Below are 72,089 nucleotides of genomic sequence, written 5' to 3' on the forward strand. Positions count from 1 at the left end.
GTTTGAAAGTAAATTTAATTTCCTTTTGTTTTTCGGCGGAGGCCAGGGGGCTGCTGGGTAAGTAAAACACTATATATTTGGGTGGTTTAAAATAACTTTCCTTTCAGTGCAGCAGCTTTTTCGGGAGCAGCGTGTGAGCGAGTGAGCAGCTGGAAAATTCAGTTTGAAAGTAAATTTAATTTACTTTTGTTTTTCGGCGGAGGCCAGGGGGCTGCTGGGTAAGTAAAACACTATATATTTGGGCGGTTTAAAATAACTTTCCTTTCAGTGCAGCAGCTTTTTGGGGAGCAGCGTGTGAGCGAGTGAGCAGCTGGAAAAGTCAGTTTGAAAGTAAATTTAATTTCCTTTTGTTTTTCGGCGGAGGCCAGGGGGCTGCTGGGTAAGTAAAACACTATATATTTGGGCGGTTTAAAATAACTTTCCTTTCAGTGCAGCAGCTTTTTCGGGAGCAGCGTGTGAGCGAGTGAGCAGCTGGAAAAGTCAGTTTGAAAGTAAATTTAATTTCCTTTTGTTTTTCGGCGGAGGCCAGGGGGCTGCTGGGTAAGTAATACACTATATATTTGGGCGGTTTCTGAACCCGAGACACCACACTTGTAGTGTCTCCCACCTGCCCTCCTCCTCTAACCAAAAAAAAGGACTCGGTGGGGTGTTTATAAGGTAAGGCTTTTTCGATTTCTCTGGTTTTATTGTGATTGGTAAAAACTTTTCGTTCCTTTTTCATTTAACTAAGTTTAAACTTAAGATTAAAAATGGCAGGAGATCTCAGACCCGTATCATGCTCCTCTTGCTCAATGTGGGAGCTCAGGGACATGACTGATGACCCTGGCTCCTTCACGTGCAGGAAGTGTGTCCAGCTGCAGCTCTTGTTAGACCGCATGACGGCTCTCGAGCTGCGGATGGACTCACTTTGGAGCATGCGCGATGCTGAGGAGGTAGTGGATAGCACGTTTAGTGAATTGGTCACACCGCAGATTAGGATTGCTGAGGGAGAAAGGGAATGGGTGACCAAAAGGCAGAGAAAGAGCAGGAAGGCAGCGCAGGACTCCCCTGCGGTCATCTCCCTCCAAAACAAGTATACCGTTTTGGATACTGTTGAGGGAGATAGCTCACCAGGGGAAGGCAGCAGTAGCCAGGTCCATGGCACCGTGGCTGGCTCTGCTGTTCAGAAGGGCCGGAAAAAGTGTGGAAGGGCTATAGTCGTAGGGGATTCGATTGTAAGGGGAGTAGATAGGCGGTTCTGTGGTCGAAAACGAGGCTCCCGAATGGTATGTTGCCTCCCAGGTGCACGGGTCAGGGACGTCTCAGATCGGCTGCAGAACATTCTAAAGGGGGAGGGTGAACAGCCAGTTGTCATTGTGCACATAGGCACTAATGATATAGGTAAAAAACGGGATGAGGTCCTACAAGCAGAGTTTAGGGAGTTAGGAGCCAAGTTAAAAAGTAGGACCTCAAAGGTAGTAATCTCAAGATTACTACCAGTGCCACGTGATAGTCAGAGTAAAAATGAAAGAATAGTCAGGATGAATGCGTGGCTTGAGAGATGGTGCAGGAAGGAGGGGTTCAGATTTTTGGGACATTGGGACCGGTTCTGGGGGAGGTTGGACTATTACAAATTGGACGGTCTACACCTGGGCCGGACTGGAACCAATGTCCTTGGAGGTGCTTTTGCTAACGCTGTTGGGGAGGGTTTAAACTAATGTGGCAGGGGGATGGGAACCAATTGAGGTCAGTTGACAGTAAGGAGGTAGTAACAAAAGCCTGTAAGGAACTAGATAATGAAGTCAGTGTGACTAAGGGGAAGAGCAGGCAGGGAGCAGATGATGAATATAAAGGGACTGGTGGTCTGAGGTGCATTTGTTTTAATGCAAGAAGTGTAGTTGGTAAGGCAGACGAACTTAGGGCTTGGATTGGTACCTGGGAGTATGATGTTATTGCTATTACTGAGACTTGGTTGAGGGAAGGGCATGATTGGCAACTAAATATCCCAGGATATCGATGCTTCAGGCGGGATAGAGAGGGAGGTAAAAGGGGTGGAGGAGTTGCATTACTGGTCAAAGAGGATATCACAGCTGTGCTGAAGGAGGGCACTATGGAGGACTCGAGCAGTGAGGCAATATGGACAGAACTCAGAAATAGGAAGGGTGCGGTAACAATGTTGGGGCTGTACTACAGGCCTCCCAACAGCGAGCGTGAGATAGAGGTACAAATATGTAAACAGATTATGGAAAGATGTAGGAGCAACAGGGTGGTGGTGATAGGAGATTTTAATTTTCCCAACATTGACTGGGATTCGCTTAGTGTTAGAGGTCCAGATGGAGCAGAATTTGTAAGGAGCATCCAGGAGGGTTTTCTAGAGCAGTATGTAAATAGTCCAACTCGGGAAGGGGCCATACTGGACCTGGTGTTGGGGAATGAGCCCGGCCAGGTTGTTGAAGTTTCAGTAGGGGACTACTTTGGGAATAGTGATCACAATTCCGTAAGCTTTAAAATACTCATGGACAAAGAAGAGAGTGGTCCTAAAGGAAGAGTGCTAAATTGGGGGAAGGCCAACTATACCAAAATTCGGCAGGAGCTGGGAAATGTAGATTGGGAGCAGCTGTTTGAAGGTAAATCCACATGTGATATGTGGGAGGCTTTTAAAGAGAGGTTGATTAGCGTGCAGGAGAGACATGTTCCTGTGAAAATGAGGGATAGAAATGGCAAGATTAGGGAACCATGGATGACAGGTGAAATTGTGAGACTAGCTAAGAGGAAAAAGGAAGCATACATAAGGTCCAGGCGGCTGATGAAAGACGAAGCTTTGAAAGAATATCGGGAATGTAGGACCAATCTGAAACGAGGAATTAAGAGGGCTAAAAGGGGTCATGAAATATCTTTAGCAAACAGGGTTAAGGAAAATCCCAAAGCCTTTTATTCATATATAAGGAGAAAGAGGGTAACTAGAGAAAGGATTGGCCCACTAAAGGACAAAGGAGGAATGTTATGCTTGGACTCAGAGAAAATGGGTGAGATTCTAAACGAGTACTTTGCATCGGTATTCACCGAGGAGAGGGACATGACGGATGTTGAGGTTAGGAACAGATGTTTGATTACTCTAGGTCAAGTCGGCATAAGGAGGGAGGAAGTGTTGGGTATTCTAAAGGGAATTAAGGTGGACAAGTCCCCAGGTCCGGATGGGATCTATCCCAGGTTACTGAGGGAAGCGAGAGAGGAAATAGCTGGGGCCTTAACAGATATCTTTGCAGCATCCTTAAACACGGGTGAGGTCCCGGAGGACTGGAGAATTGCTAATGTTGTCCCCTTGTTTAAGAAGGGTAGCAGGGATAATCCAGGTAATTATAGACCGGTGAGCCTGACGTCAGTGGTAGGGAAGCTGCTGGAGAAGATACTGAGGGATAGGATCTATTCCCATTTGGAAGAAAATGGGCTCATCAGTGAAAGGCAACATGGTTTTGTGCAGGGAAGGTCATGTCTTACCAACTTAATAGAATTCTTTGAGGAAGTGACAAAGTTGATTGATGAGGGAAGGGCTGTCGATGTCATATACATGGACTTCAGTAAGGCGTTTGATAAGGTTCCCCATGGCAGGCTGTTGGAGAAAGTGAAGGCGCTTGGGGTCCAAGGTGTACTAGCTCGATGGATAAAGAACTGGCTGGGCAACAGGAGACAGAGAGTAGCAGTAGAAGGGAGTTTCTCAAAATGGAGACGTGTGACCAGTGGTGTTCCACAGGGATCCGTGCTGGGACCACTGTTGTTTGTGAAATACATTAATGATTTGGAGGAAAGTATAGGTGGACTGATTAGCAAATTTGCAGACGACACTAAGATTGGTGGAGTAGCAGATAGTGAAGGGGACTGTCAGAGAATACAGCAGAATATAGATAGATTGGAGAGTTGGGCAGAGAAATGGCAGATGGAGTTCAATCAGGGCAAATGCGAGGTGATGCATTTTGGAAGATCCAATTCAAGAGTGAACTATACAGTAAATGGAAAAGTCCTGGGGAAAATTGATGTCCAGAGAGATTTGGGTGTTCAGGTCCACTGTTCCCTGAAGGTGGCAACGCAGGTAAATAGAGTGGTCAAGAAGGCATACGGCATGCTTTCCTTCATCGGACGGGGCATTGAGTACAAGAGTTGGCAGGTCATGTTACAGTTGTATAGGACTTTGGTTCGGCCACATTTGGAATACTGCGTACAGTTCTGGTCGCCACATTATCAAAAGGATGTGGATGCTTTGGAGAGGGTGCAGAGGAGGTTCACAAGGATGTTGCCTGGTATGGAGGGCGCTAGCTATGAAGAGAGGTTGAGCAGATTAGGATTATTTTCATTAGAAAGACGGAGGTTGAGGGGGGGACCTGATTGAGGTGTACAAAATCATGAGAGGTATAGACAGGGTGGATAGCAAGAGGCTTTTTCCCAGAGTGGGGGTTTCAATTACTAGAGGACACGAGTTCAAAGTGAAAGGGGAAAAGTTTAGGGGGGATATGCGTGGAAAGTTCTTTACGCAGAGGGTGGTGGGCACCTGGAACGCATTGCCAGCGGAGGTGGTAGATGCGGGCACGATGGATTCTTTTAAGATGTATCTAGACAGATACATGAATGGGCAGGAAGAAAAGAGATACAGAACCTTAGAAAATAGGCGACATGTTTAGAGAGAGGATCTGGATCGGCGCAGGCTTGGAGGGCCGAAGGGCCTGTTCCTGTGCTGTAATTATCTTTGTTCTTTGTTCTTTGTTCTTTGTTCTTTGTTCTTACAGGGTGTCACAGGGTAGATATGGAGAGGATGTTTCCTCTGTCTAGTGCGTCTAGAACAAGGGGACACAGTCTCAGAATAAGGGCAGGCCATTTGAGACTGAGATGAGCAGGAATTTCTTTGCTCAGAGGATGGGAAGTCTGTGGAAATCTTTATCCCAGAGGGCTGTGGAGGCTCAATCATTGAACATATTCAAGACATAAATCGATAGATTATGGCATAGAGGTAGATGATCAGCCACAATCTGTTTGAATGGTGGAGAGGCTCGATGGGCTGAATGGCCGAATGCCCCTATTTCCAATGAATCCCATAATGTACATCAGACGTTAGACCATGTTATGCATTACATACCAGTTCAAAAATCCCACAGAGATTAAGACTGAAAGATACAGTATCAAGCCATTACTACAAAATGAAGGACTTGGAGCTTGCAGACCAGCCCATGTATAAGATTGAAAGTTATATTTTCATTCACAATCGTTTTCACAGAGCTAAATATTAAATACCAATCCACAACTTGTACAGGACTACCAAATAAAACCTACAACTGTAAAATACAGTTAATCCATATTTTAAATTAAACACAAGGCAAACAAATATTGATACATTAAGAGAGCAGGAAACAGTGAGAGCAGAGTGGAGCATAAAGAGCCCAGGAGAGAGAGGGAGCAAGAGTTCACTCGGAGAGCAGGGAACAGCGAGAGCAGACGTCAAAAAAGGCAAAGGAATACACAATTAACGGGAGAACACTGTATGGTGTAGAGGAAGTGAGAGACGTTGGAGTGAATGTCCACTGATCCCTGAAGTAGCAGGACAGGTCAATAAGGTGGTTCAGCTGGTATATGGAATCCTTTCCTTTATTAACTGAGGTACAGAATATAAGGGTGATCTGGGTGTCCATGTCAATAAGTCACTGAAAGCTAACATGCAGGTGCAGCAAGCAATTAGGAAGGCTATTGGTATGTTAGCCTTTATCACAAGAGGATTTGAGTACAGGAATAGTGAATTCTTGCTTCAATAGGAAAGAACCTTGCTTAGACCGCACTTGGAGTACTGTGTGCAGTTTTGGTCTCCTTACCTTAGGAAGGATATTATTGCCACAGAAGGAGTGCAACAAAGGTTCATCAGACTTGTTCCTGGGATGGTGCGAATGTCCTATGAAGAGAGATTGGGGAAACGGGCTGTATTCTCTAGAGTTTCAAAGAATGAGAGGTGATCCCATTGAAACCCACAAAATACTTAAAGGACAGTCAGGGTAGATGCAGCTAAGATGTTTCTCCTGGTTGGGGAGTCAAGAACCAGAGGGTGCAATTTCAAAATAAGGATGAAACCACCTAGGACAGAGATGAGGAGAAATGTTGTTACTCAGAGGGTTGTGAATCTTTGGAATTCTTTACCCCAGAGGGCTGTGGAAGCTCAGTCATTGAGTATGTTTAAAGCAGAGATTGACAGATTTCTAAATACAAATGACATAAGGGAATATGAGGAAAGTGTGGGGAAATAGGCATTGAAGTGGATGATCAGCCATGATCATATTGAATGGTGGGGCAGGCTCGATGGGCTGAATGGCCGAATCCTGCTCCTATGTTCCTATGTTCCTAACTCCACATGATCGGTGAGGCACAGCTTCAGGCCGACTTGGTGGGTGGTGCAAACAGATATCACTGCTTCTGGTCTTCACCAGAACAGAGAGTGAGATGTAACATTGATCATCAAACAGACTGTGAGAGAATACAACAGAATAAAACACATGGAGAGACACTGTGGAATAACAAATAGATTTGATTGGAATGTTGAATTTTGATTGGAATGGATAAAACAGCAGATTAAATTGGGATTCTCATCATTATATTGATCTGGGACAGAAAAGAGAAAGTGGTGGGAAGAAGGAAGAAAAGAAAGGATGGAAAGGATGGCGCAGTGGTTAGCACCGCAGCCTCACAGCTCCAGGGACCCGGGTTCGATTCCGGGTACTGCCTGTGTGGAGTTTGCAAGTTCTCCCTGTGTCTGCGTGGGTTTTCTCCGGGTGCTCCGGTTTCCTCCCACAAGCCAAAAGACTTGCAGATTGATAGGTAAATTGGCCATTATAAATTGTCACTAGTATAGGTAGGTGGTAGGGAAATATAGGGACAGGTGGGGATGTTTGGTGGGAATATGGGATTAGTGCAGGATTAGTATAAATGGGTGGTTGATGTTCGGCACAGACTCGGTGGGCCGAAGGGCCTGTTTCAGTGCTGTATCTCTAATCTAATCTAATCTAATCTTTTTCTGAGTTTTCTCACCCACCCATCAAAGCTGGATTTTAAAAAAAGATGCAAATAACAAAGAATTTCACCAAAAAGGGAGATTAAATGCTGCCGAAACCTTGGATCGAATGATGCCCCAACAGATCACCTGTTTAACTGTCTCCTCACTGGGAGATTTCAATCAGTGAGTAATATTATTCTCTACCTTTTGTTTTGTTAAATGAACCCAGAACTGTCACTTGGAGTTAATATCTGTGTTTCCACTCCTGAATAACAAAAGTGTGAATTTCTCAATATTTTTTGGACACATTTCCTGCTGGAAGAACTAAGAACTCTTTTCTAATTTACACAATACTATATACACACTCATCAAGCCTCCGAAGCTAGCATCCTTGGTGCTGCTCTCTCTTCCAAACCTCATCTCATGTGACTGTTACATCATCACTCTGACAGTGGGAGGGGTTGATCCCACTGTCTTCAGCATTAACCCTTTACATCCTTGTACTACACTGTCTGTTCAAAAAAATTGGGTGGAGGGCACTTCTTTCATTTATTGAAACACCAACAGCTGCCAGTTGAAAATCAACTCAACCCATCAGAGAGAGAGAGAGAGAGAGAGAGAGACTGTCAGAGAACTTCCTGCATCCAGTCCTGACCCTGTCACACTCAGCAGATGCTCACCCAGACCCCACTCTCATCAACACTGAATACTGTTACCGAGACCCTTCAAATACTGTTTATAAAAAGGTAGAACAGGTCAAAGTTCACACAGCTGTATTGAATAGAACAAAGTTTAATATTTTCTCACCGTCTGTCGGTAACCACATGAGACATAGGTTTTCTTATTTGCTTCCTTTGATTTTTCTTGTTCCTGACTGACAAATATTCCAAACCTCGGATCAACCCTCCCACTTGCGTCATGTCCCAGTCACGGTTGAAAGCAACACATAACGACACAAACACTCTGAAACATACAACGCAGTCACACTTTCCTTCAGTGAGATTAATGTCGAGCTGTTTTCCAGGTTGAATGTCACTGTGAACAAACTTCTATCAAAGAAGTTGCCTTTGGCGTATCAGCACTGAATTTCTGTACAAGGAGGAACAGCCATTCCAAACTCACATCCTTCACAAAGGCTGTTTTCTCCTGTGACTGAAATTCATTATGTAATTTGAATTCGAAGTCAAATTTCACAAGACAGAAATGTAAATGAAAGATCAGGAAGCTTCTAAAGCACGCTGCAAATGTGCAACAAGGCTCTGCTGGGAGTTGAACCCAGGATCTCCTGTTTACTAGACAGGTGCTGTAACCAACTAAGCTACAGAGCCAGATTGGAAAGGTTTGTGCAGTTGAAAGCAGAGAAGGGCACTATTTATTCTCATCCCACTTCTCCACTGGTCACAACATATTTTAACTTTTCCCACTTCCTGATACAGTCGATCATATACTGTATTTTTCCCAGAACTGAGAATGAATGTTTTGGAAGTAAATACATAATTCAATTTTTTCCAAAAGTTTACAGAATACAACATCTGAGTAATATTCCCCATTGCTTTCTCAGCACTGATGGATTGTGAAGCGGGAGACAGCCAGAAGTCCCACTGAGCCGCACTGACCCTGAGCTGAGAAGGAAATGAGATAAAGTTCAATTCTTCGCAGCAAGATGCTGCAGAGAGATAAGAGTCCTGAATCAAAGTGAGACTTTCTCATACTGTTGTTGAATTTCACGTCAAACAATCCTTGTACTCTCTGCTAATGAAGCCGAAAAAAAGGGAAAATCAGAATGGCACTCAAACTCACAACCCTGAGATTAAAAGTCTCATGTTCGACTGACTGAACTGTCACTTCTACTCGGTCTCTTATTGGATGGATGCAACTGTATGCTCCAACGCTGGGGCAGCTTTCAAATCCTCCCATGGATCCACATGTCAGACTGAGTTCCATGTTGTAGACTCAAGCAAAGGAAATTTGCTCACTTCCAAAACTATCAGTGAGTTGAAGCTTATTACGATCAACATCATCAGAGGTCAGAACGACCTGGTGAAAGAAAACACCCTGAAGAAGGATCCACAATTATTCAAACAAATCGACAAAGTGAAAAACAAAAAATCGATGAGTTAATCCAAGACAAACAACAGAAACACAGAAGAATTCAATTCCATACCAGAACCCAGTCCTGTTGTTTTTAGATCCAGCTCTCAGTTACTGCTTCACCTTCATACACACACTTGGCAATCTGTACATTTAGTTCATTTCAATTTTGTCAACAGGCTCTTTGAATCCAGTTCTCTGGTCCTCAAACAGGCTCCGTGTGAAAGTCAACTCCGCTTTTTGTAAGGCTGCAACCAATCGATGACCTTCAAATAAAAATGCAAATGAAGTAGGAGTCATGCAGGATTTGAAACCAGGATCTCTCACATGCTATCCAATTACACATCGAAAATGAAAACCATACCCCTGGACCAACAAGACATTTATAAAGAGCCTTATTTTTAGCACTCTTTAGAACTGTGTCATTAAGTATATATTGCCTCTCCCTATCCCTTCTGCGAAAGTCTATCACCTCACACTAGTCACTATTAAATTCTATCTGCCACCTGTCTGCCCATTCTGCTAGCCTATCACTGTCCTGTTGCAGGCAGTTCATTTCATCCTCACTATTTACCACTCCTCCAGGTTTGGTGTTATCAGCATATTTTGAGATTCTACTCTATTTTCCAAGATCCTAGTCATTTACATATAGCAGAAAAAGCAGTGTTTCTCGCAGTGACCATTGGAGAACATCCACTGTCGACTATCCTCCAGTCTGACAAAGAACCGTTTACTATGATTCGCTATTTTCTGTCCTTAAGGCAATTTTCTATCCAATTGGACAGGGAGTCTCCTATTGCATGAACCTCACTTTTGTTAACCACCCTTTTATGTGGTACCTTAGAACAGTACAGCACAGTACAGGCCCGTCGGCCCACGATGTTGTGCCGACTCTTTAACCTACTCTAAGATCAAACTACCTACATGCCCTTCATTCTACCATAATCCATGTACCTATCCAAGAGTCTCTTAAATGCCCCTAATGTATCTGCTTCTTCTACCACCGCTGGCAGTGCATTCCACGCACCCACCACTCTCTGTGTAAAGAACCTACCTCTGACATCTCCCCTAAACCTTCCGCCAATCACCTTAAAATTATGGCCCCTGGTGATAGCCCTTTCCGCCCTGCGAAAAAGTCTCTGGCGATCCACTCTATCTATGCCTCTCATCAAGTGGTACACCTCTATCAAGTCACCTCTCATCCTTCTTCGCTTCAATGAGAAAAGCCCGAGCTCCCTCAACCTTTCTTCATAAGACATGCCCTCCAGTCCAGGTAGCATCCTGGTAAATCTCCTCTGCACCCTCTCTAAAGCTTCCACATCCTTCCTATAATGAGGCGACCAGAACTGAACACAATATTCCAAGTGTAGTCTAACCAGGGCTTTATAGAGCTGCAGCATAGCCTCGCGGCTCTTAAACTCAATCCCCTTCTCATCCATTCTTAATCCATCCATCCATCCTTTCTTAAAATCCATATCAACAACATTCGCTGCATCATCTTCCTGTTAGTTCATCAAAAAATGCAGTTAGTCAAGCATGAACTCCCATTTATAAATCCATGCTCACTCTCCTCAATTAACTCAAATCTCTCCAAGTGACTGTTGATTTTTTTCCCTAATTATTGTTCCGAAAACCTTACTCACCACTGCTGTTAATCTAACTGGCCTGCAGTTACCTGGATTGTCCTTACACCCTTTGTTGAAATAGCAAGTCACATTTGCCACTGTTCAATCTTCTGGCACCTCCACAGTGCTTTTTGGGAGGGTGTTCCTGGTTTTTGACCCTGCAACAGTGAAGGAATGGCGGTCTAGTGCCAAGTCAGGATGGTGTGTGACTTGGAGGGGAACTTGAAGGTGGTAATGTTCCCATGCGTCTGCTGCCTTTATCCTTCTAGGTGGTAGTGTTTGTGGGTTGGAAGGTGCTGTTGAAGGAGGCTTGGCAAGTTGCTGCAGTTCATCTTGTAAATGTTACACACTGCTGCCACTCTGCACTGGTGCTAGAGGGAATGCATGTTTAATGTGGTGGATGGGGTGCCAATCAAGTGGGCTGCTTTGACCTGATGGTGTCAATCTCTTGAGTGTTGTTGGAGCTGCACTCATCCAGGCATGAGTATTCCATCACATTTCTGACTTGTGCCTTGTAGGTAGTGGGCAGGCTTTGGCGAGTCAAGAGATGGGTTAGTCGCCACAGAGTTCCCAGCCTCATGACCCGCTCTTGTAGTTGTAGCTGTAGTTGTAGTAGTAATAGGCAATCGTCCGTCTCAGAAGACGATGGGCGACGCCCGGGGTGCACGTCACTTCTGTATTAAGCATCGTTTGTTGTGGCTGTAGAGGACGACTCGTGAGTGACAATCCCTTCCACAGCTGGTACAGATGAATATCATTGGCCCGAGGTCGACTGATAATTTTTCCTTCCTCTGAGCTCTCTTTGCCCCCAACTGGTCGTTTCTTTTGTCCTCTGCTTTTCCCATGGTCTTCCTGAATGCCTTTCTCCAGGAATTCCAGTCAGCAGGAAGGACTTCCCATGCATCGACTCCAATCCCAGTCTGCTTGAGATCTCGCTTGCAGATGTCCTTGTATCATGGACGTGGGTGACCTGTTGCTCTCGTGCTGATAGCAAGCTCACCAAAGAGTGTGTCTTTGGCAAAGCGACCGTCATCCATTCAGCACACATGACCCAGTCAACAGAGTCACCGCTGACTCAAGAGGGCAAACATGCTGCAGATCCCTGCACGCTGGTGTACTTCTGCATTCGGCACTCTGTCCTGCCAGGAGATGCCCAATATCCATCTGAGACAGCGGAGGTGGAAGCTGTTCAGCTGCTTTTCTTGAATTGCATAAGTTGTTGATGCTTCTCTCCTATAAAGGAGGGTGCTGAGAACACAAGCCTGGTACACGCAGAGCTTTATATTTTCGATCAGTTTGCTGTCGGTTCACACTCGTCTTCTCAACTTTGACATGACAGCTGCAGCATTGACAATCCTGGTGCTGATTTCAGCATCAAGGGACAGATTGCTGGTGATTGTTGATCCAAGGTATGTGAAGCTGTTGACAACCTCCAAAGTGAGCCTGTCGATGTTGATGGAAGGTGGAGTCTCCACGTCCTGGCCCATAACTTTGATCTTCCTGATGCTGATCATCAGTCCAAACTCCTTGCAGGCCAGGGATAAGCGATCTACAAGCTGCTGCAAGTGAACTTCATTATGGGATTTCAGCACAGCGTCATCAGCAAACAGCAACTCACGGACTAGGAACTTACCCACTTTGGTCATGGCGCACAGTCTTGCCAAGTTGAACAGCTTGTCGTCAGCTCTGGTATGCAGGTGGACACCCCCATCTGAGTCACTGAAAGTGTAAAATAGCAGAATGGAGAAGAGTATGCTAATTGTAAAGATGTGAGCTGTGAGGAGCTTACAACCTGCTTTACTCCACTGCTGATCTTGAAAGTGTCTGATGTTGCTCCTTTGTAACTGACGGAACTGTGCATGTTCTCGTGGAAAGAAATGACGCCCAAGAGTTCAGGAGGGCAGCCTAGTTTCCACAGCAGTTTGAAGAGTCCGTCTCTGCTGACAAGATCGAAGGCCTTGGTGATGTCTATAAAGACAATGTAGAGTGGTCTGTACTGTTCACAGTACTTCTCCTGTAATTGCCGAAGTGAGAAAATCATGTCGACTGTCGATCTACCAGCTCTGAAGCTGCACTGAGACTCAGGATAGATGTGTGATGCCAGGGTCTTCAATCTGGTCAGAGCAATGTGAGCAAAGACCTTCCCCACAATACTTAGCAAGCAGATGCCTCGGTAATTTCTGCAGTCACTGCGATTTCCCCCTTATTTTTGTTACAAGGTGACAATATTTGCATCACGTATGTTTTGAGGTGCAGATCTTTCCTTCCAACAGAGACACAGAAGTTCATGGAGATGCTGCAGCAGAGCCGCTTTTCCACTTTTGATGATTCCAGGTGGAATAACATCATTTCCCGGGGCTTTACTACTGGCAAGACGGTCAATGGCCTTGTTGAGCTCCACTATGGAGGGCTCACTGTCCAGTTCCTCCATGACAGGGAAGTCTGGAATGGCGCTGAGAGCTACTTCAATGACAATGTTCTCCGTTATGTAGAGTTCAAGGTAATGCTCCACTCACCTTTCCATCTGCTTGTTAGGTTCAGTGATGATCACCCCTCTCTTTGTCTTCAAAGGTGCTGATTTAGTTACTGCTGGTCCCATTGCTTTCTTAATTCCTTCATACATCCCTCCAGCATCCCCGGAATCAGCATCAGATTGTATGCTGTTGCAGAGTTTTAACTAGTATTGATTAACCAGCAGTGCCGAGCAGTTTTTTTTTTAATTTCTAAAATATACGTTATTCATAAAAATCTGTAAAAAATACATTACTAAACAGTTTCAAACAGCACCAAGTCAAAAAATGCAAACAGCACAAGGGAGATCAGTTTCCTTCAATACAATCATGAGTTGCCTCACAACCCTTCCATTTCATTTGTCATGCCATAGACATTTTTACATTTTACAGCAAATGAAAATTTTCCCAATACAGTTCGAGGGGTTTCTGATGGATCCAGCCCCTCAGTTCAACTTGGTGGGGGGACCATACACTGTGGTCTTTCCCCATTGAGCCTTTGCTGCGGCTGCCCCAAGCTGTAGTGTGTCCCTCAGCACGTAGTCCTGGACCTTGGAATGTGCCAGTCTGCAGCATTCGATCATGGACAACACTTTGCTCCGGAAGACCAGCAAGTTTCGGGCAGACCAAAGAGCATCTTTCACCGAATTGATAGTCCTCCAGCAGCAGTTGATGTTTGTCTCGGTGTGCATCCCTGGGAACAACCCGCAGAGCACAGACTCCTGTGTTACAGAGCTGATTGGGATGAAACTCAACAAAAACCACTGCATCTCTTTCCACACCTGCTTTGCAAAGACACATTCCAGAAGGAGGTGGGCCGAGCAGTCTGCAGAGACCTGTTTCTGGAAGCTCTGAGAGCATCGAGATTTTGTTTGCTGGGGACTGGTTTGTAGTTCATGAGGACTCTCCTCTTAGTTGCAATAACTGACTCTATTTCAGTCCAATAAGCCTCAAACCAGTCAGCATTCCTCCCATCTCTTTTTCCATACACAGTGAGTGCATTGTTGTTTGAAAGTGCCTGATCAAGGATGTTGAGGAACTCCTGGGTCCTTTCTGGATCAGTGGTTCGGCGAGTGTTGATCTGAGGACGACCTTTCTTCATGGATGGGTGAAGCTTCCTTGTCTGAAGCCTGACCTTGTTACACACCAGGGAGTGATCAGTGTCACAGTCAGCACTGTGATAGCTGCGAGTGATGAGGACACTGCTGAGGGTGGTAGGTCTGGTGATGATAAGGTCTAGCTGGTGCCAGTGGCGTCATCTCAGATGTCTCCAGGACACCCTGTGGCACAGCTTGACCTGGAAGTAGCTGTTCATCACACAGAATCCATGCTGACAGCATAGCTCCAGCAACCTCTGTCCATTTCTGTTCATCTTGCCAAGCCCCTGGTGCCCTATGCTCGTTGGCCAAGCTGTAGTCAGTACCCAAGCTTGTGTTGAAGTCTCCTAGAAGGTACAAACCCTCGGTGCTGGGAATTCTACTGATGGCAGTGTCAAGTGTCACATAGAATTGATCCTTGACATCTAGGGTGGAGGTGAGTGTCGGGACATAGGTGCACATGAGATTAACTGGGCCCGCGCTTGTTGACAAGTGAAGAGTAGGAAGTGTCTCTGAGCCAACTGTGGGGGTTGGGGGGGGGGGTTCACTCATCGCAAGTAGCATGTTTTTTACTGTGAAAACCACTCCAGGCTCACGAGTTGCCTCTTGGGCATTCCCCTTGCCAGAAGAAGTTGTAGTGTTTCTCTTTGAGGGATCCACTTTGAACGAGTCTAGTTTCCTGCAGAACAGCAATGTCCACATTGAGTCTTGTGAGTTCTTTGTACTTCACAGCTGTCTTGTGTGTGTCATCAACCTGCAGAAGGTTGTCGGTAAGGCCAGGACACATGGTCCTCACGTTCCAGTTTGTGATGCAAAGGACTGGTGTCTTCTTTGTTAAGTTTGTCTTGCCTGGTGCACAGATTATCGATCCACCTGTTGAGAGATGACTCTCTGAGCTCCAAGCACCCATTGAAGCAAGCAGGTTGTGGCAGGATAGCAACTAACTGACTGGGGTTACCCAGCTTGGAGTAGGTGGCAGTTATCCAATGAGATCTGATGTTCTCTACCACTGTCGGAAGTAACCCCTGGTGCTCATACTCTACACCAATTGAATGAGAGCTTATAATCGGTAACTGTTTCTTCCCATGTTGTGTTAATGTTTAACCACAAAGTTGGAGTGTCCTCTCATGGGCAAATAGTATGGAGACCCTGAACATCAGGACCCCCTCTCAGCATTGCTAGTATTGTCCAAAGGAAAGGGAAAATCCAGTACTGTTTGGTAACAGCTCTGCTACAGGAGTTGCTGGAAAACTGCCTGATAAGTAACAGGTAACCGCCTACGGGACTCCACTCCGGATTTACTGTCCAGGTTTTCTCCCTAAGCCTTCTTCTCTCTCAAGACACCCACAGGGAAGTGAGACTTTTTGCCCGTAGATGGGGCTCTGTTTCTTGGCATCAGGATGGAACCACACACCAGTGGTCCTGCATGACATGCATAAGGATATCACACACTGCCCCATCCCTGTGACAGCTCAGAGAGAGACCCTGATGATAATGCACCCCACAGGAACATCACAAACAGCCCCCTCCCTAGGACAGCTCAGAGTCAGACACTGCACACACTGCAACAACAGTGACATGACTGTATTAAGTCCCTCCATTCTGAAAAACAAGCATTCACCCTACTTTATGCTTTCTGTCCCTCAGCCAATTTTGTATCCACGCTGCCACTGTCCCTTTAATCCCATCTGCTCGAATTTTGTTAACAAGTCTATTTTATGGTACTTTTTAAAACACCATTTTGAAGTCCAGACACACACCATCAACCTCACCACCCTGGTCAACTCTGTGTGAAACTTCATCAAAGAAATTAATTAATTATTTCAGACACAATCTTCTGTTAACCAATCTGTACTGGCTGTCATTTATTAGCCCATGTTCTACCAAGTGACAATTAACTTCCTCCTGGATAATTGCCTCTAAAAGTTTCCCTACCACCGACATTCGACTAACTGGTCTGTAGTTCCTGGGTTTATCTCTCTTTTTAAACAGGGCTGTAAAATTAGCAATCCTTGCAGACTTATCTTTCAGTTCTGGAAAGTCTATTGTGGACACTCACTTTGGGCATGACTTTAACCAATAAGGCAACAGGATAATTGTTTAATAAGTCCAGAACTTGTATTGAGAGTAAAATAGTACTTAATAATTGAAAGTAAAATTATACTTAACAAACTTGGGGAATATAACTTTGCAGCTCTAGCAGGTGTGCGGACTGGTCGAGTTGGTCTCAGAGTGTCACGGTCCTCTTTGTCCAGTCTAGATCCCTCATCAGGTGGAGAACCTGGTTGATGATCTGAGCCTTTACCCCTGAGATCTTCCAGTGTTCCTGCACACTGAAACCTTACAAGATCCCTACTTTTAACCCCTGGATGGCCATCACACCACCTTGTAAAATAATAATTGCTCCTATCTGTTGCTAGGTACATTTAATTAGTTCTTAATGACGTCTTCCACGAACAGTCACCTATCCTCGGCATCTCAGACATGAGTACAATGGAGTGGTTTCACACTGTCTCCCAATCTGATCTGAAACAAGTTTCCTATTCATTAAATCGAGACTCTTGAAGGTCACGATGTACCAGACCATGGGTTTTATCAGGGGTCCTAGAAAGGTCCATTGTTTGAATACATTTAGCTGAAACTGCCCTTTCCCACAAAGACACAGAAACTCACAGTAATTAGATTGAACAAACTTTAAATGAAAACCCATTTTCTCTGAAATGTTTATTGATTCATTAATTATAACTCAATCAAGGTTCATTACTTTTACAATCATCTGTTTCAGGATGGGTAGCTACTCATTAATTATACAGGATATAAACATTAGTACTGAACACAAAATGGTTCCTTTGGTCATGTGTTCATCATAAAATGGCTTTCGTAACGTTGTTAGTTATGACAATGGATACATTATAAAAATGGTCAAGTTAAACTAAGATCGAGCTACCCAAGCTTACCTCCATCCTCCAGTCCTCTGGCATCATTCCCATATTCAAGGAGGATTGAAAGATTGTGGTTCGAGTCTCCGCTATTTCCACCCTTACTTCCCTCAGCAACCCAGGATGCAGCCCATCCAGACCGGGTGACCTTTCTACTGTGAGCATTGCTAACCTTGTAATTGTCTCCTCTTTATCTATTTTCATCCCCTCCAAATTCTCCACTTCCTCCTCCTTTACTGTGACATTTGCAGCATCCGTTTGTTTTGTGATGACAGATGAAATGTACTTAATTGGTACCTCAGCCACACCCTCTGCCTCCACAGGATCTCCTAATTGACCCACCCTTTCATTGACTGTCCATATGTTTGGTAAAAGACTTCAGTGTTCCCAGTTATGTGACCTGCTAATCTTTTCTCATACATCTTGCTGATCTCTTTTCCTTTTTCAGCTCTCCTCTGTACTTTCTGTATTCTGCTTGTTTCTCTACTGCATATGAGTCCTCACATGATTTTTCAGTGAATGGTTTTTGAACTATTTTGTAAAAGGATTTAGTTTTGTAAATTTCTCCCTAGCTCCCCTCATGGTCAGGCAGAAAGTTTAACTGCTGTGTTTTCAAACAGCAACAGCTTTATTTGAAAAGCCATTATGACAGGATTCCGGGTTTTAATCCAGTCACAAATCTGGTTCTGATGTCTTGCGGCTCCAGCTGTCACATGACCTGTCAGAGGATGACCTCATAATTGACCCAGTCATGGAGCTGTGGGTTGATGTGTAAATTGTTTCAAAATAATTTTCCAGAAGGACAATCAAAATGAATCGATATATAAAAGGTAGATTTTGTGAATTTGTGCTCCCAGTGGAAATTCCTGCAGAGTCTGCTGGTTTTCATATCCCCAATTCCCCACAGGAAGCTCTGTGCTAGGAGTCTGTATTCACTACATCAACATTATACAGAATCATTTCATGGGAGACCCCAGTGTGAATTGTAGACAGGTGGGTCAGTTTTAACTTTCAAAGTAACACAGAAGCAAAATACTGCAGATACTGGAAATCTGAAATAAAAACAGAAAATGCTGGAAATACTCAGCAGGTCTGGCAGCATCTGTGGAGAGAGAGACAGAATTAACGTTTCAGATCTGTGACCTTTCATCAGAACTGAGCTGAAATTGTCTGAGTGACTGAGATTGTGGAATCAATTTCAGGGTCAAAGACATTGTATTTGGTAAGGATAGGAAGATGGAGGTTATTAAGTATAGTGCAATATTATCGATGCTTTTACATTATTTTGATCAAAATTGATTTAAACTTTGTGCACATGAATCCTATCTTTTGATCACAATGACACTGATAACAATGGAAAAAGCAAGACTTGCATTTCACGACTTTTCAAGTGTGGTCACTCATCAGTACAATAGAGTACTCTGCAATAAAGATGTATAAGATTCCCACCACACAACTGCCAGACGATGATCATCCCAAACAAGAGAGAATCTAACCATCTCCCTTTGACATTCAATGGCATTACCATCGCTGAATCCCCCACTATCAACAACCTGGGGGTGAGCATTGAGCAGAAACTGAACTGCAGTAGCCATATAAATATTATGGCTGCAAGAGCAGGTCAGAGACTAGGAATCCTGTGGCAAGTAACTCACCTCCAGACTCCCCAAAAGCCTGTCCACAAGTCAGGAATGTGATGGAATACTCTCCACTTGTCTGGCTGGGTGCAGCTCCAACAATACTCAAGAAACTCAACAGGACAAAGCAGCCCGCTTGATTGGCACCCCATTTACAACTTTCATGCCCTCCATCACTGGCACACAGTGGCAGCAGTGTGTACCATCCACAAGATGCACTGCAGCAATGTGCCAAGGCTCCTTCGACAGCACCTTCCAAACCCGTGACCTTTATAACCAAAAGGACAAGGGCAGCAGATGCATGGGAACACCACAACCTGCAAGTTCCCCTCCAAGCCACACACCATCCTGAATTATTACTGTATCACCGTTCCTTCACTGTTGCTGGGTCAAAATCCTGGAACTCTCTTCATAACAGCAGTACATGGACTACAGTGGTTCAAGAAGGCAGCTCAGCACCACCTTCTCAAGGCAATTAGGGATGGATAATAAATGCTGGCCCAGCCAGCGACACCCACCTCCCATGAATGAATTAAAAAATGATAATATCCTGTAATCCTCCAAAGTAGAAAATACAGATGGAAATGAAAAATAATAAAACACAGTCAGCATGGATTTCAAAAAGAAAGACTTGATTAACCTTATCTTTGAAAAATCAACAGCAAGAGTAATATAGCAGATGTAGAAGAGTTTAAGTTAATAAAGCCTCATCCATTTATGTGCTTGAACCATCAAATTGTGGGTTAACAAACAAACACACTAACTGACAGAGCTGCATGTTGTGCTTTCTAAATTACCCTAAAGTAGGGTGTTAATGAGTTAAAGCTTCAGGTTGCTGCAACCAGAATAGCCATTGTCCACGATCAGTTTTACTGTTATAAATAAAGGGTGGAACATTCATTGTGAATCTATAGAAACAGTCTGGTCCTGCACACTGCAGACACATCCACGTCATCACCAACCAGCTCTCCTATAATTTGACTTTTCCCCATTAGCTCCATGGAATTACTTTTAAAAGATTTTAAATTACAAGCAGTTTTGTTAATGTTCAGCCTTTGAGAAGAAATCATTCCCTGGCCACAGTGGAGACAGCATTGAATATAAAACAGTAGACTACCAGGTAACACAGTGAAAGCTGATCAGCTAATCTATAATTACTTACTTTTCTTACTTTTGCTCTTGCTATTCGGTTTTTCATCATTTTCAGCTACTGACTGTGGATATTATTGTGATTAAATGTGAAAAGATGCACTGTGTCTCAGCCCCGGTATATTGGCTCTTTCACTGTTTCTTTTCTTCTTTTTCTTTTTTCTTTTCTTTTTTTTCTTTTGGGCCTCCTTATCTCGAAAGACAATGGATACGCGCCTGGAGGTGGTCAGTGGTTTGTGAAGCAGCGCCTGGAGTGGCTATAAAGGCCAATTCTGGAGTGACAGGCTCTTCCACAGGTGCTGCAGAGAAATTTGTTTGTTGGGGCTGTTGCACAGTTGGCTCTCCCCTTGCGCCTCTGTCTTTTTTCCTGCCAACTACTAAGTCTCTTCGACTCGCCACAATTTAGCCCTGTCTTTATGGCTGCCCCTTTCTCTGTACAGTGCTGTATACACTCAGATACTGACAGTGTCTCTCCCTCCCTCAACTTTCCAGCCCTGACGGTGCAGAAAGCGCTGCTCAAAGTTACACATTCTGACTGTTTACAGTTGATTAGTGAGAGATTATTAACGTATCCTCCTGCAGCGCTGCCTCGGTTAACAACAGCAGATCTAAGTCACATTTCAGATACAGAAACAGACGCATCAATTATTCACTCTTTCCCAGAGTGTGTGAGGCCGGGACAAGCAGCAACATTCCAGCCCCACACTCTGCAATTACCCAGCACCAGCAGAAAGCAGTGAATACAGATTCAATCAGTGGGTTAATGTCCATTACAGGGATGCAAGATTCCACGGTCCAGGACAAACATCCCCATACACCGAGAACAAGCTCAGAAAAACCCGGGGGAGTTAATATCCCAATCACTGAGCATTCCAGTAACATTGAACAAGTTCCTGAACTGAGTACAGAAGTGATGACAAGGTCAAAAAGGTCTGAACAGTTGAGGTGACTGAGCGGTTTCAGCTTCTCTGTTCAGGGTGCAGCTTTCACTGGAGGCATGTGTTTAAATCCCACTTCTGACAACTTGATTTTCAGTTACTTTGCAGAGCTTCCTTGAAGGTTTGAGGTAGAGTAAATACTGAGGAACTGTTTCTAACTGCTGAACGGTCAATAACCAAGGTTACAGATTTAAAGTGACTCACAAAACCAGAAGGAACTTGAGGAAAAATTCCTTTCTGCAACGTGTGGTTAGGATTTCAGTTATGTGGATAGATTGGAGAAGCTGGGGTTGTTCTCCTTAGAGAGGAGATTTGATAGAGGTGTTCACAATCATGAGGGGTCGTGACAGACCCGATAGAGAGAAACTGTTGGTAGAAGGATTGAGACTCAGGTAAAAGCTGTGGCTCAGTTGGTCACACTCACCTCGAAATCACAAGCTTCTGGGTTCAGATTTCACAGCTGACACTGCAGTGCAGCACTGACGGTGTTGAAGGTGCTGCCTTTCATGTGTGATGTTAAACCAAGACCTGGTCTGCATGTTTGGGTGAATGTAAAAGATCCCATGCTGCAATTTCAAACAAGTGAAGAGCAATTCTCCCTGGTGTTGTGATCAATATTTGCCCCTCAATCAGATCAGTTGGTCATTATCACATTGCTGTTTGTGGGTATGAGCTGCTGCATTTCTGACATTACAACATTGATTACACTTCAAAAGTATTTCATTGTCTACAAAGTGATTTGATATGTCCAGTGGTCTTGAAAGGTGCTATATAAATGCAAGTCTTTTCTTTCTTTATCACAACACATTGCAGTGGAAAAAATGGCTCTTCATGTCACCTCTGGTTCTTCTGCCAATCACCTGATATCTGTGTCCTCTGCTTACTGACCCTTTTACCATTGCAAACAGTTTCTCCTTATTTAAACTATTGAAAACCTCCATGATTTTGAACAAATGTGTCAAATCTCTTCTGAATTTTCTCTGCTGCAAGGAGAACAACCCCAGCTTCTCCAATCTCTCCACATAACTGAAATCCCTCACCCTGCTACCATTGTGGTAAATCTCTTTTTTATTCTTTCCTGGGATGTGGGCACTGCTGACACAATGTGATTCCTGTCAACGGAGCGGCCCGCTGACATCATCGGAGAGCGCCAAGCTGCTCATAGGTGCAGCTACATCTTGCCAGGATTAAGTGGCACATGCACAGGATGATGTCATGGTTCAGCACCAACATCATCGCATATCCGCCCATGTTCCATCTTCGCACATTCACGCTAAAGTGTCATCGGGTATCCAGCCTCTCACTCAGCTGAAGGAAGCGGCTGAATGGGAGACTTTGAGGTTGGAGCTGTCCCCCCTCGGCCTTGACGCTTCTTCTCCTCAGCTGCTCGCTCTCCACCTCGCTGCTCCCCTGGATGATTGTTCTCCGTTCGCGTCACCCAGCTCTCCTGCCACTCGCTCCCAGCTCCCCAACCCCCACTCCAGCCATTAGCTCTAGGCCGTGCCATTTCCCTCCTCTTGGCCACTCGTTCTTCACTCCTACGTCACACGTTATGAGAGGTATAGATAGTGTAGATAGCCAGAGTCTGTTTCCCATGGTAGGGGTGACTAAAACTCGAGGGCATACATTTAAGCTAAGAGGGAGGAGGTTTAAAGGGGGTCAAAGGGGTAAATTTTTCACAGAAAGAATAGTGGGTATCTGGAATGAACTGCCTGGTGGAGGCAGGAACAGTAGTCACATTTAAGAGGCATCTGGACAGGTACTTGAATGAGCAAGGCATGGAGGGATATGGAATTAATGCAGGCAGGTCGGATTAGTATAGATAGGCATAATGTTCGGCATGGACGCGGTGGGCCGAAGGGCCTGGTTCTATGCTGTACGACTGTATGACTCTCTGTGACTCCTGTTAATTGTTTAATTATCCACCACCAGTCAGGTCTGGATGTGGCAGGACTGCAGAGCTTTGATCTGATCTGTTGATTGTGAGATTGCTTAGCTCTGTCTATTGCATGCTGCTTCCGCTATATGACATGCAAGTAATCCTGTGTTGCAGCTTCACCAGGTTGACACCTCATTTTTAGGTCTGCTTGGTGCTGCTCCTGACATGCCCTCCTGCACACTTCATTGAACCACTCTTGCTCCCTTGGCTTGATGGTAATGGTAGAGTGAGGGATATGTCAGGCCAGGAGGTAACATATTGTGTTTAAATACAATTCTGCTGCTGCTGATGACCCACAGTGCCTCATGGATGCCCAGTTTTGAGCTGCCAGATCTGTTCATTTCTTCCCTCAGATATAATTGAAATAAAAAAATTCTGAAGAAATGCATGAACTAAATATAAAGGAGAGAGAAATAAATACTGACAAAATAGATGGCAGCATTTGGAAGGTAAAAAGATTTCAGTTTTATTATTGATGAGTGAGAGGAATTTCTCACACTTTGGGGCTTCTGTAAGTGGATTTACTGTATCAGAGTAGAAGTACTGTATCAGGCCTTGTTAGCTCAGTTGGTAGAGTATGAGACTTTTAATCTCAGGGTCTTGGATTTGATACCCTTGTTGTGTGGTTGTTCTTCCCTTTTTCAGTCTTCATCGGCAGAGAGTTCAAGGAGTGTTTGAAATTAAATTCAACAACATCATCAGATTTCAACGCCCCACCCCCGTCCCAGTGTAGTTAACAGGGCCCACAACCTCTGCCCTCGCCCTCCCCCCCGTCCCAGTGTAGTTGACAGGATTCTCAACCTCTGCCTTCCCCCTTCCCCTCCCTCCCAGAACTGCGACAGGGTTCCCCTTGATCCAAGGTTGGCATATATTATCATTCAGGAGCAAGAAAAATCGAAAGGAACCTAACAAGAAAACCCAGTCTCCAGATGTGAGAATCTATAGATCTGCTTTGGGAAAGTGAATCAGAGCAGAATGAAGGGTGAACTGTCCGACTGCCCAGAAGAGATGAAGACACAGCTCAGTCAGCACGTTCCCCTGGTTTATGATGCTGGAACATTCCTCACACAGAAATTATTCAACCTGATGACAAACGTGCTTACAGCCGATAATTTATTAAGATAATTTTTTTTTGAGCTACAACACAAACAGCTACTCGACAATGTGGAAAATTGCCCAGGTGTGCCCTGTCCATAAAAAAAAGCAGGACAAATCCAATCTGACCAATTACCGCCCCATCAGTCCACTATCAATCATCAGCAAAGTGATGGAAGATGTCATCAACAGTGATATCAATCACCACGCATTTAGCAATAAACTGCTCATCGATGCTCAGTTTAGATTCCGCCAGTGCCTCTCAGATCCAGGCAAACATTTGGAAGCTGGAGTATAATGTGGGAAAATGTGAGGTTATTCACTTTGGTAGTAAGAACAGATAAATTAAATATTATTTAAATTGCGAGAGACTACAGAATGCTGCGGTATAGAAGGATCTGGGTGTCTTCGTACGTGAATCACAAAAAGTTAGCATGCAGGTAGAGCAAATAATTAGGAAGGCAAATGGAATTTTACCCATTATTACAAGGGGAATGGAGTATCAAAGGAGAGAAGGCTTGCTACAAATGTACAGGGTGTTGGTGAAACCACACCTGGAGTACTGTGTACAGTTTTGGTCTCCTTATTTAAGGAGGGATATACTTGCATTGGAGGCAATTCAGAGAAAGAGGTGGGCAACTGTCTCTTCCCCACCACAGCCACCTCGAGGGCATTGAGCGGAGGGAGTGAGACTTCGGGCGTGCAGGAAGGATCTGATGGGGAGGGCTCTTCTCACCACCAGCCAAGTTTCATCTTGGTGCTTGTGTGAAAGTTCTGGTGATGAGGCATTCCGCAAAATGACTTTGGAAGTTTGCTCGGGGAACCATCCGACTGGATCCACCATCTCCTTTTCCTGTCGGGCCTTGAGGACATTCCATGCAGACCACTACCTGAAGGATTGGTGGTCAAAGATGTTTTTCCACAGAAACTTTCCCACGAAGGATAGGTGGTACGGCACAGTCCAACTGGATGGAGCATTCCGCGGCAATGTGACCAGGCCCATCCTTCACAACGCTGGGGACAGATAGAACCTCAGCACGTAGTGACACTTGGAGATTGTGTACTGGGAATCTGCGCACAGCTTGATGCAGCTGCACACGAAGGTAGTCATCAGGATGAGGGCGACGTTGGGTACATTTTTCCCGCCCTTATCCAGGGGTTTGAAGATCGTGTCCCTACAGACCTGGTCCATTTTGGAACCCCATATGAAGCGGAAAATGGCTCGGGTGATCGCCACAGCGCAGGAGTGGCGTATGGGCCAGAACTGCACCACGTACAGCAACGTGAGCGCCTCGCACCTGATCACCAGGTTCTTACCCACAATGGAGAGATATCGCTGCTCCCACATGCTCAGCTTATGGTGTATCCTGGCTACTCGCTACTTCCAGGTTTTGGTGCACGCCACGGCCCTTCCGAACCATATCCCCAGCAACTTCAGGTAGTCTGACCTGACGGTGAAGGGGACAAAGGATCGGTCAGCCCAGTTCCCAAAGAACATGGCCTCGCACTTGCCGTGGTTAACTTTGGCTGCCGAGGCGAGTTCGAACTGGTCGCAGATGCTGATCAGTCTGCGAAAGGACAGCGGATCCGAGCAAAAGACGGCGACGTCATCCAGGTCCAGGGAAGTTTTAACCTGAGTGACTCCAATGCCTCGGATTGTATCACCTCCCTTATGCTTGCATCCTTCCTAATCGACTCAGCAAAGGGTTCAATACAGCAAACAAACAAGACAGAGGAGAGAGGACTGCCCTGTCTGTCTTTGCAAAGCAGGTGCAGAAAAAGATGCAGTGGTTTTTATCGCAGTTCATCCCAAGCAGCTGTGTAACACAGGAGTCTGTGCTCAACAGGCTGTTCTCAGGGATGCACACCGAGATAAACATCAACTGCTGCTGGAGGACTATCAATTCGGTGAAATACATCCTTTGGTCTGCCCGAAACTTTCTGGTCTTTCAGCGCAAAGAGTTGTTCACGACCTAATGTTGCAGACTGGCACATTCCAAGGTCCAAGACTACGTGCTGAGGGACGCAATACAGCTTGGGGCAAAGGTTCACTGGGGAAGACCACTGTGTAAGGTACCCCCACGAAGGTGAACTGAGGGACTGGATCCATGGAAATCCCCTCGGGCTGTATCCAGAAAATATTTCTCCGCCTCCAGGCTCACTTCTTTTGACCAGGAGTCCTCCTCCCGACCAGCAGACCCATTCACCCACCTCCAGCATTCTCCCTCTACCTGGACCCCTCCCCCTGGCCACTTACCCACTCTTGATCTCTTCATTGAAAACTGTCGGCTGGACATTTGTCATCTCAATTTCTCTGCCAACCTCACTCACTCTAACCTGTCCCCCTCTGATCTTGATGCACTCCGTTCTCTCAGGTCTAACCCCGACTTGGTCATCAAACCTGCAGACAAGGGAGGTGCTGTTGTTGTATGGCGTACCGACCTCTACCTTGCAGAGGCTCAGCGCCAACTCACAGACACCTCTTCCTACCTCCCTCTGGACCATGACCCCATCGGCGAATATCAAGCCACCATCCAAAGGACTGTCACTGACCTCATCTCCTCTGGAGATCTTCCCTCTACAGCTTCCAACCTCATAGTCCCGCAACCCCGGACAGCCCGCTTCGACCTCCTTCCCACAATCCACAAACGGGAATGTCCCGGCAGACCCATTGTGTCAGCTTGCTCCTGCCCCACTGAACTTATTTCTTCCCATCTTGACTCTATCTTTTCTCCGCTGGTCCAGTCTCTTCCCACCTACATCCGTGACTCTTCTGACGCCTTACGTCATTTTGACAATTTCCAGTTTCCTGGTCCCAACCTCCTCCTCTTTACTATGGACGTCCAATCCCTCTGCACCTCCATCCCCCACCAGGATGGTTTGAGGGCTCTCCGCTTCTTCGTGGAACAGAGGCCCAACAAGTCCCCATCCACCACCACCCTCCTCCGCCTGGCTGAACTTGTTCTCACATTGAACAACTTCTGCTTCAACTCCACACACTTCCTTCAAGTAAAAGGTGTCGCTATGGGTACCCGCATGGGTCCTAGTTATGCCTGTCTTTTTGTGGGATATGTCGAGCATTCTTTGTTCCAGTCCAACTCTTGCCCCCTCCCCCAACTCTTTTGCCGGTATATTGATCACTGTATCGGTGCTGTTTCCTACTCCAGCCCCGAACTGGAAAACTTTATCAACTTTGCTTCCAATTTCCACTCTTCTCTCACCCTTACATGGTCCAGCTCTGATACTTCCCTTCCCTTCCTCGACTTCTCTGTCTCCATCTCTGGGGATAGGTTGTCTACTATTATAAGCCCACCGACTCCCACAGCTATCTCGACTACACTTCTTCACACCCTACCTCCTGTAAGGGCTCCATTCCATTCTCCCAGTTTCTCCGTCTTCGACGCATCTGCTCTGATGATGCTACCTTCCATGACGGTGCTTCTGGTATGACCTCCTTTTTCCTCAACGGAGGAATCCCCCCCCCCCCACTGTTGTTGACAGGGCCCTCAACCGTGTCTGGCCCATTTCCCGTACCTCTGCCCTCAACCCTCCCCCTCCCTCCCAGAACCGTGAAAGGGTTCCCTTTGTCCTCACTTTCCACCCCATCAGCCTCCATATCCAAAGGATCATCCTCTGCCATTTCCGCCACCTCCAGCGTGATGCCACTACCAAACGCATCTTCCCCTCCCTTCCCCTGTCAGCATTCCGAAGGGATTGTTCCCTCCGCGACAACCTGGTCCACTCCTCCATTACCCCCACCATCTCGTCCCCATCCCATGGCACCTTCCCCTGCAATCGCAGGAGGTGTAATACCTGCCCATTTACCTCCTCTCTCCTCACTATCCCAGGCCCCAAATACTCCTTTCAGGTGAAGCAGTGATTTACTTGTACTTCTTTCGATGTAGTATACTGTATTCGCTGCTCACAATGTGGTCTCCTCGATGCTGGGGAGACCAAGCGCAGACTGGGTGACCGTTTTGCGGAACACCTCCGCTCGGTCCGCAAGCAGGACCCTGAGCTTCCGGTTTCTTGCCTTTTCAACACTCCCCCCTGCTCTCATGCTCACATCTCTGTCCTGGGATTGCTGCAGTGTTCCAGTGAACATCAACGCAAGCTCGAGGAACAGCATCTGATCTTCCGATTAGGCACACTACAGCCTGCCGGACTGAACATGGAGTTCAATAATTTCAGTGCATGACAGCCCCCCATTTTACTTTCAGTTTTAGTTGTTTTTTTCTTTTTTCTTCTTTTTTGCTTTTTTACATTTTTTACAACCTTTTATATTGCATTTATTTCATTTCATCTTAGTTTATTCAGTTTGCTTACCCACTGTTTTTTTCAGGTTTGCACTTGCTGCTGTTCAATATTCAGTCCGTTAACACCTATTCTGTACTAATGCTTTGTCTTTCAACACACCATTAACATATTGTTTGCCTTTGCTCCATGACCTTTTGGTCAGCTATGTGGCCTTGTCCAAGCTGCACCTTCTCCTTTGTTATCTCTTGCCCCACCCCCACCTCACTTGCTTACAACCTGTGACATTTTTAATATTTGTCAGTTCCGAAGAAGGGTCAGTGACCCGAAACGTTAACTCTGCTTCTCTTTCCACAGATGCTGCCAGACCTGCTGAGTGGTTCCAGTATTTCTTGTTTTTATTCCAGAAAATATTTGTTTGCTGCAAAAAGTACATGGCAGGTAAAATGAAATGGAAGGGTTGTGAGGCAATTCATTCCTGTACTGAAGGAAACTGCTCTCCTTTGCAATCTTTGTATTGTTGACTTGGTGCTGTTTTTGAACTGTTTTGTAATGTATCTTTTTATAGTTTTTTAACGAATAAAGTATATGTTGGAAATAAAAAAAAAAGTTCAGAGAAGGTTCACTGGATTTATTCCTGTGATGAAGGGTTGTCTTGTGAGGAGGATTGAGCAGGTTGGACCTATACTGATTGGAGTTTAGAAACATGAGAGGTGATCGTATTGAGACATATAAGATTCTGAAGGGTCTTGACAGGGTAGATGCTGAGAGAATGTTTCCCCTCGTGGTGGAATCTAGAACTAGGCGACACAGTTTCAGAATTAGGGATTTTCCATTTCAGAAGGAAATGAGGAGGAATTTCTTCTCTCAGACAGTCGTTCATCTTTGGATTTTTATCTACAAGGAAGTCAAGGGTTATGGGGGGCAGGCAAGAAAGTGGGGTTGATGCCATGATCAGATCAGCCATGATCCTATTGAATGCCGGAGAAGGCTCGAGGGGCCAAATGGCCTCCTGCTGCTACTATTTCTGCTCTTGTGATCTCATTGCAGCTTGTTCCAAATAGAGACAAAAGAGTGGAATTCCAGAGGAGAGGTGAGAGTAATTACCCTTGAGTGAGTGTGGCATCAAGGATCCCTAGCAAAATTGAAATCAATGGGAATCAGGGGAAAATTGTCCACTTGTTGGAGTCATACCTAGCACAAAGCAAGATGATTATGGTTGGTGGAGGCCGATCATCTCAGCCCAGGACATTGCCTCAGGAGTTTCTCAGGGTAGTGTCCTAGGCTCAACCATCCTCAGCTGTTTTATTAATGAGTTTCCCCTCAACTTAAGTCAGAAGTGGGAATGTTAGGTGATGATTCACAACTCCTCAGATACTGAAGCAGTCCTTGTCCGCAAGCAGCGAGACCTGAACAACATTCAGGCTTGAGCTGATAAGTGACAAGCGACTTGGTTGCCACAAAAGTGCCACGCAGTGAACATCTCCAATGAGAGAGAATCAAACCATCTACCTTTTAATACTCAGCAGCATTATCATCACTGAATCCCTCACCATCAACATCTTGGGGGTTACCATTGACCAGAAACTAAACTGGACCAGTCACATCTATGCTGCGGCTTTTAGCGTAGGTCAGAAATTGGGAATTCTGCAGCAAGTATCTCACCTCCTGACATGCCAAAGCCTGTCCATTGTCTACAAGGCACAAGTCAGGAGTGTGATGCAATACTCTCCACTTTTCTGGATAGCTGCAGCTCCAAAAACATATAAAAAGCTCAATACCACCCAGGACAAAGCAGTCCTCTTCAGCGGTACCTCACCCACCACCTTAAACATTCACTCCCTCCACCACCAGAGCACAGTGGCAGCAGTGTGTACCACTTACAAGATGCACTGCAGTAACTCGCTAAGTAACGTTCGACAGCACCATCCAAACCCGTGATCACTACCTCGAAGGACAAGGGCAGCAGATGGATGGGAACACCACCACCTGCAGGTTCACCTCATGACTTGGAACTATATCACCATTTCTTCACTGTTGTTAGGTCAAAATCCTGGAACTCCCTCCACAATAGCACTGTGGGTGTTCCTACACCACATTGACTGCAGCAGTTCAAGAAGGCAGCTCCCGACCACACTCTCAAGGGCAATTAGGGATGGACAATAAATGGCAGCCTTGCCAGCGATAGTCACACCCAAGAATAAATAAAAAACAAATCATTCTCCACAGATTCCCCACAATTCTGGCTTGGACATTTACTTCAGGAGCACAGAGCTTTATATAACTACAACGTGAGTTCCAATCTTCAGATTCCATTCGCCTTTCACATTATTTTCTACCAGTCCGTTAGTGTTTAGTGATTCAGCACTCGGGTCTCTGCTTCTCCAGTTTCTAACATCTCACCACTTATAAAAAACACTCTGATCTATCTTTCGTAGGTCCCAGATGACCCCACATTTTAAACTTGATCTGCCAAAACATTGCTCACTCACTTAATCTATCAAGAAGATTTGAAAATAAATTTCTTGCCAAAGGATAATGTTCTGCTTCTGCTCCCTCGCCGTTTGCTTTTCCCGTTAGTATTTCATTTGGTGTAAATCCAGAGAAAGTAAAGATGGAAGGAAGGAGGGAGGGAAAAATCTTCCTCCTTTTCGTGATCCCTATTTGATCTTCATTCCAGTCCAATTTGGGCGAAGAATTCCAATTGTCTGTCTCAATTTTAATAAAGTATAAACAATTCTGGAATCACCAGCGAGATATTGATAAGAACATGTTTCCAGGCCAACTTTCCACAAAAGCTCCCCCACAACAATGTACTAGACACTTCAAACACTGACGACAAAATTGGGATCCGAACCCACACATGCAAAGCAAAATGCATTAGTACACCACCGTCTTAACCTCTCGACCACCTTGTCAGCTGTTTGGACAGTACAGATCCTGGTTGTGCAGCCAGATGTGCAATGATGGAAATGCAGCTTCTGTCAGTAAATGAAATTTCCATCACATCAGGTGATGGCCTGTTGGGAATGGAGCGGTGTGAAACATTTCCAGACCATGTCCAACACGTTTCTACTCAGTGTGAAAATCCACCACGGAAAAACTGGAACATACAATCATTTCATCACATCATGATTAACATCACTCAGACACCTGAACCATGAGGTCACTGACGAAGTCATGATGACTTCTAATTTCTCATGAAATGACAACTAAACTCACTGACTGGAAGAATTGCTTTAATTCCACATGATCAGAGAGGCACAGCCTCAGACCGACTTGGCAGATGAATATTGATTGAATAATTTATGTGTGAGGAATGTTCCAGCATCATAAACCAGGGGAACGTGCTGACTGAGCTGTGTCTTCATCTCTTCTGGGCAGTCGGACAGTTCACCCTTCATTCTGCTCTGATTCACTTTCCCAAAGCGGATCTACAGATTCTCAAATCTGGAGACTGGGTTTTCTTATTTTGTTCCTTTTGATTTTTCTTGCTCCTGAATGATAATATATTCTAAACCTCGGATCAACCCTCCCCTTTGCGTCGTGTTATAGTCTTGGTTAAAAGAGACACAAAATGACACAAACACTCTGAAACATACAACACGGTCACACTTTCCTTCAGTGAGATTAATGTTGAGCTGTTTTCCAGGTTAAATGCAACTGCAAACACATTGCTCTCAAAGAAATTGTAGGGGATTGAGTTGCCGTTGAAATATTAGCACTGGACATCTGTACGAGCAGGAACAGCCATTTCAAACTCACATCCTTCACAAAGGCAACCACTGAGCTGTTTTCTTTTGTGAATGAAATTCATAAGAAAAGTTAAAGTTCACAAGAAAATGGATGTAAATGATTGATAGCTAAACTTTTGAAGCCATGATATGAATCCAAGATTTTCTGATTATCAGACAAACACTAGAACCAATTAAGCTGCTGAGCCAGATCACAAGTGCTGTGACAACTAAGGGCAGAGGAGGGCACTCTTTATTCTCATCCCACTTCTCCACAGGTCACAACATCTATGTGAACTTTTCCCACATACTGATACAGTCAATCATATACTCTATTTTTCCCAGAATAGAAGACACTGACCAGGTTTCTTTAATAAACAACAAAATTATCCATTTATTGTCGAACAAGTTTTAACTAGTCATGAAGTAAAGCATAAACACACAGGTGGAAATTTTAAAAGTTCCTTTTTCACCTTGAACAACTTTTAAAGTCCTTTTTTTTATCTTCGAGCCACACGCACACACACACACACACACCGGATAGCTGAAAAAATAAAAGGGATTTTTGTTTAAATTCAGCACTCTGTTACAGACAAATAAAACCTCTTGGGCTGTTTATTTGCTCATTTTTGAAGAAATCATCAGATGAGATATGTTGCTCCAAAACTGGAATACAGTCTACCTTCCGAGTATACGTAGACAGGTCACTAGGGTATTTTTGAACAGTTCTTTTCAGAAGGCATTGAGAATTAATTTTCGCAGGCCTTCTTCAAAGACATGCGACAAGATGAATTAACTCAGTGGACTTCTCAGGGTCTTTTAAAGATTTTCTGGAAAACAAACTGGGTTGTGGTCTTCTCTCCTTCCTTGACGATTCTTCAGGCTAACTTTATCAGCTGCTCACTCCAGCAGGTAAAACACACTTACTGCTACAACCAAAGGTTGTGAGTTTTCTGCTGTCTTAGGTTTGCGCTGCTGCTGCCAAGGTTGTCCAATCAAGGGGCATGACTGACTTCACTAACCACATTTCTCCCGGTTACCATGGTTTCTGTTCTATATTTAACTTGAATCATGTGACAACCAGTAAACATAGTTGCCAAATTGGTTCTTTTGGTGCTCTCTTGAAAAAGAACTGGTCCTACATTTATTCAGTTTGATTATGACTTCTTCAAAAAATATTTTAACAAAAGAACCAGAATCCCTTCCATAACATCATGTACTTTCCCTGAGCTACAGGTTATTGCAAGTCTCTCTGGCTGTGTTTATTTTAGGTGATTTTGTACTCAGGTTCTTTTGGAATCCATGTGTTTGCAGATCTTTGTGAGTGAGAGATGTGGTAATATGCTTAAAAGATTTCCCTGTAAATTATTCGTATCTCCATCTTTCCCCGAACTTTGTGCAAACACATTAATATGGGAATCACACACATCAGGCCGTCAAACCTGTCTGCTAAACATTGAAAGGTGATAGTGTTTATTGTGACGGGGTTCCATTTATGAAGACACATATTGATGATTCACACATGTAAAAATTTGTCGATTATGTTCATGACATAATGACATAAATAAACATTTCCTTGCACTTGCCATGGTTGGTGAACATTTTCTCTGCTGATGCCCCCTGAATATATTAGAGAACATGGTGACGAGGTTGAGATTAAAGTCTGTAAATATAGGCAGCAAACAGCAGCAGGGACTGCAGTGAACAAGATTTACGTGACATATTTGTGCTTATATTGGTGGGTGAAATAAGATACTAAACACACAAAATCCCACATTTGAGCTCGCGTAAAAGATTGCTCTGTCTATGGAGATAGCATCAAAGAATGCTCAGGAATTTTGTCCTGTGCCAGTGATCGTAACACACTTCAGGGGAACTTTAAAAAAAATGGTAAAATGGGCTTTCACATAACAGATGAAATTTTACACAGAGAAGTGTGAAGTGATACAAATTGGAAGGAAGAATGCCATATAAATGAAACGTTACAATTCTAAACTGGGTGCAGGAGCAGAGAGACAATGTACACCAATGTTAGAAGGATTGAAAAGGTAGCTAAGAGCAAACAGGACACTTGGCTTTATTAATAGAGGCATAGAGTAAAAACATATAAGTTATGCTAAACCTTTATAAAATACTGGGAACGAATGGCCTCCACCTGTACCTCCACAGAAAGCTTCCATTCCAGGTTTACACACACTCGTCAGGATCACGCTCCACAGATTCTGCCCTCCAGGCTCAGACACCCACTTCAGGATCACTCTCCACAGATCCCGCCATTCCAGGTTCGGACACCCACTTCAGGATCACTCTCCATTGATCCCAGCACTATGGGCTCGGAGACCCTCTTCAGAGATCCTAAATCTCCAGACACGGACATCCTTTGAGGACCACTCTCCACAGATTCTGCCCTCCAGGCTCAGACATCCTCTTCAGAATCACTCTCCATACATTCCGCCACTCCACGCACGGATATCTCAATCAGGATCCGATCAAAGAATGTTGCTTGTCACTTATCAGCTCAAGCCTGAATGTTGTTCAGGTCTTGCTGCTTGCAGGCACAGACTGCTTCAGTATCTGAGGAGTTGTGAATCATCAGCGAACATTCCCACTTCTGACTTATGTTGAAGAGAAAGCCATCAATGAAACAGCTGAGGATGGTTGGGCCTTGGACACTGCCCTGAGAAACTAGGTATCCAGTCATGAAAGGTGGAGGACAATTAAATAACGAACCAGATGAGGAGGTTCCAAAAACATCCCGATCCTCAATGTTGGTGGAGCCGAGCACGTCAGTGCAAAAGATGAAGCTGAAGCATTTGAAACCATCTTCAGTGAGAAATTGCTCAGTGGATGATTCATCTCGGCCTCTTGAGGTCCCCAGCATCAAAGCTTCCAGTTTTCAGCCAATTTGCTTCACTCCACATAATGGCAAGAAACAGCTGAAGGCACTCGATACAATAAAGACTATGGGCCCTAACAACATTCCGGCTCTAGTGTAAATCTGAGTTCTTTTTGCCTTCAGTCTGGTTCAGTAAATATACTGAGTCGGATGTGTAGGTAAAATCAATTACTTTATTTGCGCATTGAGCCGGCTGACTTACTCTAATGCAACGACACTGACTCCACCCAGAGTCTGTCTGGTCCACTAGAGTAAGTGAAGTTTTTTGATACAGGTACTACTGTTTATACATTAAGATTCATGCTACACCCCATTGTTTAACCAATCAGTGCGATACAATTCGACTTCACCCATGTGGTGACATGCAGTACATCTGTTACTGAGATTACAATACACTCCATTTTCAATACATACTTGTTACTAATAAAATATTGTTTTGTACCAGCAAGAGAAAACAAAGCGGACAAGCAAGCTAATTGGCAAGAGCATAGGAATCATCAATAATCATTCTCGTGTCACTCCCTACATGGATCATGAGTCTGCCTCTACCTTGTGACAAGTAATTGCGGCGCATCCTGCTATCTCTATTAGGTGTACATTCCTGAGTGTTTCGTGCAGTCTGCAGCTACATCAAGTAGTGGCAGTTCACGAAGATAAGAGGGGCCTAGCACTCCTTATCACTCACACAGGGATGGACATCATTTGATTCACAGGAGTCCATTTGTTCCAAACCACAGGGAGTCACACAATCAGGCCATAAAGAACAGATGTCTTTGCAATTACCAGTGTCGGCTAGTCTTTACAGTCTCACACGCTCTGCCTTTACTTTTAACTATTTCATTGTGGTTTCTGCCACTTAAAATCAAAGCTCAGCAAAGCTACTATTCCTAACTTGGCTATATTTCCCATTAAGCATAGTGCCATGCCTTTCTGCTCACTTCCACACTAGTACTGAAGACTTGTGCTCCAGAACTAGCTGCGCCCTCAGCCAAGCTGTTCCAGTAGAGCTACAACACGGGCATCTACTTGACAATGTGGAAAGTTGCCCAAGTGTGCCCTCTCCATAAAAAAAATGCAGGACAAATCCAATCTGACCAATTGCCGCCCCATCAGTCTACTATCAATCATCAGCAAAGTGATGGAAGATGTCACCAACAGTGCTATCAAGCACCACACACTTAGCAATAATCTGATCATCGATGCTCAATTTAGGTTCTGCCAGGGTCTCTCAGCTCCAGGAAATAATTTGGCAGATAGAGTATAATGTGGGAAAATGTGAGGTTATCCACTTTGGTAGGAAGAATAGAACAGGAAAATATTATTTAAATTGTGAGAGATCACAGAATGCTGCGATGTAGAAGGATCTGGGTGTCCTTGTACATGAATCACAAAAAGTTACCATGCAGGTACAGCAAATAATTAGGAAGGCAAATGGAATGTTACCCTTTATTGCAAGGGGGATGGAGTATAAAGGTAGAGAAGTGTTGCTACAAATGTACATGGTGCTGGTGAAACCACACCTGGAGTACTGTGTACAGTTTTGGTCTCCTTATTTAAGGAGGGATATACTTGCATTGGAGGCAGTTCAGAGAAGGTTCATTGGATTAATTCCTGTGATGAAGGTGTTGTCTCATGAGGAAAGTTGAGCAGGTTGGACCGATACTCATTGGAGTTGAGAAAAATGAAAGGAGAACGTATTGAGACATATAAGAATCTGAGGGGACTTGACAGGGTAGATGCTGAGAGGATGTTTCCTCTCGTGGTGGAATCTAGAACTAGGGGACACAGTTTCAGATTTAGGGCTTTTTCATTTAAGAAGGTATTTCTTCGCTCAGAGGGTCATTAATCTTTGGAATTCTTTACCGCAGAGAGCAGTGGAGGCTGGGTCATTGAATGTCTTCAAGATTTTTATCTACAAGAGAGCCAAGGGTTATGTGGGCAGGCAAGAAAGTGGGGTTGAGGTCATGATCAGGTCAGCCATGATCCTATTGAATGGCGGAGCAAGCTCGAGGGGCCAAATGGCCTACTCCTGCTATGAGTTCTTCCGATCTTCTGTTCTTATGATCTCATTGCAGCTTGGTCCAAACAGAGACGAAAGACTGGAATTCCAGAGGAGAGGTGAGAGTGATTGCCCTTGAGTGAGTGTGGCATCAAGGATCCCCATCAAAATTGAAGTCAATGGGAATCAGGGGGAAAACCCTGCACTTGTTGAAGTCATACCTCGCACAAAACAAGATGTTGTGGTTAGTGGAGGCCAATCATCTCAGCCCAGGACACTGCCTCAGGAGTTTCTCAGGGTAGTGTCCTAGACCCAAACATCCCAGCTGTTTCATTGACGACTTTCTCTTCAACATAAGTCAGAAGTGGGAATGTTAGATGATGATTCACAACTCTTCAGGTACTGAAGCAGTCTGTGCCTGCAAGCAGCAAGACCTGAGCAACATTCAGGCTTGAGCTGATAAGTGACAAGCAACCTTCTGGCCACACAAGTGCCAAGCAGTGAACATCTCCGATGAGAGAGAAAAAAAAATCTACCTTTTGATATTCAGAAGCATTATCATCGTTAAATCCCCCACCATCAACATCTTGACCAGAAACGTAACTGGACCAGTCACATCTATGCTGTGGCTATAAGCGCAGGTCAGAGATTACGAATTCTGCAGCAAGTATCTCACCTCCTGACACCCCAAATCCTGTCCACCATCTACAAGGCACAAGTCAGGAGTGTGATGGAATACATCCCACTCAACAACACACAAGAAGCTCAACACCATCCAGGACAAAGCAGCGCACTTGATCGGCACCTCACCCGCCACCTTAAACATTCAATCCCTCCACAACCAGTAAACAGTGGCTGCAGTGTGTACCATCTCCATCTGCACTGCAGCAACTCGCCAAGTATCCTTCAACAGCACCTTCCAAACTCGTGACCACTACCACCTCGAAGGACAAGGGCAGCAGATGCATGGGAACTCACGACCTGCAGGTTCCCCTCCAAGTCACTCACCATCCTGACTTGGAACAATCTAGCCATTTCTTCACTGTTGTTGGGTCACAATCCTGGAACTCCCTCCCCAATAGCACTGTGGGTGTTCCTGCACCATATGGACTGCATCAGTTCAAGAAGGCAGCACTCCATCACCTTCTCAACGGCAATAGGAAAGGGTAATAAATGCTAGCCTTATCAGCGATACTCACACCCAAGAATGAATAAAAACCAAATCACTCTCCACAGATTCCCCACAATCTGGGCTTGGACATTTACTTCAGGAGCACAGAGCTTTATATCACTGCAACATGAGTTCCAATCTTCAGATTCTGTTCACTTTTCACATTATTTTCTACCAGTCCACTAGCTTTTATTAATTCAGTATTCGGGTCTCTGCTCCTCCGCCGTTTCTAACATCTCACCTCTGACAAAAAAACACTCTGATCTATCGTCGGTACTAGATGACCCCTCATTTTAAACTCCATCTGCCAAAGCATTGCTCACTCACTTAATCTATCAAGAAGATTTGAAAATACATTTCTTGCCAAAGGATAATTTTCGGCATCTGCTCCCTCGCCATTTGCTTTTCCCATTTGTCTTTCACTTGGTGCAAATCCAGAGAAAGTAAAGATGGAAGGAAGGAGGGGAGGAAAAATCCAGCTCTGTTTCGTGATCCCTATTTGATCTTCATTCCAGTGCAGTTTGGGTGAAGAATTCCAATTGTCTGTCTCAATTTTAATAAAGTATAACAAATTCTGGAATCACTGTCTGGACATTGACAAGAACAGGTTTCGAGGCTGACTTTACACATGAACAATACACTGAACAGTTCATAAACTAGCAACAAGAATGGGATTCCAACCCACGTGTGCAGAGCACAATGGATTAGCAGTCCATCGCTTTAACCTCTCAGCCACCTTGTCAATTGCATAGGCATAGCTGTCACCTTCAGCACAGCTTCTGGCTGTGCAGCCAGCTGTGTAATGATGGAAATATATCTTCTGTCAGTAAATGAAGTTGGGAATGGAGCGGTGTGAAACATTTCCAGACCATGTCCAACACGTTTCTACTCAGTGTGAAAACCCACCACGGAAAGACTGGAACATACAATCATTTCATCACATCATGATTAACATCACTCAGACACCTGAACCATTAGGTCACTGACGAAGTCATGATGACCGAAATTCTCATGAAATGACAACTGAACTAACTGACTGGAAGAATTGCTTTAACTCCACATGATCAGTGAGGCACAGCCTCAGGCCGACTTGTCGGGTGGTGTAAACAGATATCACTGCTTCTGATCTTCACCAGAACAGAGAGTGAGATGCAACATTGATCATCAAACAGACTGTGAGAGAATACAACAGAATAAAACACATGGAGAGACACTGTGGAATAACAAATAGATTTGATTGGAATGTTCAAATTTTGATTGGAATGGATAAAACACCAGAAACAGCAGATTAAATTGGGATTATCATAATTATATTGATCTGGGACAGAAAAGAGAAACTGATGGAAAGAAGAGAAGAAGGAAGAAAAGAAAGGATGGAACTGTTCAATTTTTTCAGTTTTTTCACTCGCCCATCAAAGCTGATAAAAAAAGTTGCAAATAACAGAGAATTTCACCAAAAAGGGAGATTAAATGTTGCTGAAACCTTGGATCGAAGGATGCCCCAACAGATCACCTGTTTAACTGTCTCCTCACTGGGGGATTTCAATCAGTGAGCAATATTATTCTCTACTTTTTTTGTTAATTGGTCCCAGAACTGTCACTTGGAATTAATATCTGTGTTCCGACTCCTGAATAATAAAATTGTGAGTTTCTCGATATTTTCTGGACACAGTTCCTGCTGAAAGAACGCCTGCTAAGCGAGCATCCTTGGTGCTGCTCTCTCTTCTCCCAAACTTCATCTCATGTGACTGTTACATCATCACTCTGACAGTGGGAGAGGTTGCAGGTTGATAGGTGAATTGGCCATTGTAAATTGTCCCTAGTGTAGGTACGTGGTAGGAGAATGGTGGGGATCTGGTAGAGAATATGGGATTAATGTAGGATTAGTATAAATGGGTGGTTGCTGGTTGGCACAGACTCGGTGGGCCGAAGGGCCTGTTTCAGTGCTGTATCTCTAAATAAGAAAAGGAAAATAAAAGCTACCAGTCGTAAATCAACTCAAACCCATTAGAGAGATAGAGGGAGACTGTCAGAGAACTTCCTGCATCCAGTCCTGACCCTGTCACGCTCAGCAGCTTCTCACCCAGACCCCACTCTCATCAACACTGAACATTGTTACCGAGACCCTTCAAATACTGTTTATAAAAGGTAGAAAAATTCAAACTTCATCACAGCTGGATTGAATAGAACAAAGTTTAATATGTTCTCGTCGTCACTCGGTAACCACATGAGACAGTCCTTTAATCAGTAGCATAAATTATCAGCTGTAAGAATGTTTGTCATTGGGTTGAATCATTTCTGTGTGAGGAATGTTCCAGCATCATAAACCAGGGGAACGTGTTGACTGAGCTGTGTCTTCATCTCTTCTGGGCAGTTGGACTGTTCACCCTTCATTCTGCTCTGATTCACTTTCCCAAAGCGGATCTCCAGATTCTCAAATCTGGAGACTGGGTTTTCTTATTTGGTTCCTGTTGATTTTTCTTCCTCCTGAATGAAAATATATTCCAAACTCGGATGAACCTTTCCCTGTGTCCTGGTCTCTGTTGAAAGCGACAAATAACGGCACCAACATTCTGAAACATACAACACGGTCACATTCTGCTTCAGTGAGATTAATGCTGAGGCAGTTTCCGTGTCGAATGCGATTGTGAACAAATTTCTCTCAAGGAAATTGTGAGTGATCAAGTATTTGCACTGAATTTCTGTGCAAGAAGGGACAGTTTCAAACAGCCATTCCCAAATCACTTCCTTCACAAAGACAAAGACTGTGCTGTCTTAACGTGTGACTCAACGTCACTAACAAATTTGAACTCGAAGTTCAGGAGAAGACAGAGATGTGAATGATTGACAGTGTAATCTTTAAATCATAATTTTCCGTTTCTTCGTTGAAGTGAGGCTCAACCCTAAGCCACTAGAGATCGCGGAAAGCTAGAAACTTGGATCCAGAAATCAGAAAAGTAGTGAAACAGTTGGTGAGTACATTGTGACACTGAAGAATTTATCACCACATTGCAACATTGGCACATTCTTAGACCGTACATTATGAGACAGATTTGTGCTTATATTGGTGGATGAGGAAAGATACTAAACACACAAAATCCCAATTTGAGCTAGTGTGTAAGATTGCTCTTTCCACGGAGATAGCATCAAAGAATGCTCGTGAATTTCGTCCTGTGCCAGTGACAGTAACACACTTCAGAGGAACTTAAACACACTAGTAAAATGGGCTTTCACACAACAGATAAAATTTTACACAGAGAATTGTGAAGTGATACAGTTTGGGAGGAAGAATGAGACAATGTACACCAATCTTTTTTGATCAAGGTTTGAAAAGGTTGCTAAGAGCAAACAGGACACTTGGCTTTATTAATAGAGGCAGAGAGTAAATGCAAATAAGTTATGCTAAACCTTTATAAAACAGTGGGGCTGAATGGCCTACTCCTGTACCTCCACGGAAAGCTTCCACTCCAGGCTCGGACACCCTCTTCAGGATCACTCTCCATACATCCCGCCACTCCACGCACGGATATCTCCTTCAGGATCAGATCACAGCTCCACAGTCCTGCCACATCCAGTCGTGAATGGTGGTGGATAATTAAATAACTAACAAGATGAGGAGGCTCCAAAAACATTCACATCCTCAATGATGGTGGTGCTGAGCACGTCAGTGCAAAAGATGAAGCTGAAGCATTTGCAACAATCTTCAGTCAGAAATATTGAGTGGATTTGATCTGTGCTAATTTCAGCTCCTCATGCTCGCTGGTGCCTTGGTTCTCTGGTGCTAATTTCAGAGTAAATCATGCAGCTTGACAATTGGAGCCAAAGAAAAAGACACAGGAGAGGTTGAAAGTGCCAAAACCTGGGATTGAACCAAGAACTGTTTAACTGTTAGTACAGCACGAACTCAACAAAGCTATTTCAACAACACACTGAAGCCACCATTCTGTCACTGCTTTGGAAGACAATATATACATTAAAGTGTTTGTAAAAAGTTACAGAACACAACATGTGAGTAATATTCCCCATTGTTTTCTCAGTACTGATGGATTGTGAAGTGGGAGACAGCCAGAAGTCCCACTGTGCCACACTGACCCTGAGCTGTGAGTGAAATGAGATAAAGTTCAATCTTTAGCGGCGAGATTCTGGAGAGAGGTAAGAGTCCTGAATCAAGGAAAGACTTTCTGACACAATAAAAGCAAAATACTGCAGATGCTGGAAATCTGAAATAAAAACAAAAAGTGCTGGAAATACTCAATAGCTCTGGCAGCATCTGTGGTGAGAGAAACAGAGTTAACGTTTCTGGTCTGTGACCTTTCATCAGAACTGACACAGGTTAGAAAAGAATTCGGTTTTAAACAAGTGAAGGGGAGGGGCATGTGGGAGAGAACAAAGGGGAAGGTGTTTGATAGGGCAGAGGGCAGGAGAGATTAAATAACAAAGCTGTCCTGGGACAAAGGCAAAGAGTGAGTTAATGCTTGTGGTTGCCTGACACCAGTCATGCTCTGATGTTATTGAACACAATGTTCAATCCACAAGGCTGTAGAGTGCCGAATCAAAAGGTCAGGTGCTGCTCCTCGAGCTTGGGTTGATTTTCACTGGAACACTGGAACAGGCCAAAGACAGAAATGTTGACATGAGAGCAGGGGGGAGTGTTGAAATGGCAAGCAACCAGAAGCTCAGGATCATGCTTTCGGCCTGAGCAGAGGTGTTCCGTCTAATCTGCGTTTGGTCTCCCCAGTTTAGGGGAGACCGCATTGTGAGCAGTGAATACAGTATACATAATTGAAAGAAGTACAAGTAAATCGCTGCTTCACCTAAAAGGAGTTTTTGGGGCTTTAGATAATGAGCAGAGAGGAGGGAAAAGGGCAGGTATTTTCTCTCCTGCGATTGCATGGGAAGGTGCCTTGGGAAGGGGACGAGGTATTGGGGGTCAGGGAGGAGTGGACCAGGGTGTCGCGGAGGGAACAATCCCTTCGGAATGCTGACAGGGGAGGGGAGGATGCGTTTGGTGGTGGCATCACGCTGGTGGTGGCGGAAATGGTGGAGGATGATCCTTTGGATGTGGAGGCAGGTGGGGTGGAAAATGAGGACAAGGGGAACCCTGTCGCAGTTCTGGGAGGGAGGGGAAGGGGGAAGGCAGAGGTTGAGAATCCTGTCAATTACACTGGGAGTGGCGGGGTGGGAGTAGTTGAAATTTGGTGATGTTGTTGAATTTAATTTCAAACAATCCTTGAACTCTCTGCTGATGAAGACTGAAAAAGGGAAGAACAACCACACAACAAGGGTCTCAAATCCAAGACCCTGAGATTAAAAGTCTCATGCTCTACCAACTGAGTTAACAAGGCCTGATACAGTACTTCTACTCTGTCTGTTATTGGACGGATGCAGCTGTTGGCTCCATCCCAAGGGCGGGAATTTGTTCCACCAACTGTGAAGCAGCTTCCTATCAATTCCCCAGATTATCAGTAAATCCACTTCCAGAAGCCCCAAAGTGTGATATATTCCTCTCACTCATCAATAAGAAAACTGAAATCTTTTTACCTTCCAAATGCTGCCATCCATTTTGTCAGTATTTATTTCTCTCTCCTTTTTATTTAGTTCATGCATTTCTTCAGAATTTTTTTTTCAATTATATCTGAGGGAAGAAATGAAAAGATCTGGCAGCTCAAAACTGGGCATCCATGAGGCACTGTGGGCCATCAGCAGCAGCAGAATTGTATTTAAACACAATATGTTGCCTTATGGCCTGACATATCCCTCACTCTACCATTACCATCAAGCCAAGGGAGCAATAGTGGTTCAATGAAGTGTGCAGGAGGGCATGTCAGGAACAGCACCAAGCAGACCTAAAAATGAGTGAAGCTACAACACAGGATTACTTGCATGTCATATAGCGGAAGCAGCATGCAATAGACAGAGCTGAGTGATCTCACAACCAACAGATCAGATCAAAGCTCTGCAGTCCTGCCACATCCAGTCCTGAATGGTGGTGGGTAATTAAACAATTAACAGGAGGACGAGGCTCCACAAATATCCCCATCCTTAATGACAGGGGAGACCAGTATATCAGTGCAAAATACAAGGTTGAATCATTTGCAACCATCTTCAGCCAGAAGTGCCAAGTAGATGATCAATCTCGGCCTCCTCCTGAGGTCCCCAGCATCACAGGTGCCAATCTTCAGCTAAATCCACTTCACTCCGCATGATATCAAGAAATGGCTGAAGGCTCTGGATACTGACAACATCCTGGCTACAGTGCTGAAGACTTGTGCTCCAGAACTAGCCACACCGCCCGCCAAGCTACAACACTGGCATCTACCCAGCAATGTGGAAAATTGCCCAGGTATGTTCTGTATACAAAAGGCAGGACAAATCCAACCCGATCAATTCCTGCCCCATCAGCCTCCTCTTGATCATCAGTAAAGTGATGGAAGGTGTCGTTGACAGTGCTATCAAGCAGCACTTACACAGCCATAACCTACTCACCAATGCTCATTTTGGGTTCCGCCAGGGCCACTTAGTTCCTGACCTCATTATGGCCTTGGCCCAAATATGGACAGAAGAGCTGAATTCAGGAGGTGAGGTGAGGTGACAGTGACTGCTCTTGCCAAGGGCATAAAGGAGCCCTTGCAAAATTGAAGTCAATGGCAATCAAGGAGAAAAATCTCCACTGGTTGGAGTCATACCTTGCGCAAAGGAATATGGTGCTGGTTGTTGGTGGCCAATCATCTCAGTACCAGACATCGCTCAGGAGTTCCTCAGGGTAGTGTCCTAGGCCCCAACCGTCTTCAGTTGCTTCATCAATAAACTTCCTTCCATCATAAGGTCAGAAGTGGAAATGTTCACTGATGATTGCAAAATGTTCAGTTGCATTAGTAACTCCTCAGATACTGAAGCAGTCCATGTCCACATGTAGAGAGACCTGGGCAAGATTGGGCTTGGACTGATAAGTGGCAAGTAACATGCACGCCACAAAAATGCCAGGCAATGACCATTTCCAACAAGAGTGAATCTAACCATCTCCCCTTGACAGTCAATGACATTACCATTGCTGAATCCTTCACAATCAACTTCCGGGGGATTACCAATGAGCAGAAACTGAATTGGATCAGTCATAAAAATACCGTAGCTACAAGAGCAGGTCAGAGGCTGGGAATTCTGCTGCAAGTAACTCACCTCCTGTCCACCATCTACAAGGCACAAGTCAGGAGTGTGATGTAATACTCCCCACTTGCCTGGATGAGTGGAGCTCCAACAACACCAAAAAAACTCAACACCATCCAGGACAAAGCAGATCACTTGATCAGCACTCCATCCACTACTTTAAATATTCACTTCCTGCACCACCAGTGAACAGTGGCAGCAGTGTGTACCATCTACAAGATGCACTGCAGCAACTCACCAAGCCTCCTTCGACAGCACCTTCCAAACCCCCAACCTCGACCACCGAGAAGGTCATTGGATGAATGGGAACACCACCATCTGCAAGCTCCCCTCCAAGTTACACACTGTCCTGACTGGGAACTATATCACCATTCCTTCACTGTCACTGGATCAAAATCTTGGAACTCCCTTCCTAACAGCACTGTGGGTTTACGTACAACACATGGACTGCAGCAGCTCCAAAAAGGCAGCTCACCACCACCTTCTCAAGGGCAATTAAGGATGGACAAAAAAGGCTGCGTTTGCTGACAACGAAACCACTGAGTGGCACAACTCGCTTTCTCCCCCTGCTTTGCACCGGCCGCTTCCACCCTCCACAGTCGCTCGCTCCAGACCTTGCTGCTCCCCCCCTACTTCCCTGGCCGATTGTCTCCCGATCATGTCACCCCATTCTCCAGTCTTTCGCTCACTCCCCACCCCCCCTCCCCTCCAGCTGCTAGCTCTAGGCTGCGCTGCTTCCCTTCTCTCGGCCACTTGCTCCTACGTCTGTCCAGTCTCCACGTGCCGCCCGAAGAAGCAAGGTGGGCTGCAAAGTGTGACGTAGGAGTGAGTAGTGAGTGGCCTAGAGGAGGGAAGTGGCACGGCCTAGAGCTAGCGGCTGGAGCGGGGGTTGGGGGGCAGAGAGCAAGTGGCCATAGAGCTGGATGACGCGAGCGGGGAACAATTGTCCAGGGGAGCATCGAGGTGTGGAGCGAGCGGCTGAGGGGAGGAAGCGTCGAGGCCTGGAGCGAGTTGCCGAGGGGGGAGAGCTCCAGCCTCAAAGTCTACTATTCAGCCGCTTCCTCCAGCTGAGTGAGGGGCTGGATACCCGATGACTCTTTAGAGCACGTGTGCGAAGATGCACCAGGCGCAGATATGCGATGATGTTGGCGCTGCGCAATGACATCATCCTACGCATGTGCCACTTAATCCTGGCGAGATGCAGCTGTGCCTATGCACAGCTTGGCACAGTCCGATGATGTCAGCGGGCCGCTCCATTGACAGGAATGACATTGTGTCAGCAGTGCCCACATCCCAGGAAAGAATAAAAAAGAGATTTACCACAATGGTAACAGGGTGAGGGATTTCAGTTATGTGGAGAGATTGAAGAAAAGGGTCAGCAAGCAGAGGACACAGATATCAGGTGATTGGCAGAAGAACCAGAGGTGACATGAAGAACCATTTTTTACACAGCAATGTGTTGTGATAAAGAAAGAAAAGACTTGCATTTCTATAGCACCTTTCGAGACCACTGGAAATATCAAAGCACTTTGTAGACAATGAAATACATTTGAAGTGTAATCACTGTTGTAATGTCAGAAATGCAGCAGCTAATACCCACAAACCGCAATGTGATAATGACCAACTGATCTGATTGAGGGGCAAATATTGATCACAACACCAGGGAGAATTGCTCTTCACTTGTTTGAAATTGCAGCATGGGATCTTTTACATTCACCCAAACATGCAGACCAGGTCTTGGTTTAACATCACACCTGAAAGGCAGCACCTTCAACACCCTCAGTGCTGTACTGGAGTGTCAGCTGTGAAATCTGAACCCAGAAGCTTGTGATTTCGAGGTGAGCGTGACTAACTGAGCCACAGCTTTTACCTGAGTCTCAATCCTTCTATCAACAGTTTCTCTCTATCGGGTCTGTCACGACCCCTCATGATTGTGAACACCTCTATCAAATCTCCTCTCTAGAGAGAACAACCCTAGCTTCTCCAATCTATCCACATAACTGAAATCCTAACTACATGTCGCAGAAAGGATTTTTTCCTCAAGTTCCTTCTGGTTTTGTGAGTCACCTTAAATCTATAACCTTCGGTTATTGACCTTTCAGCAGTTAGAAACAGTTCCTCAGTATTTACTCTACCTCAAACCTTCAAGGAAGCTCTGCAAAGTAACTGAAAATCAAGTTGTCAGAAGTGGGATTTAAACACATGCCTCCAGTGAAAGCTGCAACCTGAACAGAGAAGCTGAAACCGCTCAGTCACCTCAACTGTTCAGACCTTTTTGACCTCGTCCTCACTTCTGAACTTTGAAAGGTTCACTCAGTTCTGGAACTTATTCAATGTTACTGGAATGCTCAGTGACTGGGATATTAACTCCCCCGGGTTTTCCTGAGCTTGTTCTCGGTGTATGGGGATGTTTGTCCTGGGCTGTGGAATCTTGCATCCCTGTAATGGACATTAACCCACTGATTGAATCTGTATTCACTGCTTTCCGCTGGTGCTGGGTAATTGCAGAGTGTGGGGCTGGAATGTTGCTGCTTGTCCCGGCCTCACTGACTCTGGGAAAGAGTGAATAATTGATGCGTCTGTTTCTGTATCTGAAATGTGACTTAGATCTGCTGTTATTAACCGAGGCAGCACTGCAGGAGGATACGTTAATAATCTCTCACTAATCAACTGCAAACAGTCAGAATGTGTAACTTTGAGCAGCGCTTTCTGCACCGTCAGGGCTGGAAAGTTGAGGGAGGGAGAGACACTGTCAGTATCTGAGTGGACACAGCACTGTACAGAGAAAGAGTCAATATACCGGGGCTGAGACACAGTGCATCTTTTCACATTTAATCACAATAATATCCGGAGTCAGGAGCTGAAAATGATGAAAAACCGAATAGCAAGAGCAAAAGTAAGAAAAGTAAGTAATTATAGATTAGCTGATCAGCTTTCACTGTGTTACCTGGTAGTCTACAGTTTTATATTTAATACTCTCTCCACTGTGGCCAGGGAATGATTTCTTCTCAAAGGCTGAACATTAACAAAACTGCTTGTAATTTAAAATCTTTTAAAAGTAATTCCATGGAGCGAATGGGGAAAAGTCAAATAACTGCACCAATTATAGGAGAGCTGGTTGGTGATGAAGTGGATGTGTCTGCAGTGTGCAGGACCAGACTGTTTCTATAGATTCACAATGAATATTCCACCCTTTATTTATAACAGTAAAACTGATCGTGGACAATGGCTATTCTGGTTGCAGCAACCTGAAGCTTTAACTCATTAACACCCTACTTAAGGGTAATTTAGAAAGAACAACACCCAGCTCTGTCAGTTCGTGTGCTTGTTTGTTAACCCACAATTTGATGGTTCAAGCACATAAATGGATGAGGCTTTATTAACTTAAACTCTTCTACATCTGCTATATTACTCTTGCTGTTGATTTTTCAAAGATAAGGTTAATCAAGTCTTTATTTATGAAATCCATGCTGACTGTGTTTTATTATTTTTCATTTCCATCTGTATTTTCTACTTTGGAGGATTACAGGATATTATCATTTTTTTAATTCATTCATGGGATGTGGGTGTCGCTGGCTGGGCCAGCATTTATTATCCATCCCTAATTGCCTTGAGAAGGTGGTGCTGAGCTGCCTTCTTGAACCACTGCAGTCCATGTGCTACTGTTATGAAGAGAGTTCCAGGATTTTGACCCAGCAACAGTGAAGGAACGGTGATACAGTTACAATTCAGGATGGTGTGTGGCTTGGAGGGGAACTTGCAGGTTGTGGTGTTCCCATGCATCTGCTGCCCTTGTCCTTCTAGGTGATAAAGGTCGCGGGTTTGGAAGGTGCTGTCTCAGGTGCCTTGGCACATTGCTGCAGTACATCTTGTGGATGGTACACACTGCTGCCACTGTGTGCCAGTGATGGAGGGCATGAATGTTGTAAATGGGGTGCCAATCAAGCGGGCTGCTTTGTCCTGTTGAGTTTCTTGAGTATTGTTGGAGCTGCACCCAGCCAGACAAGTGCAGAGTGTTCCATCATACCCCTGACTAATGTACAGGCTTTGGGGAGTCAGGAGGTGAGTTACTTGCCGCAGGATTCCTAGTCTCTGACCTGCTCTTGTAGCCATAATATTTATATGGCTACTGCAGTTCAGTTTCTGCTCAATGGTAACCCCCAGGTTGTTGAGAGTGGGGGATTCAGCGATGGTAATGCCATTGAATGTCAAAGGGAGATGGTTAGATTCTCTCTTGTTTGGGATGGTCATTGTCTGGCAGTTGTGTGGTGAGAATCTTATACATCTTTATTGTCGGGTACTCTATTGTACTGTTGAGTGACTACACTTGAAAAGTCCTTCCTTCATTGGCTGTAAAAGGCTTTGCAATGTCCTGTGGTCGTGAAATGCAAGTCTTGCTTTTTCCATTGTTATCAGTGTCATTGTGATCAAAAGATAGGATTCATGAGCACAAAGTTTAAATCAATTTTGATTAAAATAATGTGAAAGCATCTATATTTTTGCACTGTACTTAATAATCTCCATCTTCCTATCCTTACCAAGTACAATGTCTTTGACCCTGAAATTGATTCCACAATCGCAGTCCCTCAGACAATTTCAGCTCAGTTCTGATGAAAGGTCACAGATCTGAAACGTGAACTCTGTTTCTCTCTCCACAGATGCTGCCAGACCTGCTGAGTATTTCCAGCATTTTTTGTTTTTATTTCAGATTTCCAGTATCAGCAGTATTTTACTTCTGTGTTACTTTGAAAGTTAAAACTGACGCACCTGTCTACAATTCACACTGGGGTCTCCCATGAAATGATTCTGTATAATGTTGATGTAATGAATACAGACTCCGAGCACAGAGCTTCCTGTGGGGAATTGGGGATATGAAAACCAGCAGACTCTGCAGGAATTTCCACTGGGAGCACAAATTCACAAAATCTACCTTTTATATATCGATTCATTTTGATTGTCCTTCTGGAAAATTATTTTGAAACAATTTAAACATCAACCCACAGCTCCATGACTGGGTCAATTATGAGGTCATCCTCTGACAGGTCATGTGACAGCTGGAGCCACAAGACATCAGAACCAGATTTGTGACTGGATTAAAACCCGGAATCCTGTCCCAATGGCTTTTCAAATAAAGCTGTTGTTGTTTGAAAACACAGCAGTTAAACTTTCTGCCTGACCATGAGGGGAGCTAGGGAGAAATTTACAAAACTAAATCCTTTTACAAAATAGTTCAAAAACCATTCACTGAGAAATCATGTGAGGACTCATATGCAGTAGAGCAACAAGCAGAATACAGACAGTGCAGAGGAGAGCTGAAAAAGGAAAAGAGATCAGCAAGCTGTATGAGAAAAGATTAGCAGGTCACATAACTGGGAACACTGAAGTTTTTTCCCAACATATGGACAGTCAATGAAAGGGTGGGTCAATTAGGAGATCCTGTGGAGGCAGAGGGTGTGGCTGATGTACTAATTAAGTACATTTCATCTGTCACAAAACAAACGGGTGCTGCAAATGTCACAGTAAAGGAGGAGGAAGTGGAGAATTTGGAGGGGATGAAAATAGATAAAGAGGAGACAATTACAAGGTTAGCAGTGCTCACAGTAGAAAGGTCACCCGGTCTGGATGGGCTGCATCCTGGGTTGCTGAGGGAAGTAAGGGTGGAAATAGTGGAGACTCGAACCACAATCTTTCAATCCTCCTTGAATATGGGAATGATGCCAGAGGACTGGAGGATGGAGGTAAGATTGGGTAGTTCGATCTTAGTTTAACTTGACCATTTTTATAATGTATCCATTGTAATAACTAACAACGTTACGAAAGCCATTTTATAATTAACACATGACCAAAGGAGCCATTTTGTGTTCAGTACTAATGTTTATATCCTGTATAATTAATGAGTAGCTACCCATCCTGAAACAGATGATTGTAAAAGTAATGAATCTTGATTGAGTTATAATTAATGAATCAATAAACATTTTAGAGAGAATGGGTTTCTTTTAAAGTTTGTTCAATCTAATTATTGTGAGTTTCTGTGTCTTTGTGGGAAAGGGCAGTTTCAGCTAAATTTATTCAAACAATGGACCTTTCTCGGACCCCTGATAAAACCCATGGTATGGTACATCGTGAACTTCAAGAGTCTTGATTTAATGAACAGGAAACTTGTTTCAGATCAGATTGGGAGACAGTGTGAAACCACTCCATTGTACTCATGTCTGAGATTCTGAGGACAGGTGGCTGTTAGTGGAAGACATTATTAAGAACTAATTAAATGTACCTAGCAACAGCTAGGACCAATTATTATTTTACATGGTCGTGTGATGGCCATCCAGGGGTTAAAAGTAGGGAGCTTGTAAGGTTTCAGTGTGCAGGAACACTAGAAAACCTCAGGGGTAAAGGCTCAGATCATCGACCAAGTTCTCCACCTGATGAGGGATCTAGACTGGACAAAGAGGACCGTGACACTCTGAGACCAAGCTCGACCAGTCCCCAGAGCTGTAAAGTTATATTCCCCAAGTTTGTTAAGTATAATTTTACTTTCAATTATTAAGTACTATTTTACTCTCAATAAAAGTTCTGGACTTATTAATCAAGTATCCTGTTGCTTTAATTGGTTAAAGTCATGCCCAAAGTGATTGTCTGCAATAGACTTTCCAGAATTAAAAGATAAGTCTGCAAGGATTGTGAATATTACAGCCCTGTTTAAAAATAGAGATAAACCCAGGAACGACAGACCAATTAGTCGAATGTCGGTGGTGGGGAAACTTTTAGAGAGAATTATCCAGGAGGAAATTAACTGTCACTTGGTAGAACATGGGCTAATAAACGACAGCCAGTACAGATTGGTTAACAGAAGATTGTGTCTGAAATAATTAATGAATTAATTTATTTGATGAAGTTTCAGAGAGAGTTGACGAGGGTGGTGAGGTTGATGGTACGTGTCTGGACATCAGAATTGTGTTTGAAAAGGTACCATAAACTAGACTTGGGGCAGCACAATGGCACAGTGGTTGGCACAGCAACCTCACAGCTCTCGCAACCCAGGTTCAGTTCTGGGTACTGCCTGTGCAGAGTTTGCAAGTTCTCCCTGTGACTGTGTGTGTTTCTGCTGGGTGCTCCGGTTTCCTCCCACAAGCAAAGACTGCAGGTTGATAGGTACATTGGCTGTTGTAAATTGCTCCTAGTGTAGGTAAGAGAATGGTGGGGATGTGGTAGGGAATATGGGATTGGTGCAGGATTACTATAAATGGGTGGTGGTTGGTCAGCACAGACTCAGTGGGCCGCAGGGCCTGTTTCAGTTTTGCATCTCTCGATGACTTGCTAACAAAATTCAAGCAGATGGGATTAAAGGGGCAGTGGCAGTGTGGATCCAAAATTGGCTGCAGGGTAAAAAGTAGGGTGAATGCTTGTTTTTCAGAATGGAGGGAGTTATACAGTAATGTCCTTGTTGCTGCAATATGTTCAATGTCAGACCCCGAGCTGTCCGAGGGATGGGGCAATTTGTGATGTTCCTGTGGTTGCAATATTTGCAGTGTCTGACCTTGATCTGTCACAGGGACGTGGCATTTATGAGGTCCCTGTGGGGTGCTGTTTGTTTGATGTATCACACTGACCTGTCCCAGAGAGCGGGAAGGTTGTGATGTCCTTGTGGGTTGCAATCTGTTAAGTGTCTGACTCTGATCTGTACCAGAGATGGGGCAGTGTGTGATATCCTTGTGCATGTCATACAGGCCTACTGGTGTGTGGTTCCATCCTGATGCCAAGAAACAGAGCCCCATCTCTGGGCAAAAGGTCTCACTTCTCAAGGGGTGTCTCGAGAAGACACAGTGGCGCAGTGGTTAGCACTGCAGCCTCACACCTCTCGTGACCCGCGTTCGATTCTGGGTACTGCCTGTGCAGAGTTTACAACTTCTCCCTGTGACTGCGTGGGTTTCTGCCGGGTGCTCCGGTTTCCTCCCACCGCCAAAAGATTTGCAGGTTGATAGGTAAATTGGCCATTGTAAATTGCCCCTGGTGTCGGTAGGTGGTAGGGGAATTGAGGGGATGTGGTAGGAATATGGGATTAATGTAGGATTAGTATAAATGGGTGGTAGATGGTCGTTACAGACTCGGTGGGCTGGAAGGGCCTGTTTCAGTACTGTATCTCTAAATAAATAAATAAGAAGGCTGAGGGAGTAAACCTGGACAGTGAATCCGGAGTGGAGTCCTGGAGGCGGTTACCTGTGACTTATCAGGCAGTTTTCCAGCAACTCCGACAGCAGAACTGGTAACAAACAGTATTGGTTTTTCCTTTCCTTTTGACAATACGAGCAATGCTGAGAGGGGGTCCTGATGCTCAGGGTCTCCATACTGTTTGCACAGGCCTGTGCCCCAGAGAGGACACTCCAGCTTCGTGGTTAAACATGAGCACAACCCGGGAATAAACAGTTACTGATTAGAAGCTCTCATTCAATTGGTGTAGAGTATGAGCGCCAGGGGTTACTTCGGACAGTGGGAGAGCTCTTAGTGTCTCATTGGATAGCTACCATTCACTCCAAGCTGGGCAGCCCCCAGTCAGTTAGGTGCTGTCCTGCCACGACCTGCTTGCTTCAATGGGTGCTTGGAGCTTAGAGAGTCATCTCTCAAAAGGCGGATCGATAATCTATGCACCAAGAAAAACAAACTTAACAAAGAAGACACCAGTCCTTCGCATCACAAGCTGGAATGTAAGGACCATGTGTCCTGGCCTTACTGACAACCTTCTGCAGGTTGATGACACACACAAGACAGCTGTGATCGACAAGGAACTCACAAGGCTCAATGTGGACATTGCTGTGCTGCAAGAAACTAGACTCGTTCAAAGTGGATCCCTCAAAGAGAAACACTACACCTTCTTCTGGCAGGGGAAAGCCCAAGAGGCAACTCGTGAGCATGGAGTGGGTTTCACAGTAAAATACACGTTACTTCAGATGAGTGAACCACCCACAGTCGGCTCAGAGAGACTTCTTACTCTTCACTTGTCAACAAGTGTGGGCCCAGTTAATCTCATGTGCATCTATGTCCCGACACTCACCTCCACCCCAGATGTCAAGGATCAATTCTATGTGACACTTGACACTGCCATCAGTAGAATTCCCAGCACTGAGGGACTGTACCTTCTAGGAGACTTCAACACAAGCTTGGGTACTGACTACACAGCTTTGCCAATGTGCATAGAGCACCAGTGGATTGGCAAGATGAACGTAAATGGACAGAGGTTGCTGGAGCTATGCTGTCACCATGGATTCTGTGTGATGAACGGCTACTTCCAGGTCAAGCTGTGCTACAAGGTGTCCTGGAGACATCCGAGATCATGCCATTGGCACCAGCTAGACCTTATCTTCACCAGACATACCACCCTCAGCAGTGTCCTCATCACTCGCAGTTATCACAGCACTGACTGTGACACTGACCACTCCCTGGTGTGTAGCAAGGTCAGGCTTCAGCCAAGGAAGCTTCATCCATCCATGATGAAAGCTCGTCTTCTGATCAACACTTGCCGAACCACTGACCCAGAAAGGACCCAGGAGTTCCTCAACATCCTCGATCAGGCTCTTTCAGACAACAATGCTCAAGGCCTCAGTGCAGTGTCAAAGTGGAATCATCTGCACACCACCATCTATAACTCTGCACTCACTGTGTATAGGAAAAGAGATGGGAGGAATGCTGACTGGTTTGAGGCTTATTGGACTGAAATGGAGTCAGTTACTGTAACTAAGAAGAGAGCCCTCATGAACTACAAACAAATCCCCAGCAAACAACATCTAAATGCTCTCAGAGCTGCCAGAAACAAGTCTCTGCAGACTGCTCGGCACTGCACCAATCAATACTGGTTAAAACTCTGCTGATAAATCCGGGGATGCTAGAGGGATGTATGAAGGAATTAAGAAAGCAATGGGCCCAGTAGTAACTAAATCAGCACCTTTTGAAGACAAAGAGAGGGGTGATCATCACTGAACCTAACAAGCAGATGGAAAGGTGAGTGGAGCATTATCTTGAACTCCACATAACGGAGAACATTGTCATTGAAGTAGCTCTCAGTGCCATTCCAGACTTCCCTGTCATGGAGGAACAGGACAGTGAGCCCTCCATAGTCGAGCTCAACAAGGGCTCAAAACATGCGTGATGCAAACATTGTCACCTTGTACAAAATTAAGGGGGATCGCAGTGACTGCAGCAATTATCGGAGCCAGCGACTCAGTTCCACTCACCTGCTCGATCCCTTTCCTCCTGCAAGTTCCTTTGCTTCAGGTATCCATCCAATTTCCTTTTCAAATCATTGATTGTCTCTACTTCCACCACACTCGTGGGTCAGGACATTACCACTCACAGCATAAAAAAATTCCACCTCACCCAAGGATGGGAAATATTTATATCTTCTCTATTTAGCTTATTCCCTCTCTCTACGAGAATAGAATGGCAGTCAACATGAAAGGGAACCCAAAAATCTTCGAGCAGTATATAAATAATAAGCAGGTAGTCAGCGGTGAAGTGGGCCCCATTAGGGACAAAGAGGGTAATATATACTTAGAGCTGCAGGGCAATGTTAATCTAGTTAATAAGTACCTTGTATCAATGATCACTAAGGAAGTGGAATTTGACAAAATATCAGTAGAAGTGGAGAGTGTAGAGGCAATGGAGAGGGTACAAATTGAGAGAGGGAGGTACTGAAAAGACTGGTTATGCTTCAGGAGGATAAATTACCTGGTCCGGATGGCTTTCATCCCAGATTGCGAAAGGAAATGTGGATGCAGATAACAGAAAGGCTTTCTATCATCTTCCAATCTTCCCTGGATACGGGGGAGGTGTCAGAGGATTAAACAGTGGCAAATGTGACGCCCTTATTCAAGAAAGGGTGTAAGGACAGTCCGGCTAACTACAGGCCAGTTAGATTAACAGCAGTGGTGGGTAAGGTTTCAGAAAGAACAATCAGGGAAAAAATCAACAGTCACTTGTAGAGGTTTGAGTTAATTAAGGAAAGTGAGCATGGATATATACATGGGAGTTCATGCTTGACTAATCTAACTGCATGTTTTGATGAACTAACAGAGAAGGTTTATGAAGGGCATGCAGTGGATGTTGTTTATATGGATTTTAAGAAACGACACATAAAAGGGTGATTAACAACATTGAGGTTCATGGAATAGGAGGGTCAGTGTCCAATTGGATAGAAAATTGGCTTAAGGACAGAAAACAGCAAGTCGTAATAAATGATTCATTCTCAGACTGGAAGGTTGTCGACAGTGCTGTTCCCCAAGGGTCACTGCTGGAACCACTGCTTTTTACTTGCGACAGATAAATGACTTGGATCTTGGAATATAGAGTAGAATCTCAAAATATGCCGATAACACCAAACTTGGAGAAGTGGCAAACAGTGAGGATGAAATGAACCACCTGCAACAAGACTAGGCTAGCAGAATGGGCAGACAGGTGCAGATCGATTTTAATAGTGACTAGTGTGAGGTGATGCATTTTAGCAGAAGGAATAGGGAGAGGCAATATATACTTAATGGCACAGTTCTAAAGTGTGTGCAGGAATAGAGGGACCTGTTCACTGAACAATGAACAACGTGAACAATTACTTCTTGTTGTGTGCTCTCAGATTTGTCACCTTCACTGTACTGGAGTGAGGTGACATCTACTGGCGGGAAGCAAGAACTGCAATCAAGCAGCAGAAATTCCATCGTCTGTCAGGGTGAAAGAAACATTGCAATGTGAGGAAATAGTGAATGGGTTTGATTGGGTTGATGGAGACATGATTCCACTTGTGGTGGAGTCCAAAGCAAAGGCCAGAAATATAAAATTGTCATTATTAAAAGATATGAGGAATTCTTGATAAATGTATTTAGGTAGTGAGTGGGTGGAATCTAGATAAAATAGAAAGTGAGATTGGGTGGACAGAAGCAGTGTGAAAGGATGGCTCAAACAAAAGGTAAACGCCCTGAAAGGTGAACTCTGTTTCTCTCTCCACAGATTCTGACAGAGTTTCTGAACATTTCCAACACTTTCTGTTTTTATTTCAGAATTTGCAAGATGCTGTTTTGCTCTGAAAAAAAATTGGATGATCGGCTTTGGCTGCCAGTGAAATTCCACAGGAGCTAAAAGGAAGTTCTGATATCAGTGGCATGTTGATCTAGGGGTATGATTCTTGCTTAGGGTGAGTGATTAATTAATGTGTGAGAGATCCTGGGTTCAAATCCTGGACAAGCCCTTCTACTTTGGCATTTTTAGATGAAGGTGATTGATTGGTTTCAGCCTTGCAGAAGTCGGAATTCATTTCCATATGGAGCCTGCTTGAGGACCAGAGAGCTGGATTCAAAGAGCTTGATTAACTAAATGTACAGACAGCCAAGTGGGAATATAAAGTTGTTGCAGTAATTGTGACCTGACTCCAAAAACAACAGGACTGGGTTCTGGACTGGAATGGAATGGAATTCTTCAGTGTTTCTGCTGTTTGGCTTGCATTGACTCATCGATTTTCTTGTTTTTCACTTTGTCGATGCCTTTGAATAATTGTGGATCCTTCTTCAGATTGTCTTCTTTCACCAGGTAGTTCTGACCTCTGATGATGATGATCGTAATGAGCTTCAACTCACTGATAGTTTTGGAACTGAACAGATTTCCTTTGCTTGAGTCTACAACATGGAACTCAGTCTGACATGTGGACCCATGGGAGGATTTGAATGCCACCCCTGCGTTGGAGAATACAGTTGCATCCATCCAATAAGAGACCGAGTAGAAGTGACAGTTCAGTCAGTCAAACATTAAACATTTAATTTCAGGGTGGTGAGTTTGAGTGCCATTTTGTGTTTCACTTTTTTAAGGCTTCATTAGCAGAGAGTACAAGGAGTGTTTGAAATGAAATTCAGCAGAAGTATGAGAACGTCTCACTTTGATTCGGGACTCATCTCTCTGCAGCATCTCGCTGTGAAAGATTGAACTTCATCTCATTTCATTCCCAGCTCGGGGTCAGTGCGGCTCAGTGGGACTTCTGGCTGTCTCCTGCTTCACAATCCATCAGTGCTGAGAAAGCAATGGGGAATATTATTCACGGCTCTGTAACCTGAGGACACCGATTTAAGGTGAATGGCAAAAGAACCAAAGGCAACATGAGGAAAAACTTCTTTTGCACAGCGAGTGGTTAAGATCTGATATGCACTGCTTGAGAGTGTGATGGAGGCTGATTCAACCATGGCTTTCAAAATGGTATAAGATAATTATCTGAAGTGGAAAAATTGCATGTTTTCATGGAATACATGAGTCTGTGGCATGAGCTGAGTTGCTCGTGCATAGAAGCAGCACAAGCACAATGAGCTGAATGGCTTCCTTTTGTTCTGTAACTATTCTATGATCGATGATTCTTTTCAGAGTGAAATCAACACTCACATACAAGAAACTGACAGGTACAATGTAAACCCCACACGAACATACCAGCGAATGCTAGGGACAGAGTAAAACCAATCAGTCCTGGACTAGAAACTGACAGGTACACTGTAAACTTCGCATTACCAGACAAGAAATTGACAGATACAGTATGAAACCCACAATCACGTAGCAGCAGTTGGCAGGTAACGTGTAAAAATCTTTCTTTCATATCCCAACTGCAAGGTACAAAGGAAATTAGGTACAAACCCAGGCTCACACTTCAAAGACTGAGAGATACAAAGCAAAAGACATATTCACCTACAAGTACAGAGACGAAGACACACTCAGAGGAGGTGCAGATTAAAGACACATGCATGTAACAGAAACTGATAGCGATAGAATCAAACCCTTTCTCACTTCTCAGAAACTGATAGATATAGACAAAAGCTGATGCTCACATACAAGTTGTTGAAAGATATGTGGTGAAACTCACAGAGCAATAGCAGAAACAAACAGGTACTGAATAATACCCACAGTCACAGACCAAAAACTGAAATATACTGAGTTAAACATCACTTTCTCACACCAGAAACTCATGGCTACAAAGTGAAGCTGACTCTATCCTCCCAGGCATTGACAGGTGCAAAAGAAAACACTCACGACGATACCAGGTCCTGAAATGTACGTAATAAAACCTTTCAGCTGAAAGAATAGCATTAATGACAGGTGTGGTACCCAGAATGCTCAGCGGCCTAGAATTCGCCCTATCAGTGACAGGAGCAGGGCGCGCAGGCACAGTAGAGAGCTTTGTCAGCAGCTCGAGCTGCGGGTTCGGAGTTGGAGCGGGATATTCACAAAGTGCCAGAAGACTTTGCGGGCTCACACAGCTGGAGCAGGGCCTCAGGGCCACAATAAGATGGAACAATCCCAACTGTATCCCTGCGGATGGCGGTGGTGAAGCTTTTTCCGGTGAGGCTTCCCGAAACGGCGTCTGGAAATGGATAAGAATTGGGGACTGGGCAGGGAGCGTCTCTAAATGAATAAAATTTGGGTACTGGTCAGGGAGCGTCTGTAAATGGATAAGAATTGTGGACTGGGCAGGGAGCGTCTGTAAATGGATAAGAATTGGGGGACTGGGCAGGGAGCGTCTCTAAATGAATAAGATTTGGGTACTGGTCAGGGAGCGTCTGTAAATGGATAAGAACTGGGGACTGGGCAGGGAGTGTCGATAATTGAATAAGAATTGGAGACTGGGCAGGGAGCGTCTATAAATGCTTAAGAATTGGGGACTGGTTAGGGAGCGTTGTTTTATTCGTTCTTGGGATGTGGGCGTCGCTGGCTCGATCTCAGCTCGAGTAATGTGTCCAGTTCTGGGCACCAGGCTTTAGAAAGGACATCAAAGCTTCTGAGACAGTTCAGAGGACATTTACTGGAATGATCCCAGAGATGCGGGGTTTCAGTTCTCTGGACAGGCTGGTGAAGCTGGGATTGTTCTCCTCAGAGTAGAGAATGTTAAGGGAAGATTTAATAGAGATGTTCAGAATCATGAAGGATTTTCATAGGGTAGAGAGGGAGAAACTGTTTCCACTGTCCTGGGGGTCAGTTACCAGAGGACACAGATTTAAAATAATTGGCCAAAAATGTCAAGGGGAGGTGAGGAAAGATCTTTTTACCCAGTAACTGATTCGGATTTGGAATGAATTGTCTGACAGGGTGGTGGAAACAGATTCAATTATAACTTTCATAAGGGAATTGGACAAATATTTCAAAGTGAAATTCTCCAGGATTATGGGGAAATAGGCAGGGGGTTGGACTAATTGCAACTTTTTGTTAGAGAGTCAGCAGAGGCACAATGGGGTCGAATGGCCTCCATCTGTGCTGTATGATTCTATGAACATAAGAACGAGGAGCCGGAGTCGGCAATTCAGCCACTCGAGCCTGCTCTGCCATTCAATACAATCATGGCTGATCTCATCACGGCAGTTCTTGTTTCTTGCCAGTAGATGTCACTTCACTCCAATGCAGTGAAGTTTACAAATCTGAGAAACAACAGGAAAGAATTGTTCACATTGTAGTGAATGTGTGGGATTTAGAAATACTAGGAGTGGAGACGAGTTATTACTTGTCTGCTCGATCCCCATAGCCCTGTAAAATTATTTCCTTCAAGTGCCAATTCAAATTCCTTTTGTAATCCTCGATTGTCTCCATTACCACCGCCCTCATGTGCAGCAAGTTACAGATCGTCACCAATCAGTGTAAGAAAGTTCTTCCGCACAGTCCCCCTGTATCTCCTGTCCAAAACCTTCAATCTGTGTCCCCTAGTCCTTGTACCAATAGTTAACGGGAACAATGTTTCCTTGCCAACTTATTTAAAACTGTTATAGCCGAAAACACATCTATCAATTCTCCCCTCACTCTCCTTTGATACAGGCAGAACAACCCTAACTTTTCCAACCCAACCTTGTAACTAAAATCCTCCATCCCTGGATCCATTCTGTTGAATTTCCTCTGCATCCTCCCAAGGACCCTCACATTCTTTCTTAAGTGTGGTAAGCAAAACTGGAAGCAACACGCCAACTGGGGCCTAACCTGAGTTTTATAATGGTTCAGCATAACTTCCCTGCTTTGTACTCAATGCCTCTATTTATAAAGCCCAAGATCCCATATGCTTTGCAAACCACTCTCGCAATATTTCTTGCCACCTTCAAAGATTGATGCACATGAACCCCAAGTCCCTCTATTCCAACACACTCTTTAGAACTGTGCCATTAAGTAAATATTGCCTCTCCCTATTCCTTGTGCCAAAATACATCACCTCACAATTGTCACTATTAAATTCCATCTGCCACCAGTCTGCCCATTCTGCTAGCCTATCATTGTCCTGTTGCAGGCAGTTCATATCATCCTCACTGTTTGCCGCTCCTCCAAGTTTGTTGTCATCGGGATATTTTGATATTCTACTCAATATTCCAAGATCCAAGTCATTTATCTTTTGCAAAAAAAGCAGTGGTTCTAGCACTGACCCTTGGGGAACACCTCTGTCGACTATCCTCCAGGCTGACAATGAATCATTTAATAAGACTCGCTGTTTTCTGTCCTTAAACCAATTTTCTATCCAATTGGACACTGACCCTCCTACATCACGAACCTCAATTTTGTCAACCGTCCTTTTATGTGGTACCTTGTCATACGCTTCCTTAAAATCCATATAAACAACATCCACGACATTCCCTTCATCAAGCTGCTCTGTTAGTTCATGAAAAAATGCAGTTAGATTAGTCAAGCATGAACTCCCATTTATAAATCCATGCTCACTCTCCTTAATTAACTCGAACCTCTCCAAGTGACTGTTGATTTTTTACCCAGATTATTCTTTCTAAAACCTTACCCACCACTGCTGTTAATCTAACAGGCCTGTAGTTAGCCGGACTGTCCTTACACCCTTTCTTGAATAAGGGCGTCACATTTGCCACTGTTTACTCCTGGCACCTCCCCCGTATCCAGGGAAGATTGGAAGATTATAGCAAACTCTTCCATTATCTGCATCTGCATTTCCTTTCGCAACCTGCGATGCAAGCCATCCGGACCAGGTGATTTATCTACCCGAAGCACAGCCAGCCTTTTTAGTACCTCCCTCTCTCAATTTGTACCCTATCCATTGCCTCTACTCTCTTCACTTCTACTGATATTTTGTCCAATTCCACTTCCTTAGTGATCACTGATACAAAGTACTCATTAAGTAGATTAACATTGCCCTGCACCTCCAAGCATATATTATCCTCTTTGTCCCGAATAGGCCCGACTCAACTTCTTACTACCCACTTATCATTTACATGCTGCTCGAAGATTTTTGGGTTTCCTTTCATGCTGACTGCCAGTCTATTCTCATAGAAATAGAGAATAAGCAAATATAGAAGATATAAGTATTTCCCATCCTTGATGAGGTGGAACTTTTTTATGTTGTGGGTAGTAATGTCTTGGCCCACGTGTGTGGTGGAAGCAGAGACAATCAATGATTGAAAAGGAAATTAGATGGATACTTGAAGGAAAGAAACTTGCAGGAGGAAAGGGATCGAGCTGGTGAGTGGAACTGACTAGATTGCTCCGAGAAGAGCCAGCATGGACGTGATAGACCAAACGACCACCTTCTGTGCTGTAAATGACTCTGTGTTGTTTCTCAAATTCAATCCACTGGTGCTTGGTAAATAATTTCAAAGTAAATTGTGCAACCGGAAAATCAGAACCAAGGCAAGGGACGCATAAGGAAGCAAAATTGCTGAAACCCGGGATTTTTAGATCTTCTGTCTAACGCTCTCCCAACTGAGCTATTTCAGCCCTACATTAACAGTGGCTTGGTGTCCTTGTTTTGGAAGAAAATACATACATTCAAGTTTTCCAAAAAATTAAAGAACACAACATGTGAGTAATATTCCCCACTGCTTTCTCAGTACTGATGGATTGTGAAGCGGGAGACAGCCAGAAGTGCCACTGAGCCGCACAGACCCCGAGCTGAGAATGAAATGAGATCAAATTCAATCTTTCATAGTGAGATGCTGCTGAGAGGTAAGAGTCCTGAATCAAAGCGAGATTTGCTCATTTCAAACACTCCCTGTACTCTCTGCTCATGAAGCCTTAAAAAAGGGAAAAACAGAATGGCACTCAAACTCACAACCCTGCCATTAAAAGTCTCATGTTCGACTGACAGAACTGTCACTTCTACTCGGTCTCTTATTGGATGGATGCAACTCCAACGCAGGGGTGGCATTCAAATCCTCCCATGGGTCCACATGTCAGACTGAGTTCCATGTTGTAGACTCAAGCAAAGGAAATCTGCTCACTTCCAAAACTATCAGCGAATTGAAGCTGATTACAATCAACATCATCTGAGGTCAGAATTACCTGGTGAAAGAAGACACCCTGAAGAAGGATCCACAATTATTCAAAGGCATCGACACAGTGAAAAACAAGAAAATCGATGACTCAATGCAAGCCAAACAACAGAAACACTGAAGAATTCCATTCCATTCCAGTCCAGAACCCAGTCCTGTTGTTTTTGGAGTCAGGTCTCAATTACTGCAACAACTTTATATTCCCAGTTCGTTATCTGCACATTGAGTTAATTACAATTTTGTCAACAAGATCTTTGAATCCAGTTGTCTGGTCCTCAAGCCAGCTCCGCATGGAAGTCAATTCCACCTTCTGCAAGGCTGAAACCAATAGATAACCTTAATCTAAAAATGCCAGCAGACCAGGGCTCGTCCGGGACTTCAACCCGGGATCTCTCACATGTTAATTAACCATACTCCCGAAGCGAGAATCATACCTCTAGACCAACGAGCCACTGATTGGTCAGGCTTTATTAGCTGCTGTGGAATTTCACAGGAACCCCCCAGTCAATCAACTATTTATTTTCAGATCAAAGCAACATCCTGCAAATGCTGAAATAAAAACAGAAAGTGCTGGAAATGTTCAGCAAGTCTGGCAGCATCTGTGCTGTGAGAAACACAGTTAAAGTTTTAGGGCACTCACCTTTTGTTTCAGCCATCCTTTCAGACTGCTTCTGTCCATCCAATCCATCTTGCTATTCAATCCACATTTTAACCATTCACTACGGGCGGCACAGTGGCGCAGTGGTTAGCACCGCAGCCTCACAGCTCCAGGAACCCGGGTTCGATTCCGGGTACTGCATGTGTGGAGTTTGCAAGTTCTCCCTGTGTCTGCGTGGGTTTTCTCTGGGTGCTCCGGTTTCCTCCCACAAGCCAAAAGACTTGCAGGTTGATAGGTAAATTGGCCGTTATAAATTGTCACTAGTATAGGTAGGTGGTAGGGAAATATAGGGACAGGTGGGGATGATTGGTAGGGATATGGGATTAGTGTAAGATTAGTATAAATGGGTGGTTGATGTTCGGCACAGACTCGGTGGGCCGAAGGGCCTGTTTCAGTGCTGTATCTCTAATCTAATCTACGTTACTACATTTTTCATGAATTCCTCATTTCTTTTATTAATGACAATTTTGTATTTCTGGCCTTTGCTTCAGACACCACCACAAGTGGAATCATGTCTCCATCTACCCAATCAAACCACTTCGCTGGATCCTCACATTACAATGTTTCTTTAACCCTGACAGACTGTGGAGTTTCTGCTGCTTGATTGCAGTTCTTGCTTCCCGCCAGTAGATGTCACCTCACTCCAATACAGTGAAGTTTACAAATCTGAGAGAGACACAACAGGAAATAATTGTTCACATTATAGTGAATGTGTGGGATTTAGAAATACTAGGAGTGGAGACGAGTTATTATTGCACTCTGCTATTACATCTTTTATAATGGACTCCAGCATTTTCCCCACGACTGATATCAGGCTAACCGGTATATAATTCACTGTTTTCTTTCTGCCTCTTTTTTTAAATAATGGAGTTACATTAACTACCGTCCAATCCATTGGAACTGTTCCAGAGTCTATAGAATTTTGAAAAAAGACCAGAAATGCATCTGCTATTTCAAGGGCCACTTCCTTTAGTACTCTGGGATGTAGATTATCAGGCCCTGGGGATTTATCGGCCTTCAATCCCATCAATTTCCCAAACATTCCCTACTAATACTGATTTCATACAGTTCCTCCTTCTCACTAGACCCTATGTTCCCTAACATTTCTGGGAGATAATTTGTATCGTCCTTTGTGAAGACGGATCCAAAGTATGTATTTAATTGGTCTGACATTTCTTTGTTCCCCATTATAAATTCCCTCGTTTCTGACTGTAAGGGGCCCACATTTGTCTTCACTAATCTTTTTCTCTACACATATCTATAGAATCTTTTACAGTCAGTTTTTATGTTCTCTGCTAGCTTACTCTCATACTCTATTTCCCCCTTCTTAATCAATCCTTTTGTCCTCCTCTGCTAAATTCCAAACTGCTCACAATCTTCAGGTTTGCTGCTTGTTCTGACCATTTTATATTTCTCCTCCTTGGATCTAATACATTCCTTAATTTCTTTTGTCAGCCACAGTTGAGCCACCCTTCCTGTTTTACTTTTGCACAGACAGGAATGAACAATTGTTGTAATTCATCCATGCGCTCTTTAAATGCTAGCCATTGCCTATCCACTGTCAACCCTTTAAGTAACGTTCCCCAATCTATCATAGCCAACTCCCGCCTCATACCTTCATAGTTTCCTTTGTTTAGATTCAGGACCCGAGTCTCGGAATCAACTCTCTCACTCTCCATCTTAATGAAGAATTTTATCATATTATGGGCGCACTTCCCCAAGGGACCCCACACAACAAGATTGTTAACTAATCCTTTCTCATTACACAATACCCAGTCCAGGATGGCCTGTTCTCTAGAGGTGTTATACACCTCTATCAATTCTCCACTCAATCTCCTTTGATATAGGCAGAATAATCCTAGCTTTTCCAACCTAACCTTGTAACTAAAATCCCCCATCCCTGGATCCATTCTGGTAAATCACCTCTGCGTCCTCTCAAGGACCCTCACATTCTTTCGAAAGTCTGCTGAGCAGAACTGGAAGCAACACTCCAATTGGGGCCTAACCAGAGTTTTATAATGGTTCAGCATAACTTCCCTGCTTTTGTACTCAATGCCTCTTTTTATAAAGCCCAAGATCCCATCTGCTTTGCTAACCACTCTCGCAATATGTCTTGCCACCTTCAAAGATTGATGCACATGAACCCCAAGTCCCTCTATTCCAGCACACTCTTTAGAACTGTGCCATTAAGTATATATTGCCTCTCCCTATTCCTTTACATCACCTCACACTTGTCACTATTACATTCCATCTGCCACCTGTCTGCCCATTCTGCTAGCCTATCACTGTCCTGTTGCAGGCAGTTCTTATCATCCTGAGTCAGCCTTCTGAGTCAGCGGCGCTTGAGATGGCTTGGCCATGTGAGCCGCATGGAAGATGGCAGGATCCCCAAAGACACATTGTACAGCGAGCTCGCCACTGGTATCAGACCCACCGGCCGTCCATGTCTCCGTTATAAAGACGTCTGCAAACGCGACATGAAATCGTGTGACATTGATCACAAGGCGTGGGAGTCAGTTGCCAGCATTCGCCAGAGCTGGCGGGCAGCCATAAAGACAGGGCTAAATTGTGGCGAGTCGAAGAGACTTAGTAGTTGGCAGGAAAAAAGACAGAGGCGCAAGGGGAGAGCCAACTGTGCAACAGCCCCAACAAACAAATTTCTCTGCAGCACCTGTGGAAGAGCCTGTCACTCCAGAATTGGCCTTCATAGCCACTCCAGGCGCTGCTTCACAAACCACTGACCACCTCCAGGCGCGTAACCATTGTCTCTCGAGATAAGGAGGCCCAAAAGAAAGAATATCATCCTCACTGTTTGCCGCTCCTCCAAGTTTGGTGTCATCGGCATATTTGTGGATTCTACTCTGTATTCCAAGATCCAAGTCACTTACCTTGAGCAAAAAAAGCACTGACCCTTGGGGAACACCACTGTCGACTATCCTCCAGTCTGACAAAGAACCATTTAATAAGACTCGCTGTTTTCTGTCCTTAAACCAATTTTCTATCCAATTGGACACTGACCCTCCTATACCATGAACCTCAATTTTGTTAACCGCCCTTTTATGTGGTACCTTGTCAAACGCTTCCTTAAAATCCATATAAACAACATCCACTGCATTCCCTTCATCAAGCTGCTCTGTTAGTTCATCAAAAAATGCAGTTAGATTCGTCAAGCATGAACTCCCATTTATAAATCCATGCTCACTCTCCTTAATTAACTCAAACCTCTCCAAGTGACTGTTGATTTTTTACCCTGATTATTCTTTCTAAAACCTTACCCACCGCTGCTGTTAATCTTACTAGCCTGTAGTTACCCAGACTGTCCTTACACCCTTTCTTGAATAAGGGTGTCGCATTTGCCACTGTTTAATCCTCTGGCACCTCCCCCGTATCCAGGGAAGATTGGAAGATTATAGCAAGCCCTTCCGTTATCTGCATCCACAATTCCTTTCACAACCTGGGATGTGAGCCATCCGGACCAGGTGATTTATCTTACCTAAGCACAGCCAGCCTTTTTAGTACCTCCCTCTCCTAATTTGTACTCTCTCCATTGCCTCTACTCTCTTCACTTCGACTGATATTTTGTCAAATTCCACTTCCTTAGTGATCACTGATGCAAAGTACTCATTAAGTAGATTAACATTGCCCTGCACCTCGAAGCTTATATTATCCTTTTTGTCCCTTATAGGCCCGACTCAACCTCTTACTACCCACTTATCATTTACATGCTGCTCGAAGATTTTGGGTTCCCTTTCATGTTGACTGCCAGTCTATTCTCATAGAAATAGAGAATAAGCAAGTATAGAAGATATAAGTGTTTACCATCCTTGATGAGGTGGAACTTTTTTATGTTGTGGGTGGTAATCACTTGGCCCACGAGTGTGGTGGAAGCAGAGACAATCAATGATTTGAAAAGGAAATTGGATGGATACTTGAAGGAAAGAAACTTGCAGGAGGAAAGGGATCGAGCTGGTGAGTGGAACTGACTAGATTGCTCCGGGGCGAGCCAGCATGGACGTGATAGGCCATACGACCACCTTCTGTGCTGTAAATGACTCTGTGTTGTTTCTCAAATTCAATCCACTGGTGCTTGGTAAATAATTTCAAAGTAAATTGTGCAACTGGAAAATCAGAACCAAGGCAAGGGACGCATAAGGAAGCAAAATTGCTGAAACCCGGGATTGAACCAGGGACCTTTAGATTTTCAGTCTCACACTCTCCCAACTGAGCTATTTCAGCCCTACATTAACAGTGGCTTGGTGTCCTTGTTTTGGAAGAAAATACATACATTCAAGTTTTCCAAAAAATTAAAGAACACAACATGTGAGTAATATTCCCCATTGCTTTCTCAGTACTGATGGATTGTGAAGCGGGAGACAGCCAGAAGTCCCAGTGATCCACACTGACCCTGAGCTGAGAATGAAATGAGATAAAATTCAATCTTTCATAGTGAGATGCTGCTGAGAGGTAAGAGTCCTGAATCAAAGCGAGATTTGCTCATTTCAAACACTCCCTGTACTCTCTGCTCATGAAGCCTTAAAAAAGGGAAAAGCAGAATGGCACTCAAACTCACAACCCTGCCATTAAAAGTCTCATATTCGACTGGCAGAACTGTCACTTCTACTCGGTGTCTTTTTGGATGGATGCAACTCCAACGCAGGGGTGGCATTCAAATCCTCCCATGGGTCCACATGTCAGACTGAGTTCCATGTTGTAGACTCAAGCAAAGGAAATCTGCTCACTTCCAAAACTATCAGCGAATTGAAGCTGATTACAATCAACATCATCAGAGGTCAGAACTACCTGGTGAAAGAAGACACTCTGAAGAAGGATCCACAATTATACAAAGGCATCGACAAAGTGAAAAACAAGAAAATCGATGAGTCAATGCAAGCCAAACAACAGAAACACTGAAGAATTCCATTCCATTCCAGTCCAGAACCCAGTTCCTGTTGTTTTTGGAGTCAGGTCTCAATTACTGCAACAACTTTATATTCCCAGTTGGTTGTCTGTACATTTAGTTAATTACAATTTTGTCGACAAGCTCTTTGAATCCAGTTGTCTGGTCCTCAAGCCAGCTCCGTTTGGAAGTCAATTCCACTTTCTGGAAGGCTGAAACCAATAGATAACCTTAATCTAAAAATGCCAGCAGACCTGGAATCGTCAGGAACTTGAACCCGGGATCTCTCGCATGTTAATTAATCATACTCCCGAAGCGAGAATCATACCCCTAGACCAACGAGTCACTGACAGGTCAGGTTTTGTTAGCTGCTGTGGAATTTCACTGGAACCCCCCCCCCCCCCGCCCCCGTCAATCATCCATTTTGTTTCAGATCAAAGCAACATCCTGCAAATGCTGAAATAAAAACAGAAAGTGCTGGAAATGTTCAGCAGCCCTCGCAGCATCTGTGCTGTGAGAAACACAGTTAACGTTTCAGGGCACTCATCTTTTGTTTCAGCCATCCTTTCAGACTGCTTCTGTCCATTCAATCTCACTTTCTATTCTATCCACATTCTAACCATAACGTTACTACATTTTCATGAATTCCTCATTTCTTTTATAAATGACAATTTTGTATTTCTGGCCTTTGCTTCAGACACCACCACAAGTGGAATCATGTCTCCATCTGCCCAATAAAACCACTTCGCTGTATCCTCACATTGCAATATTTCTTTCACCCTGACAGACTGTGGAGTTTCTGCTGCTTGATTGCAGTTCTTGCTTCCCGCCAGTAGATGTCACCTCACTCCAATACAGTGAAGTTTACAAATCTGAGAGAGACACAACAGGAAATAATTGTTCACATTATAGTGAATGTGTGGGATTTAGAAATACTAGGAGTGGAGACGAGTTATTATTGCACTCTGCTATTACATCTTTTATAATGGACTCCAGCATTTTCCCCACGACTGATGTCAGGCTAACCGGTATATAATTCGCTGTTTTCTTTCTGCCTCTTTTTTTAAATAATGGAGTTACATTAACTACCGTCCAATCCATTGGAACTGTTCCAGAGTCTATAGAATTTTGAAAAAAGACCAGAAATGCATCTGCTATTTCAAGGGCCACTTCCTTAAGTACTCTGGGATGTAGATTATCAGGCCCTGGGGATTTATCGGCCTTCAATCCCATCAATTTCCCAAACATTCCCTATTAATACTGATTTCATACAGTTCCTCCTTCTCACTAGACCCTATGTTCCCTAACATTTCTGGGAGATAATTTGTATCCTCTTTTGTGAAGACAGATCCAAAGTATGTATTTAATTGGTCTGCCATTTCTTTGTTCCCCATTATAAATTCCCCCGTTTCTGACTGTAAGGGGCCCACATTTGTCTTCACTCATCTTTTTCTCTACACATATCTATAGAATCTTTTACAGTCAGTTTTTATGTTCTCTGCTAGCTTACTCTCATACTCTATTTCCCCCTTCTTAATCAATCCTTTTGTCCTCCTCTGCTAAATTCCAAACTGCTCATAATCTTCAGGTTTGCTGCTTGTTCTGACCATTTTATATCTCTCCTCCTTGGATCTAATACTTTCCTTAATTTCTTTTGTAAGCCACAGTTGAGCCACCCTTCCTGTTTTACTTTTGCACAGACAGGAATGAACAATTGTTGTAATTCATCCATGCGCTCTTTAAATGCTAGCCATTGCCTATCCACTGTCAACCCTTTAAGTAACGTTCCCCAATCTATCATAGCCAACTCCCGCCTCATACCTTCATAGTTTCCTTTGTTTAGATTCAGGACCCGAGTCTCGGAATCAACTCTCTCACTCTCCATCTTAATGAAGAATTTTATCATATTATGGGCGCACTTCCCCAAGGGACCCCACACAACAAGATTGTTAACTAATCCTTTCTCATTACACAATACCCAGTCCAGGATGGCCTGTTCTCTAGAGGTGTTATACACCTCTATCAATTCTCCACTCAATCACCTTTGATATGGGCAGAATAATCCTAGCTTTTCCAACCTAACCTTGTAACTAAAATCCCCCATCCCTGGATCAATTCTGGTAAATCACCTCTGCGTCCTCTCAAGGACCCTCACATTCTTTCGAAAGTCTGCTGAGCCGAACTGGAAGCAACACTCCAATTGGGGCCTTCCCAGAGTTTTATAATGGTTCAGCATAACTTCCCTGCTTTTGTACTCAATGCCTCTATTTATAAAGCCCAAGATCCCAAATGCTTTGCTAACCACTCTCGCAAGATGTCTTGCCACCTTCAAAGATTGATGCACATGAACCCCAAGTCCCTCTATTCCAGCACACTCTTTAGAACTGTGCCATTAAGTATATATATTATGGAAAGCTGAAGGAGCAACAGGGTGGTGGTGATAGGAGATTTTAATTTTCCCAACATTGACTGGGATTCACTTAGTGTTCGAGGTCTAGATGGAGCAGAATTTGTCGGTAGCATCCAGGAGGGTTTTCTCGAGCAGTATGTAAATAGTCCAACTCGGGAAGGGGCCATACTGGACCTGGTGTTGGGGAATGAGCCTGGCCAGGTGGTTGATGTTTCAGTGGTGGACTACTTTGGGTATAGTGATCACAATTCCGTAAGTTTTAGAATACTCATGGACAAAGACGAGAGTGGTCCTAAAGGAAGAGTGCTAAATTGGGGGAAGGCCAACTGTACCAAAATTCGGCAGGAGCTGGGGAATGTAGATTGGGAGCAGCTGTTTGAAGGTAAATCCACATTTGATATGTGGGAGGCTTTTAAAGAGAGTTTGATTAGCGTGCAGGAGAGACATGTTCCTGTGAAAATGAGGGGTAGAAATGGCAAGATTAGGGAACCATGGATGACAGGTGAAATTGTGAAACTAGCTAAGAGGAAAAAGGAAGCATACATAAGGTCTAGGCGGCTGAAGAAAGACGAAGCTTTGAAAGAATATCGGGATTGTAGGCGCAATCTGAAATGAAG

The 72,089-nt window shown here is 44.3% G+C and overlaps 3 non-coding genes across 3 annotated transcripts; all 3 read right to left on the reverse strand.

Annotated features, from left to right (window-relative positions):
- Positions 1 to 8,254: 8,254 nt before the first annotated feature.
- On the reverse strand, positions 8,255 to 8,328 carry trnat-agu (transfer RNA threonine (anticodon AGU)). Its single transcript has one exon. It is a non-coding gene; the product is annotated as a tRNA-Thr (tRNA).
- A 30,406-nt stretch (positions 8,329 to 38,734) lies between these two features.
- Positions 38,735 to 38,816, reverse strand: trnas-gcu (transfer RNA serine (anticodon GCU)). Its single transcript has one exon. It is a non-coding gene; the product is annotated as a tRNA-Ser (tRNA).
- A 29,512-nt stretch (positions 38,817 to 68,328) lies between these two features.
- On the reverse strand, positions 68,329 to 68,401 carry trnaf-gaa (transfer RNA phenylalanine (anticodon GAA)). Its single transcript has one exon. It is a non-coding gene; the product is annotated as a tRNA-Phe (tRNA).
- Positions 68,402 to 72,089: the final 3,688 nt, after the last annotated feature.

This window comes from Heterodontus francisci, unplaced genomic scaffold (assembly GCF_036365525.1).
Source record: "Heterodontus francisci isolate sHetFra1 unplaced genomic scaffold, sHetFra1.hap1 HAP1_SCAFFOLD_121, whole genome shotgun sequence".
NCBI classification, from domain to species: Eukaryota; Metazoa; Chordata; class Chondrichthyes; order Heterodontiformes; family Heterodontidae; genus Heterodontus; species Heterodontus francisci.